The 52482-nt window shown below is 37.0% G+C and overlaps 1 protein-coding gene across 4 annotated transcripts; it reads right to left on the reverse strand.

The window, feature by feature from the left end:
• Positions 1 to 9842: 9842 nt before the first annotated feature.
• Positions 9843 to 37018, reverse strand: ZNF566 (zinc finger protein 566). 4 transcript variants are annotated; one of them, XM_008712212.2, is made up of 5 exons: positions 35829 to 37018; positions 27314 to 27384; positions 24356 to 24482; positions 23965 to 24063; positions 9843 to 11880 (listed from the first exon to the last, which is right to left on the reverse strand). In XM_008712212.2, the coding sequence occupies exons 1-5, from the start codon at positions 35887 to 35889 to the stop codon at positions 10856 to 10858; spliced, it is 1383 nt and encodes a 460-aa protein (XP_008710434.1). In that variant the 5' UTR covers positions 35890 to 37018; the 3' UTR covers positions 9843 to 10855. The 4 variants fall into 4 exon arrangements, with proteins under 4 accessions (XP_008710434.1, XP_008710435.1, XP_040488773.1 ...); XM_008712213.2 differs by having other exon boundaries at positions 23965 to 24039; positions 35829 to 37017; XM_040632839.1 differs by having other exon boundaries at positions 23965 to 24060; positions 35829 to 37016.
• Between the last annotated feature and the right edge of the window lie 15464 nt (positions 37019 to 52482).

The following is a 52482-nucleotide window of genomic DNA, read 5'->3' on the forward strand; positions in this document are numbered from 1 at the left end:
GGAGGAGCCTGATGTGGGGCTCGATCCCAGAACGCCAGGATCACGCCCTGAGCCGAAGGCAGACGCTTAACCGCTGTGCCACCCAGGCGCCCCGAGCGTGGATTTTTTTTAAGTCCAGATTCTATTTTAGCTTTCTCTTCTACTAACCTATCCTCCAATTCGCTGATACGTTCTTCTGCCTCATTCACCCTGGCCATCAGAGCCTCTAGTTTTGACTGCATTTGGCTCATAGAATTTTTAGTTTCTGCCAGATTTGTTCTCAGTTCTGCCCTTAAAGATTCTATATTCCCATTAACATTTTCATTCATATTTTTTTCTCTAACTATAGTCTTTAGTTTAAAATCCAATCTGTCTGATATGAGATTTGCTACCCCAGCTTTCTTTTGAGGTCCCTTGGTGTGAAAGATGGTATTCCATCCCTTTGCTTTCAGTCTGAATGTATCTTTAGGTTCAAAATGAGTCTCTTGTAGGGGCACCTGGGTAGCGCTGTGGTTAAGCATCTGTCTTCGGCTCAGGGCGTGATCCCAGCGTTCTGGGTTTGAGCCCCATATCGGGCTCCTCCACTAAGAGCCTGCTTCTTCCTCTCCCACTCCCCCTGCTCGTGTTCCCTCTCTCGCTGGCTGTCTCTCTCTGTCGAATAAATAAATAAAATCTTAAGAAAAAAAAATGAGTCTCTTGTAGACAGCGAATGGATGGGTCATGTCTTTTTATCCAATCTGCAACCCTATGGCATTATGGGATCATTTAGGCCATTTACATTGAGACAATATTGAGAGATATGATTTTAATGATGCTATGTTGCCAGTAAAGTCTTTGTTTCTATAGATTGTGACTTTCTGTTCTGTATCACTCTTGGGGCCTTTTTACCTTTATAGAACCCCTTAATATCTCCTGCAGGGCTGGTTTCATGGTTAAGAAATTGGTCAATGGCGATTTTGGAAGGTCTTTATTTCTCCATGAATTCTGAATGACAGCCTTGCTGGATAAAGGATCCTTGGCTGCATGTTTTTCTCTGAAGGAGCTTTAAAAATGACCCCCCCAACCCTTTCTCTCATTCCAGGTCTGTGTAGACAGGTCTGACGTAATTCTGATACCTTTGCCTTGGTACGTGAGAAATTTCTTTGCCCTGGCCGCTTTCAATACTGTATCCTTGGATCTAATATTTGCGAAATGCACTATGACGTGACGTGGCGTAGGTTTGTTGTGGTTGAGCTTGGGAGGGGTCCTCTCTGCCTCTTGGACACGGATGTTTGTTTCCCTCACTAGATTAGGGAAGTTTCCAGCTACAATTTGTTCAAATATCTCTTCTAGACCTCTGTTTTTCTCCACCCCCTCGGGGATACCGATGATTCTGACATTGGAACGTTTCATTGAGTCAGTAATCTCCCGTAACCTACATTCATGAGCGTGGATTTTTTTTTTTTAACGATTTTATTTATTTATTTGACAGAGATAGAGACAGCCAGCGAGAGAGGGAACACAAGCAGGGGGAGTGGGAGAGGAAGAAGCAGGCTCATAGCGGAGGAGCCTGATGTGGGGCTCGATCCCAGAACGCCAGGATCACGCCCTGAGCCGAAGGCAGACGCTTAACCGCTGTGCCACCCAGGCGCCCCGAGCGTGGATTTTTTTTAAGTCCAGATTCTATTTTAGCTTTCTCTTCTACTAACCTATCCTCCAATTCGCTGATACGTTCTTCTGCCTCATTCACCCTGGCCATCAGAGCCTCTAGTTTTGACTGCATTTGGCTCATAGAATTTTTAGTTTCTGCCAGATTTGTTCTCAGTTCTGCCCTTAAAGATTCTATATTCCCATTAACATTTTCATTCATATTTTTTTCAAGTCTACACATCATCTTGACCATTGTTACTCTGAATTCCATTTCTGATATTTTGATTATATCCATATCCATTAGTTCTGTGGCAGAGGCCACAGACTCATTATCTTTTCTTTGCTGGGGTGGATTTCTCCTCGTCATTCTAATGAGGAGAGGTTGCAGGGTTGTCCAGAGCCCAAATTATTGACTGGGACCCAGGCCGTGCACCCTTTTTTATAGGGATCTTAGGGATGTGGGCTTCTTGAGTTTTAAGCCTGCCTTCTGGGGGGGGGGGCTGCCATGCTGATACTCAGGCAACCTGTTTGTGTAGAGTCTCCGTGTCCCCTGCAAGGGGGGATGGGGATGGGCACACTGTGAGCTGGTATTTCCAGGCTTTTGTTCTCTGGCGGCTTTCCCTGGCGGTTTGCTGTGCCTATTCTGAGAGTCAGAGCAGCAGTGGCCGAATCTCAGCCTCTGTCTCAGAACAGAGGGATCGCGGACTGTTCTCCACTGATGTTGTGTCCACTTTAACTCTGTTTCTGTTGGTGCTGCTCAACCCTGCACCGTCCCGGGATGTGCACCCCACACCCAGCATCCCAGCCCTCACTTCCAGGGCCGGCGTGTCTCTGTCCTTTGTGTTTTTAACACCGCCAGCTGCTCCCACGCGCTCCCGGAGCTCCCGGTCTCGGTCTCGTTCCAGTGAGCGCACCGGAGCTCCATTTCAGTCTCGTGGCGTGTGTTCCCCAGCTCACGGTCTCAGTCTGCTCTCTTGTGGGTGCCGGTCCTCGAGTACGCCCGCTCCCCCATGCAGGTGGCTACTGCTTCCCGGCCCCCAAACGCGGGGGCTCCCTCCCCCTTCTGTTTATCTTCCAATATCTGTGCGCGGTTTCACAGCTCCCCACTTCATACCTCAATACTCAGCGCTGGAGATGTTCATTTGTAGAGATCCAGATGTATCTTCCTGCGTCTCATGCTGATTCCGTAGATGTTCAGGATGGTCTGGGACCTATCCAACTCGACTCAGGGGACCATCTGAAAAATGGGTCCCCTACTCCTCCGCCATCTTACCTCCTCTCCTATCAGTTGCATTTCTATACACTGTGCACCTGCAGGCAATGCAGATACGGTTCCGAGTAACGTGCCAGTCCAAGGGGAGGTTGGTCCCTAAGGTTTTATATAGCATGAAACCCATTTTATAAAGTGAAATTTAACCAAGATAATAAAAATGTATTCAAGTAATGTTATCCCAGAGTTCTTGAGTTTCTGAATCATAAATGCTTTTAAAATAAGGAATTTTAAGAATTTAAACTTTATGGATTTTATGGGAATATGATTATCGCTATAGAGTCTATATACAACTGATTATACTATAATAACCTGATCTACATGGGTATCTTTTTCCAAAGGAAATTTTAACTGCATGACTATATGGAACAGTAAAATTATGTTCCTGTATTCCTTATTATGGATTCCTTACAATTTCCACTTACCTGAGCATAATGTTGAAAGTTAGAAATTTACGAAAATAGTCTACAATTTCACTTTTTTTAAAAAAATGATTTTATTTATTAGAGAGAGAGATCACAGCAGGGGGAGTGGCAGGCAGAGGGAGAAGCAGGCTCCCCAGTGAGCAGGGAGACCGACGTGGGACTCGGTCCAGGACGCTGAGATCATGACCTGAGCCAAAAGCAGATGCTTAACCAACTGAGCCACAAGGTGTCCCTGAAGCTCTTATAATTACCTAGTCTGAGGTAGTTATCTTGCAAGTGTTACTTTTCTTCACGCTCTTCTCCCCTTATATTCAGACCATAAAATATAATAAAATTTCAGCATACTCTGAAAGAACAATTATAAAGTCAAACCTAAATATCAAGAACATCACCAAATTTTGACACTTGACTAAGAATAATGTAGAAAATAAATGAAGGAATGCTTTCACCAATAGACACAATAGTGATTCCAATAAAATATAAAGTGAGATCATAACTTTGCTATCTGGAGTTCCTCATGACCATGGGCAACAGATCAAAGGCTGGGGTGATAGGAGAGGAGAAATAGGTTAGTTTTTGCTGGACTGATTGATCCTGGCTCTCAAGGGATGTGAAATTTCTAAATGAAACTTAGAACTCAAAGACTTCCTTGGGTCGACTCTTATCCCTATCAATTCTGGTTGTAAAAACAAACAAAGAAAAAACAAACCAAAAAACCCAAAACAAAAAACCTATGAAGAAAAGTAACCAGCAGATTCTGATCTTTTATGAAAGAAGGTTTGGGTAACTTTACCCATAAAAAGTCCCCAGTTTGCTAATTAAAAGGGAATGTGTCACAACTATTTACAGAAAGGAAGACTGGAACATCTACCTAATTTATATGTAGTTATATATTATTACATTTCTTCTTTCTGCTTTTATGTAGGTTGTTACAACTTAGACAAAAAGTCACAGAATATCTACACAGGATCCTGACAGAGAGGAGGTATAGACATTACCCAATACAATTTTCATTGAATGAGGAATGGCTAATGAACAAATAAGGAATGAGTAATATTATTTTAGGTGAGGTTTTAATTATAGTTATGGGAAGAATTATGTATATTGGTGGGGTGCCATCTTGTGAACACCGGTCATTCATTTGGCTGTGCAGTATTTATGTATCCTTGCTATTATGGTTAATACCCATCTTTAAGAAGCTGAGGCTGATTCTCACTAAACTGAAAATGCATCTGTCTCCTCAGCAACTAATGCACAAGGATGGAACCTAGGCTTCAGCACTTAAACACATTCATATCAGAACAGCAAGATCATGATACTGAGGAACAAGGATGGGAAATTCCATCTGGGTGATGGGTAATCCCATGTACACATGGCAGTAGCAGGAATATCCAGAGTCCAGCACCCACGTTGTCAGTAGTGTAAGCTGTGGATTCTGTCCAGCAGTGACAGCAGCAACAGCAGTGACCTCACAAGTTCTGTGCCATCACATGCAGCAGTGTTCTTGGCTCTGTATCTTTGTTCCTCAGCACTCTAAGATTTTCTATGAGCAATTCAATATTCTTTGAATGCATTTCTTATCTACTCAAATTTTAAAAAGGTAGAACATATTGACTGTAACCAACATGTTTCCATTAAAATCAGAAACAAAACAAAGACAGCTATAGAAGAAATTACTGTGGGTGATGATAATTAATCATAACTTTCTCCTCCTGATTTCTAGACTAATTGAGACATAGACTATTTTTGTTGGCAATACCTTATTGAAAAAGGCAGCTTGAATCTGGAGTTAGAATACACATCCCGATACTTCATTTAAATTATAGATATTGGGAGACATAACAAGAAGGAAATGGACCTGCAGAGAAGGTATAGAGAATCATAGCCTGCCCCAGGGAACATGAGAAATTCAGGGTTGAATAAAGGGAGGTGATTTATTTATTTTGACACATTTAACCAAAGCAATAAATCATTTCCTTTATGACAAATAAGAGATGAAACAGCCCATTAAAAGGGGGAATTATGGTTTTAAAAAAAAGTTTTCCCACTGTTCTCATGTCTACAACATGAAAAAAGAAAGTGAAATAGGTATAAATACTGTGAGACACTATATTGGGCTCCCTGCTCAGTGGGGAGCCTGCTTCTCCCTCTCCCTCTGTTCCTCCCCCCTACTCATGCTCTCTCTCATGCTCTCTCTCTCTCAAATAAATAAAATCTTAAAAAAAAATACTGAGACAGATATCACTTTATCCACAGATTATAAAGATCAAAAGAATCTATCATTTTATAATCAGTACCCTAACAAAAGATATTAAATGTTCAGATATTACTAGTATATTTTAAGTATTGTGAAGCATTATATCATAAAGATATTAGAGGGAAAGGAGATGAAAATTGTCAAAGACATTTTGAGACATACATGTACTAATGAGTATTCACCCAAGGTCAATTCAATGTGAACTCACTTTGAAATACTCAGTATTTAAGTTGAGTAAAATTCAAAATATAATCTCAGTTTTTTAATTGGAAGTGGATAAAATTAAAAATTCTAATAAAAAGCTTTTGTCTTTATTTCCAAATAAAACTAATATATTAATAATATACATATCTCTATTTCCAAGTAATAAGTTATAAAAAGTGTAAGTCAAAGATTGCTGGAAAATAGAGCACAGAAATAGATCTGAGAATATGAGCATTTAATGTATGATAAAAGTATTTTAATCTAGTAGGAGAAAGGGGAATAGTTCAATAGTTGGTTTTGGCCTAATTGGGTTTATTTCTGAATAGAAACAGAGCTGACATCCTGTATCACACCATATACAATAATAAATTCCAGATGGATTAAAATGTTAAAATCTGTGTGTGTATACACACCAACATATATGAAAAACTGCACACTTTATTCCTTTATCCTCTTCCCTCTGAAAGTTTCTATAAGCAATACCTTCCTAAGAAACAGAAAACATTGGAAATGGTTTGGGAAACCTATTTTATAGAAATGAAATAAATAGAGAGGAATATAAAATATGAATGTTTATTAAAGCACTACTTTTAAGTGGCAAAGAAGAAACAGTCTGAAACATCAACATTGGGGAATAGTTGAATTGGTATTGGTATAAGCACTTGGATATGAAATATAATGTAACCATTCTAAAAACTAAATTAGGTGGTGCCTGGGGACTCAGTTGGTTAAGTATCTGCCTTTGGCTCAGGTCATGATCCCAGGGTCCTGGGATCGAGCCCAGCATCCCGCTGAGCAGGGGGCCTGCTTCTTCCTCTCCTTCTGCCTCTCCCCCCACTTGTGTTCCCTCTCCCAAGCTCTGCTTTCTCTCTCAAAAAAATAAATAATCTTAAAAAAATAAAAATAAGAACTAAGTTAAATCATCATTTACTGACTAGGGAAATTCAAAATGTAGTTGAATTTAAAAAGCAAATTACAGAGAAGTGTATAAAGTATCATCTATTTTTTTGGTAAAAATATACCAAAATAAATTAATTGTGTTAATGCTTAAGCATAAAGAAATATATGGGGGATATACACAAGGTTCGTTGCTCAGAATGAAATAGACAGAAGGGAAGGGAGTGAGAAATAACAAAGAACAGATTTTTTTTTTCTTGTTTATTGGTATTGTTTCATTGGTTTGGGTGCAAATGCATTACCTCTGCAATTTTTGATGAGAAACTTAATGATTGACTTAAAGTAGGTTCATGAAAGAATATAAAATTTCACTTAGCAGTCCTCATTTTGATTGTAATGCAAAATATTTGAACAAAATATCCTGTTTCCACCAATTCTCTTATTTGTTCACTCCACTTTTTTTTTTTAAGATTTTTTAAATTTAGAGAGAGAGAGAGAACACGTGCAAGTGGGGGGAGGGGCAGAAGAAGAGAGAGAATCCCAAGCCGACTCCACATTGAGTATGAAGCCCACTGTGGCGCTTGATCTCACAACCCTGAGATCATGACCTAAGCTGAAATCAAGAGCTGGATACTCAACTGATGAGCCACCCAGGGGCCTCCACTCCACTTTTCTTAAATTAATTATAAAATATTTTACAGGCATATGCCTGTAACAAATGAAATAACTAAATGTATATAAAAAAAAAACCTCTAATATGGGACCTAAGAAAAAAGGAAGTGGGGAATGGAAGGACAGACCTGTAACTCTGGATATATATGGGATTTTCCTTCCAAGAATGGTTTCCATCCAATGAAAGAAGTTGCTGCTAAGCATGAAAACTGAGGCATAGAAAATATCTATTTCAAAACACTAACCTAACCTAAACAAAGTTAAGATGTGGGACATTTTCTTAATTTCAGGATTCTTAACCTAGGACTTTTGGTAACCTTCCACACTCTAATAACAGAGTTAAGTAGTTGCATCAGAAATAGTATTCGCTTATAGGGCTAAAATATTTACTATCTGGCCATTTATGGAAAGTCTGCTAACCTTTCATCTAGAACACAATACATAATTCCAGTGACATTTTTGCTGCTAGCACAAAATTATGATGATATATATCTCAACAATGGGATATGCAACATATAAAGTATATCCAATTTTTAAACTTGATATGATGCTTAGAATAAAGACCTACATGTTGAAAATGTTGGGGCTGAATCAAGTCCTTTAAAAAAAACCCAAAACCTTACATTTGTAACTTAGCTTCTCTGTCCCTGGAAATATTTTAATCTAAACCTGTTCGCATCTAAGAAATTCTGGGTAAATTATCTTGTTTTGTATCATTCCTTTGCTTCCTTAAATTTCCTTGGGACCAATGGGTTTGCACTATTAAAAACTCACTGCTCTAGTCTCCAGAACAAAAGTTAACTCACGGGCTGTTTTTGCAGTCCATATATCATCTCCTTTGGTCCTTGTGGTGTCTTTAAATAAAAATCTCAGCTACCACTTAAAAACCAAGAGCTATCAGGGCACCTGGGTGCCTCAGTCAGTTAAGCATCTGCCTTGGCTCAGGTCATGATCCCAGTGGAGATCATGCCACATGTCAGGTTCCCTGCTCAGCAGGAAGCCTGCTTCTCCCTCTTCTTCTGCTCCTCCCCCCCACTTCCCATTCGTGCTATCTCTCGAAATAAACAAAATCTTTAAAAAAAAATCAAGAGCTATCACGCACTAAAAAAATAAATAAAAAATAAAATATTTGGTTTCTCTTAAAAAATCAGAAGAGCTGGCAAAATGGGGCCTGTTTCCACACATCACTTAGCTGGAACTGGGCACTGGGTATCATCCTCTAGCTACTGTTACAACCAGGTTCATTTCTATTATTCTTTTAATAGGTACCTATAGTTTGTTAGTTTCCTTAGTATGCCTGTATATATCTTCATGGATGACATCAAAAAATAGCTTTCCTTTTTGGGTGTCCTAAGACTGTTCTAACATCAAGATTATACCTGAGTATGCTATGAGATGTCTAATTCTGTATAACAAATAGTTCCTTAGACACTTGAAGTTTTAGGGGCACCTGGTGGTTAGGTGTCCAACTCTAGATTTCGGCTCAGGTCATGATTTCAGGGTTGTGAGATCAAGCCCCAAGTTGGGCTTGCACTGGGTGTGGAGCCTGTTTGAGAATCTTTCTCTCTCCCTTTCCCCATCTCTCCCTCTCTAAAAACAAACCAAAAAAAGAGTTGATAATGTTTTGCCTGAAAAGAAATTTGGTTTGGTGCTTCATTGTAGGAATAGCTACTATATCACACTAAATTTCCCCTTTCGTGTTTTTATAAATCTTCTGAGAGTTCTCTTTGACTCAGTACTGAAATTTTTATTTTCCTAAGAATTGTTTAGGTTTTCAAATGTTATCAGAAAGAAGCACTGTATTTAACATTTTATTTATTTTTATTATTAAAAATGTTTTTTTAAAGATTTTATTCATGAGAGAGCGAGCGAGCGAGTGCATGAGCAGGGGGGAGAGGCAGAGGGAGAAGCAGACTCCCCACTGAGCCGGGAGTCCAATGTAGGGCTCGATCCCAGGACCCGGAGATCCTTAACCATCTGAGCCACCCAGTTGCCCCATTTATTTATTTTTTTAAAAGAAGATTTTATTTTTAAGTAATCTCTACACCCAACTTGGGGTTTGAACTCACAACCCTGAGACCAAGAGTTGCACACTCCAGTGACTAAGCCAGCCAGGCCCCCCAACATAACATTTTAAATCAGTAACCATAAGGTTTCTCTTTGTGTATTTATCCATTTTTCAAACATAATTGTTTGTCTTTTCATACTTTTTCATCAGTGTCACAATGGTTTGTTTATATTCTTTTTTATGTTAGGTATATGATGTAGTAAAAAGGATGCCAGTCTGAATGAAGTCCTTCCCACACACTGCACACATTACTTTCCCCACTAACACCTAGGATTATTTCATGTTCCATAGAAAATAAGCAATGATGGAAAATTTTCTGAATGCATTACCAAGTGTGTCTATCTTCAACTATATGTCCTGCCTGAGGTTCAGCAAGGTCTGCAAGACAACTGTTGTTTTTCAACAAATAATACTAATGACAACGATGAATAAAATCATGACCAACATTCAGTGAATATTTATTATATGACAGGAACAATTCTAAGCACTTTATGTGTCTTGATTTATTTGATCCTCACATAAAATTTTGAGGTAGGTATTATAATTATCCCCATTTTATAATTTCTACTGAGACAAATATGTATAAAAACATAGAAAAATGCTCAGGAAGGATAAATACTAAACAGATAATGACTATCCTTCAGAATGCGAAATGGGCACAAGGATGGTACTCAAAGGGTATGTTTGCCTTATTTGCAATGTTTAAAAATTTAAAAGGAAAATATGTTCATGCATTATTTCTGCAATTAAAATACATGATACAAAGATATGCCTAGGGAGAATTGCCATCAGGACACTGTGAATAATGGCAAAAACTCTGGAAACTACAATGTCTATCAATAGGAATTTGATATCACAGCAACATAAGGAAACACCAGGAAGTTATGAAATGATCTCTGTTTACTGTGTGGAAAGTTGTTCATCGATGTTTTTACAAGAAGAAAACCTAAGTTTTGTAAATAACAAAAAGAATAAGCCATCTTTGAATAAAGAGGTCACTTCTTTCAGGTCTTAAAGGCATTTTATAAACCGTGAGGTAAAGGGATGGACTTTACAGTCACATAAATTTAAGATGGGTTAAAATATTAATATAGCAACTATAGATCAATTGGGGGGAAAATGAAAATTAGGAATATATTTCACATGAATTCTGAGGTTTAAAATAAGGTGAAAAAGGTGTCAAAAGTGCTATGATTTTCAGTATTTGCTAGCTTGAATTATCTAATGTCAAAAGAAATATATGCTCTTATTAAAGGGCTTCCAAAATATATTCTACTCATAGGGTGTTTCTCCTACATGATTTTTCTCGGGTTGAATAAGCTAGAGTCAACAAATAAGATGTTTCTACATTATCCTATTTAAAGGGTTTATTATCAAGATAAATTCTCTAATGTTGAATAGTTTTGATCTGTAATTAAAAGCCTTCCTACAGATTTCATACATTCTATCATTTATCACCAGTACAAATTTTGATGTTGAATAAGTTGTGAGCCATAATTAAAGGTCTTTCCACATTCCCTATATTCATAGGGTTTCTCACCACTATGAATTCTATGATGACTAATAAGTTGTGAACTCTGAGAATAGGCTTTCCCACATATCTTACATTCATAGGGCTTCTCACCAGTATGAATTCTCTGATGTCGAGTAAGGTCTGAACCAGAACGAAAAGCCTTTTCACATTCCTTACATTCGTAGGGTTTCTCACCTGTATGAATTCTCTGATGTTTAATAAGTTGTGAGCTCTGACTAAAGGCATTGCCACATTCCTTACATTCATACGGTTTCTCCCCTGTATGAATTCTCTGATGCTGAGTAAAGTTTGAGCCACTACTAAAAGCCTTCCCACATTCTTTACATTCATAGGGCTTTTCGCCAGTGTGAATTCTCTGATGCCGAGTGAAGTTTGAGCCACTACTAAAGGCCTTCCCACATTCCTTACATTCATAGGGTTTCTCACCAGTGTGAATTCTGTGATGTCGAGTAAGGTCTGAACCACAAATAAATGTTTTCCCACATTCCTTACATTCAAAGGGCTTCTTGCCAGTATGAATTTTCTGATGATGACTGAGTCTTGAGGGATGTCTAAAGGCCTTTCCACATTCCTTACATTCATAGGGTTTCTCAATGGGATGAATTATCTGATGTGTAGTAAGTTGTGAGTCAGGTCTAAAGGTTTTCCTATATTCCTTAGTTGCACAGTATTTCTCTTTATTATTAATGATTTGCTGTAACGTAAAGGGGGGATGCTGCCTGAAAGTGGGCATGCCTTCATGTGTGAATATCAGTTGACTGAAGTGTCCCTCCTGAGAGCCATGTTGTTTCTCAAACTGGCCATTACATTCCCAATCATCTCTGAAACTAGAGCACTGAAGGTCATGTCTTGTAAGTCTTTCCATTATCTCCCACTGCGCTGACTCTATTTCATAAATTTCCTTCTTCAGAAATAATTTCTTGGTCTCACATCTTGATTCCAGGACTGAAAGAAAATATGAAAGTAATCACTCACATTTTTCTTGTTTGGGAGAAATAAAACTTCAATTAAAATGGAAGAATTAAACTGAACTTTAAAAAAATAGACAAGAAAAGAGCGAGGACAGATCATATAGTAAGATGAGGGCAGTAAGCCAGCCATTGGTTTCCAAACATTGCTATTGATCAGAATTACTTAGAGGAATTTGCTGAACATGAAGATGATTCAAGTCTTATCTCCCTTGTTACAGAGTGAGTCTAATCATAAATACACATATAAAATCTCTCAGCATATGCACACACAGCTATAAGAGCATCCCACAAGTGAACTGTAAAATAAGGGAAATGATCATACCTACAATAGAGTTATTATAAGGATTAAATGCATATGTCTAAGAAAAAAATCCCAGGGGTTGGCAAACTATGGCCTGCAACACTGCAACAATTTTTGTAAGTAAAAGATTTATTGGAAGACAGCTACACTTATTTGTTTATATATTGTCTATGACTGCTTTTAAGCTATAATGGCAGAAGTGAGTAGTTACAACAGAGACCACATTGACTGCAAACTTAAAATATTTATGATCTGGCTCTTGAGGAAAATGTTGCCAGCCCCTGGTTAGATATATGTTGTCCATTACAGTAACCATGAGCATATGTGTGTATTTAAATTTAACGTAATTAAAATTAAATAAAAATTCAAATTTAACTCCTCAATGGCACTATCCACATTTCCAGTGGCCGATTGTAGCTAATGACTACCATGTTGGAAATGACAAACACAGGACATTTCCATCATCACTGGAAGTTCTACTGGATTGCACTGGTCTAGATTCTGCAACTGGAGGCCTAGGGTCTCTTTAACAAATGATAAGGAAATACAGGGTGGCAATCCAAATGGGAGAATGAATGAATCTAGTATGAGTGGTAGATAGCAAGGGTTCTTTTGCAGCTAAATATGGAATGTGTTTGGGGTTTGATGAAAATACTTTTTGGTTTGGAATTCTGTGATGCTAATCTCAGGAAAAGAGAAGAGGACTTATCAAGTACATAAGCACTATGATAGTGATGACCAACTGACAGGAAGGGCATTTGCAGATTTAAAGAGAAGGAAGAGAATATAAAGACAGTGTTCTACTACTGAAAATTCAGTTACCAGATTCAGTCATGAATTTTGAACTCACACTCAAGTTAATTACAAGCTTTGTTTTCTTGACCAAAGTTCATTTTTCTGAGCCCTCAATTCTCTTGTTATACAACACAAGTAGTAACTCTTATAATCATTGTGAGGATTGTGAATAATATATAAAAAGTATTTGGCATAAAATAAGTATTTAGTATTTGAGAGATAATACAAAAGAATCTGTATACAAAAATGGAGTAAAGGGCAAGTGAAGTGTTTTGAAGACTACACTATGGACCCAGTGGTAAGGCCTAAAACCAAAAAAGTGAAAATCATTCAAGTACCATTGTCTCTCTCTCTCAATTATTCAGCAAATACCACCTAATCTTGCTCCTAAATATATCTTGAAACTCTTCCTCCTATTTTCAGTACAATATCTAATACATTTCTTGAACTATCAGGACAGCCTCTTTCTTTCTAGTTTTCCCACTTGAGGTTTGCAATCTTGAATCCACCCCTTATGATATTTCTCTTACAATAAAAGCCGAACTGTTGAACACGGTCTACAAAGCTCTGAATGACCTAGTTGCTGCCTGCCTCTTCAAACAAATCTCAAGCTATGCTCCCTTTTGGTTGCTAAGACCCATCCATGCTGGCCCTATTTTGCAGTTCTTCAAATGCTCCCAGTTTTTAAGTCCCCCTTAGGGTCTTTCCAGGAATTTTTCTTTATGTCTCATAGATGTTTCCCCCCCCTCCCCACTCTCTGCCTTAATAATTATTGCCCATTTTCCAAATCTCTAAAGGTCATACTTTTTGAGGCCTTCCCTGACTCCATGACCAAATTATACCCTCCTTGTAATGACACTTTTAGCACTCTGTTCTCTTCCTTATCAGGATTTTCACAATTTGTAATTATATATTTATTTAGGTTCACTTAATATCTTTTTCCCTGAATAGGTGTTAGGTCTTTGTGTTTATTTCATTTTAAAAGTAAATGTCTGTTGTCTTCATCAATGTGTATCCAGCTCTAAGCACAGTATCTGGTACATACTGGAAGAAAACAAATATTTATTAACTGACTCAATTAGCAAGTATTTGAATATATACTCAATAAAAGATGTCTTAAAAAATTCCTCTAGAAAAAAGGACACACTCTTTTCAAATACCACACAGTGAATATATATTTATTACTGTTCCCTCAATAAGTCCCACTAAAGTGATAATAAATGAAAGAAACTCCATGAGGACAAAGAATGGAGACAAAAGAGCAGCAACAAAATTTTGGAAGCTAGAGTAGAGGTAATGGTAATAAATAATGTGTCAACCATAAACACACTGAAACCTAGGTTGCAGATTGGTCCTACTGTGCAATCCAGTTATTTACAAGAACTGCAATCAACAGGTAGCTTTGAAAGTAGGGTGCACGAGGGGCTGCAAAAAGGAAGATTAATAGAAAATCTGGAACAAACAGAGAGACCTCAGATTCTCAAATCTACCCCATACAGTAGGCTGATTCCCAAGCCTGATATTCTCAGTAAACTTTTAGAATCTGGCAGCCAACCTCATTTTATTGATTCCCAGAAAGAAAGAAGAGGATTCCATTCTGGAGAAAACCAGCCCAAGAGAAAAGACCTGATAAGTGGTGTCAGCCAATGAACTGTTCTAGACAGATCACTCTACAGTGACTACCACCAATAAATCTACACATCCTCAGATACAAATGAGCTCAGACCAGCTTTTTACTACCACAGTTTTATATGAGCAGATAGCCTAAGTCACTAGCAATTTGAGGAAAATCTTAAACATGAACGATTAAAATCAATAAAGAAAAAAACTCAGGAAAGAGAGATAATGGAGAAAAATTTAAAAATTCAGAAAAAGAATGCTTCTAAAAACATATAACAATTTCATAAGAGAATAATGTCAGAAAAAAATATTCAAAGAATATCCTTTACAAAAATTAATGAGATTTAAAACTTAATAAAATCTCACAGAACATACAAAAAATATGAAAAATAGAAAAAGAAAAGAAACTCTAGAGCTAAGACAAGAAATTCAAGATCTGAATTATGAGTGCTCAATCATTTAAAAAATTTAATTAGCCCATACTGTATGTCAGACATGGTGCCAGGCACTGGAAATAAAAAGTGAACATTCAAAGCTTGAAATACAGAGAACAGAGAAGATAATGGGGAATAAATAATCAAGAAAATAATATAAGAAAATCTCAGAGATTTTGTTTCCAGAATGAAATGTCTCAGTGAGTGTCCAAATGAAAGAATAAAATTGACATCATGATATCTCAACTTGAAATATTAGAACATTATAAAGAATAAATTCTAAAAGTTTCCAAAGAGATTAAACAGGTCACATAAAAGAATTAAGAACCTAAATGTGTTTTGGATTTCTCAGTGACACTAGATGCTAAATTTTATAAATCCATGGAGCAATGCCATCAAAATTTTGAAGTTAAGTTTTTCAACCTAAAATTACATCTCCCATCAAATATCAATTAAAAATGAGGGTGAAATGAAAACATTTTCAGACATATAAGGATTCATAAAATACGCTATTTACTTTTCTTGGATACTTTCCTTGGTTGCTTTCGGAACATGTGCCTCAGAATAATGAAGGAATACACCAAGGAAGAGGAAGGCAAGAGATCCAAGAATCAAGGTGAATAAATGTATCAGAGGCATCCAAATACAGAAGCGAATCAATTGGATGATAATGAAGAGAAATTCTAAAATGATAGCTCTGTAACAGTCTCAGTTGGGACAGAAGAACAGAGGGTTAGAGGAGAAATGTCTCTTAAAAAATAAACCAGTTACCTGATGTGTCTGAAAAGAGATTAATCAGAGATACTGAGAAAACTAAGCAATTCTCAGTTAAAACAAGGATTAATTGCATGGAAAAGAACAAGTCATACAAGAAGTGTAATGTGACTACAGAGCTCCGCAATGAAAGACGTTTTACATAGTCATTAAGTGAACTGAATAATAATTTAATTTAAAAATCATGATATTTGGAGGATAAAGGAAGAAGGTGTATGCTAAATCTTCAAATTCCACAGTGAAAAGCCAATTATCACTAAAACTAGAATTCATGAAAAAAAATTCTGAGAGAAAGGATACAAATGGTGACAAAAAAGTAGTAGGAGTCATGAGAAGGGAAAATCATTTAGGAAATAAAATAAATGTCAAATATGAGTTCTGGATGATGCAATGATGCAGATCTAACAATGAAACAAATTTCCAGGGTTGAACAAAATGCTTAGTAATAACAGAGCTCCTCTCTGTGTTGAGCAGAATTTATGAAGAGTTTCAACCAGATACTTCTTGGTAGAATTTCTGAGGTTCAAAGAAGAAGAGAACTCCATAGAAGTAAAAACCTGATGAATCAGGTTGTATCCAACTCATGCATTTGTGTTTGATGTTACCCCCAACAGTTCTCTAAAGTTTTGAATTAGTTATCAGCCTTGAGATATCAGATTTAATATGAAAATCTGGATTTCTGACTTTCTTGAAAGACAACATCATTTGGAAGCACTGAGCCTGCATTCTCATATGACAGCTGTCTTCTAGATGTAACAAGTGCTTACTCCTTTAAGATGGTATAAATTTGCTCTCATTAGCCAGTCTCCCCACTACTGCCTGGTCCCACAGGGACCATTAGGTGAGTCTCAGTTGCCATGTACCTTTAGAGTACTGCTTTTCTTAATTTCACCTTCCTTCCTAAAAGATTTTTGCTGGATTTGGAATTCTGGGTTAACAGTTCTTAAGCACAATAAAATATTCCTTCCTTCTGGCCTACATGGTTTACAAAGAGAAAGAGAAATCCAGTCATTCAAATAATTGCTTCCTATAATTAATGCATTATTTTTTCTATGGTTCTGTCATTACTTTTTGGTCATCCATTTCCAGCAATTTGATTACGATGTGTCTGGTATAGATTTCTTTGTTTCTCTTCTTTGGGGTGGTTGAGCTTCTTGAATTGGTATGTTATATCTTTTACCAAATTTGGTAAGCCATTATTTCTTCAAATACTTTTTTCAGTCCTGAACTTTGTCCTTCTGGGACTTCAATGACAAATATTAAACCTCTGTTGTTGTCTCACATGTCCCTGAGGCAAGTTTTCAATATTTATTCTCTCCATTATTTATGTGAACAAATTTTTTAAGATTTTATTTATTTGTCAGAGAGAAAGAGAGAGTGCACAAGCAGGGGGAGCAGCAGGGAGAGGGAGAAGCAGGCTCCCTGCTGAGCAAGGAGCCCAATGCCAGACTTGATCCCAGGACCATGACCTGAGCCAAAGGCAGACACTTAACTGAGTCACCCAGGTGTCCCTGAACTAATTTCTTTTGACTTACCTTCAAGTTCAGTAACGTCTCCATTATCTCCATTCTATTGAGCTTATCCAGTGAGTTTAAAAAATTTTGGCCACTGTATTTTTCAGTTCTAAAATTTCCATGTTTCTTTTTATTTCTATATTTTAATTGGATTTTTTGCTACAGAGTTTATGGGTTCTGTGTATATATTTTAGATATTACCCCCTTATCAGATATATGATCTGCAAACATTTTGTCCCATTCTGTAGGCTGCCTTTTCATTTTGTTGACAATTTCCTTTGTTGTGCAGAAGATTTTGGGCTTGATGTAGTCCCACTTGTTTATTTTTGCTTTTGTTGTCTTTGCTTTTGTTGTCAAATTCAAAAAAATCATCACCAAGACTGATATCAAGGATCTAGGAGCTTACCGCCTACATCTTTTTCTAGGAGTTTTGTGGTTTCAAGTCTTATGTTCAGGTCCTTAATCCATTTTGAGCTGATTTTTGTGTATGGTGTAAGATAGAGGTCTAGTTTCATTCTTTTGCATGTGGCTGTCCAGTTTCCTCAACATCATTTATTGAAGAGACTGTCCTTTTCCCACTGTATATACTTGGCTCCTTTGTCATAAATCAATTAACCATTTATGTGTCGGCTTATTTCTGGGCTATTTGGTTCCATCGATTGATGTTTCTGTTTTTATGCCAATACCATACTGTTTTGATTATGATAGCTTTTAATATAGTCTGAACTCAGGAAGTGTGATGCCTCCAGCCTTGTTCTTTCTCAAGATTGTTTTGGTTATTTGGTTCTTTTGTGGTTCCACACGACTTTGTAATTGTTCTATTTCTCTGAAAATTGCCATTGGAATTTTGATAGAGATTTCATGGAATCTGTAACTTGCTTTGGGTAGTATGGACATTTTAACATTCTTGGAATCCATGAACACAAATATCTATTTATTTGTGTCTTTTCAATTTCTTTCATCAGTGTCTTATAGTTTTCAGGGTACAGGTCTTTCACCTCTTTGGTTAAATTTATTCCTAGGTGTTTTATTCTTTTTGAGTAATTGTAAGTGGGATTATCTTAATTTATTTCTGAGTGTTGATTATTAGCACATAGAAATGTAACTAATTTTTGTATATTGATTTTGTATCCTGGGCCTTCACTGAATTCATTTATTAATTTTAAGTTTTTTTTGGTGGAGTCTTTAGCATTTTCTATATAGATATCACATTATTTGCAAATAGAGAAAGTTTTACTTCTTCCTTTCTAATTTGGATGCCTTTTCTTTCTTTTTCTTGCCTAATTATTCTAAGACTTCTGGTACTATGTTAATAAAAGTGGTGAAAGTAGGCATCCTTATCTTATTCCTGATCTTAGAAGAAAAGCTTTAAGTTGAGTATGTTAGTTGAGTATGGGCTTGTCACATATGGCCTTTATTATGTTGAGATACATTCCCTCTACACCCACTTTGTTGAGAGTTTTATTCATGGATGCATATTGAAAAAAATTTGTTTTTAAGAGAGAGAGCAGGGTAAGGGGAGAGAGAGAGAATCTTAAGCAGGCTCCACACTTAGAAGGGAGCCAGATGCAGGGCTCAATCTCACAGCTCTGAGATCATGACCTGGGCCAAAATCAAGAGCCAGACGCTTAAGTGACTGAGCCACTCAGGTACCCCCCAAAAATTTTTAGTGAAACTTTACTTAATGTAAATTTTTAAATTTATATGGAAGACAAAGTATAACCAAACACTTCTGAAGGAAAGGGTAGAGGGTTCTGTCTTGTCAGAGATCAGGACTTTTTACAAAAGTAAGACTAATTAGGACAGGGGTAGATAAAAAGGTCAATGCAACAAGAGAGACCTATATATACACAGAATTTTAATATATGCAGAAGGAACATGTGGATTGGTGGATCAGGGGCAAACAGATGGACTTTTCACTCAATGGGGAAAAGATAATTTGTTTTTATATGGGAAAAAATTACAACTGATCTCTACCTCAAACCATTCGTAAAAATCAATTTCGGTTATGTTAATAGGGCTTTAATAAGAAAGTCAAAACATAAAAATTCTTGGAAGAAAAAATAGGGGAAAATTGGGCTAGGAAAAGGTTTAAGATTCAAAGATATGGAGGGGCCTGGCTGGTTCAGTCAGTAGAGCATGTGACTCTAGATCTCAGGGATGTGAATTTGAGCTCCACGTTGGGTGTAGAGATTACTTAAAAATAAAATCTTTAAAAAAGAAAAAAAGATTAAAAAAAAAGATATGAAGCATATAGCAAAAAAAGTAGACTGTTTTATAAACTACATATAACTTAAAGAAAATAAACTATATATAACTTAACCATGAAATATATAATGTAACCATACTAACATAAAGAATTACTATCATCAAAAGATATCATAAAGTAAATAAAGAACCTACAACAGGAAAAGATGTCTATAAACATATTATTGACTAAAAATTAGTATCCACAAAATATGTAAGAAATTCCTACAATCTTAGGAAAAAGACAAATAGCCTAATATAAAAATGATCAGAATGGCATTACACAAGAGGCAATAATGGCCAAATAAGGAAAGGCAATCATCTTTAATAGTAACCAGGAAAATTTAATTTGAAACAACGAAATAAGATTTTATACTCATCAGATTAAAAAATGAAAAAAAAATCTTTCAGTATCAATTATAGGGAAAGATGGTGATACAAACACTTGGAAAATGGTTTAGTATTACCTAGTAAAGCTGAGTAAGTATGTATGCCAAGACCCAGCAATTACATTCCTAGGTATATTTCCAAGCAAATCTCTTGCATATGCAAGTCTAGAGATTTACATGTTATTATCTTATAATTTTATGTTCATTATGTTATATATATCCTATTGTGTATACAGGTGTTTTTTTTCAAGATTTATTTATTTATTTGAGAGAGAGAGTGTGTGTGTGTGGGGAGGAAGGGCAGAGAGAGGGGGGAAGGGCAGAGAGATAGGGAGAGAGAAACTTTAGCAGTCTCCTTGCTGAGCTCAGAGCCGAGATGCAGGGCTTGATCCAGGACTGTGAGATCATGACCCAAGCTGAAACCAAGAGCTGGATGCCTAACTGACTGTGCCACCCAAGGGCCCCTTTTGTTTACAGTGTTATTTATTTATTTATTTACTTATTTATTTATTAAAAATATTTTATTTATTTATTTGTCAGAGAGAGAGAGAGAGAGAGAGAGAGGGCAAGCGCATGCACACAAGCAGGGGAAGCAGCAGGCAGAAGGAGAAGCAGGCTCCCTGCTGAGCAAGGAGCCCAATGCGGGACTCAATCCCAGGACCCCGGGATCATGACCTGAGCCAAAGGCAGATGCTTAACCAACTGAGCCACCCAGGTGTCCCTACAGTATTTTTTTTTTATAAGTAACTATACTTTTTTTTTTAATAAAAAACTTAATAGATAGGTTGAAGAGCCAAATGGTCATAGCTGAAGAATGTATTAGTGAACTGATACAAAATAAGCTAAGGAATTCCCTGTAAAAGCAGTATCAGCTGAAAAAAAAGGATAAAAAGTAATAGACACTAAGGATGATCCATATGTCCTAATGTTTAATTAGGACCCCAAATAATAGAGAATATGTTCTGTTCATGGTCTTATGGTAAGCAAAGACTTCTTAAAGAGGCCAAAAAATACAGATAATGTGATTCTGTTTATATAAGATTCAAAAACAAGCTGAGGAGGAATTTCTTACATAAGATCCAATGAGTGTGAAGCACAAAAAACTGATAAATTTGACTAAAATGAAGAACTTCTGTTCACAAAATGAAACCATAGAGCTAAAAGACATTTCAGAATGGGAGAAGATATTTACAATTTTAGAACACTGAATGTACTTATAATCAAAATATATACCGAATCCTTACACATCATTAAGAAAAATAGAGACAATCCAACAGAAAGACATTTTAAAAAGACCTGAACAGGCAATTCACTAAAGAAGAATTTCAAGAGACCAATAATGATATGAAATGTGTTAAACTCATCAGTAAAAAGGGAAATGCAAACTAAAACTACACTGAACTATACTATACACTCACCAACTGGAAAAAATCCAAGCATGACAATACCATATGTTAGAAACCGTGCAATAATGAGAGCTCTCATATACTGCTGGTGGGATTGTAAACTAGTATAGGCATTAAAGAAAAGTTGAAAATTTGGCAGCTGAAGACATGAGTCTTATGATCCACTCACTTCTCTCCTAGTCCTAAAACACAGAAAATGTTCATAATAGCTGATTGTAATGGTTAAAAACTATAAACAACCCAAATGTCTATGAACAATAGAACTGTTAAATAAACTGTGGTATATTTATATAATGAAATGAATCAAGTCTGACTACAAGCAACACTATGTATGAATCTTAAAAGCAATATGCTCAACAAAAAAGACCTAAAAGAAAATATATAGTACGATTCCATGTACATAAAATTCAAACTCAAGTAAAATTAAACTGTATATTGTGGATGGCACTCTTAGATAGTAAAACTGTGAAAGGACACAAAGATATTATGGACACAAAGAGATCTGTGTTGGCACTGCTGTAGTTCCTGACCTGGGTAATGGTTCCATGAAAGTTCATTTCATAACTGTTGGAATGTCCACTGGCAGTTTGTTACATTATTTGTGATAATTTCGAATAAGATAAATGACAATATAGTAACTTTGGCTAGGCATATCTATTTCTGTAGGCATAAGTGGACAGATGGATAAAAGAAATAAAAAAGAGGCCCTGAAATACTAACATAAATCAGTACTATTGAACAGGCAGATAAAACAATGATGAATCAGCTAAATGATGACATGGTGCTAAGATGTGTGTGTGTGAGGGAGGGAGGTTAATCGACTTAGACTCTCAATTTATACCTTATTGCAAAAGAAACTTAAAATGGATTTAAATGGTATAAAACAAATTACAGAAAATCTAAAGAAACACGACAGAATAAAGTCTTATAAAATTTGTAGAGGACTGTTAATTTTCTAAAATCAGAAATCACAATAATCACTAAGGAGCTACAAAAACATTGAAAATACATATTAAAGATGCCAATGCAAATTAAAATTAAAAAGAAATGGGTAAATGGATTTTATTTCATAAAGTCCATAACAATTGACTGAAAAAATAAGGATAGTAATAGATGAAAAGGGTAAAATTTAGTAGTGAGCAAGTTAAAGGCAATAGCACCATTAAGATGACAATGTCCACTCTCACTAGTATTCAATATAATGACATGAAAAAATCCAGTGCATCAAGAAATTGTAAAATTTATTAGGGATGATAATGGCATTAAAGTTTCATAAAGAAAAAATGTCCACATTTTTTAGAACTATATGCTGAGATTATGCAAACGTGAAATGACATGAAGTCTTGGATTTATGTGAAATACTTAAAATAACCAGGGTAAAGCACTAGTCTTCTGGCTGCTCCTTGAACACAGCCAATGCACACCTGCTTCAGGGCCCCTGACTATCTGGCTTCCTCCCTCTGGACTGTTCTTCCTTCCGGTAACCACACACAATGATTTACTGCTGTACTTCTTCAAGTTTCTGCTGAAATGTCACCTAATTGGAAAAGTTTCTCTTACCCCATCCTATAAAATAGCATCCTCTGCCCCTTTCTCTGTTTTGTTTTTCTTTTTAGCACTTACTATTACGTGATAGATATTCATTTATTTTTGTATCTCTCTCCACATTGGAGGGTAGGCTCTGGGAATACAGATTTTGCATGTTCTGTTCACTGCTATAACATCGGTGTTGAGAATAGTGCTGGGCAAACAACAGGTACTCAATAAACATATACTGAATGAATGAGTGCACTGTACTGTTTAAACTCCTTCATACCAATTCTGTTTATCGTTGCCAGCTCTAAGTTTTCAATGGAGGCACAGAGCCTTTATTTCCAACATCCTACCTAAAGTTAATGACATGCACACTCAAATCTCCCTCTATGACATTTATACAGATTAATTTCTCTTCTATATCCTAATCCCTCATTTTTTCTGCTCCCTACTTTAACCTCTCTTATGATGGTTCTACTTATAGAAGTTATATATAGATGTGTTCTAGTACCCCATTAAGCTATACATTTTGAAATTATTTCTTTAACCTCTGCAGTATCTATCAGAGTACCTTACACATTTGAAAATCAGTAAATGTTTGTTGTAAGTATGAATGAAGCAATGGCTAAATGCGTTACTTTATCTAAAAAACTCTAAAGAATATAAGCCTTTGGCAATACAGAATAAAAACGTATTTCAGGAGACAGTGGTGCTTTTTTAAGATTAAATACAAAAGAGGATGAGAACTGATGAGGAATTGGATCCAAAATATGGATAGAAAGGAATATCATTAGAGAGGATAGAGGAGGTGACTGGCAAGTTAGAACTAGGCAAGAAGAGGAATTGGAAAGAAGTATAAGAGGAGAAAAGCAGGTAGAGTGTGTTATGTAAGGGGAAAATGTAAGGTCATTTGAAAGCTCATGCTGAAAAGGCTTACTTGTGTACAAGGGGCCTAAAGCTTTTAAGGGGAGATTCCCAGATAGCACCTCAAAGGTACAGTCTTTCCACTGACCAACTGGCTCATTACCTGCCATGCCTCACTTACCTGGCCAATGGTCTCTTGTTAGTTCTCTGTCAACCAACCAGGGCTCCTTCCCCTGCTCCAAGAAGGAGATCACATCTGGTTTAGAAACAGAATGTCCTGCTTACAAAAGAAGTAACGAAATAAGTTTATGATGAGAATATCCCAGGATTCAAATTTAGTTCCTTCATTAAGAAGAGTCAAAGAAAGGTATATCAGATTTATGAAACATAACAGAGGACTTGAAACTTCCCCCATGACTCAACGCAGCTTCTTTTTTTCTAATGCTACAATATTAAAAACATTCCTCTGAGCAGAGGATGTAGAAATACCTGCTTGAAAGGTGGGTATTTCACATGGGAGAAAGTAACCTTCTAAGGGCAGAATCTGAATTATTATGGACGGACATCCTTACCCATTGAAACCAGGTGGCTGTAATTCTCCAACATCACATCTCTGTATAAATCTCTCTGATCATCATTCAGGCATTCCCACTCCTCCTGAGAGAAGTCTATGGACACATCACTGAACATCACTGACTCCTGGAACAACAACCACGTAGATGACTTGATTAATAAAAAGAAGTGTTTTTTTGTGAAGGAAAGAGACAAGAAAAGAATAAAGGTAGAAGTGAAAAACAGCAAGCATGTAGAGTGGGGCTGGATGTTTGGGACGCACATGGAGGACTGTAAACATATAAGCCGGACCGAATCTTGTGTTTCCACGTTCATTGTTTCCCCCAGATAAAACTGGGAAGGTACAAAATCCTGCTAAGAGGAGTATCCCAATTAAATGAAATAGTATATACAAATGGCTAGCATAATACTTGCCATACAATAAGTCATCAACACATGTGAGCCTCTTTCTCTCTCTTCTTTTCCCAAATAGCTAAGAGTAAAATTTCTGAATAAGGGATAAAGAGAAGACATTAAAAGTACCCAGAGAGCAGATCATATAAAAGACATCAAGAGTCAGAGGGGCAATGAGGTTCTCAAGAACACTACTAAAAACAAGAAGTGATAAGAATAATTCTTCAATATACTGATGGAGAAAAGAAATTCTGATCTAGATTCCATAACAAACTATCATTCTGTTGTGAGAGTTGAAAAAAGACATTTCTAGACATAAAAGGACTCCAGCACATTTCTTAGGAAATTACCAGAAGATGTGCTCCACCAAAACGAAGGGAGTATTCAAGAAATAGCTGAATTAACACAGGAGAACAGTGAAGGAAAATCTCAGGTAAACAAAAAAGGGGAGGTCTTGGGAAAGTTACACAGCAGACCCAGAGAGTAACCAGACTGGGTGGGAGCAGGGAAAAGAGAAAAGGGCATGGCAGTCTCTACACTCAAAATGAACTGATGTGTCTGACCAAAGGGAAAACATGGACAACTAAGCAAATGGGAGGAAAAAAGCAATTAACCCCAGGAAAAATGAAGGTTGTAACAGAACAGAGGTATGAGCTGGCTTAGCAGTGAGCAATATTTGCAGTCATAATATTCTGTACACTACTGATTCAACAAAAAATTGTAATATAATTAATAACAGAATCAGAGGAAATGAAGGGTGCAATACAAGAGTACAATGTCCCTTCCACTCTGTAGTAAGTCAAGAGAGTTAAACGGATTCATCAAAAGATAGTAATTAAACCACACTCAACAGAGTTGAGTCATGTTTTAGGAGTGGGACCAGTGATGGGGCAAGATTGAAATAGCACTACTTCACTTGTAAAATGACTTTAAATTCAAGACTGATCCTTTCTCATGTCATACTATTATGTAATGAGTTAATTCCTTGTTCCAACAAATTCTTTTCATAAGCATATTTTTTAACTGAACAATATTCTATTATATGGATATAAAACAAGTTTTCCTTGGTTTTCAGACACTGAGGTTGAAGGTGATATTTAAAGAGCTCCTCAGTATTGGCCCAATCTTACTTATAATTACCCATTGCTCAACTGTAAATTCCCTTTGTTCCTGTGCTATAGGAAAGTGATGGGAGATGGTCCAGATTCACACAATAGCATTACTGAAGTCTATTTATCATGGATGATCTGGTGAGCTGTCAGAGCTTTCTACTAACCAGGAGTCATATCCCCAAATCTGAAAGGCTCATATGCCAGGAGATCTTTCCATGTATTAAGACTGATATCAAGCAAAACCATTCCACATATTTTCTTCTTTGAAAACCTAAGTCTGTGATGATCAGGGCTTTTCCCTAAGAGGTGCCCCTAATTACTTATTCCATCCCATCAAATCACTGTCCAAGCAAATTAGATTCATTAACAAATGGGGAATGCATTTCTGTTCTATCAAGATTTCTGGCAAAAGTCTAAGACAGAAGATGCTGAAGGACTTACTAAATGAGTTTGTAAACATTGCTTAAACAAATAGGGAACTGGGGAGGGCCTTGGGGTTGTTTATGAAGAAATGGGGGTCAGGTTCCTGAATGGGAACCATGTTAACCAGCGTAAAGTGTTTTTTCGAAACCTGGTCTCAGACCATTTTTACATTATGTAATTAATCTCTTTGTAGGAACAAATAAGGATTCTTGATGGAATCCATAAGCAATTTTCTGCTGGATTTTAATCTGATTAAGACCTCTTCAGAGAGGGGCGCCTGGGTGGCTCAGTCGTTAAGCGTCTGCCTTCGGCTCAGGGTGGGTCCCAGTGTTCTGGGATTGAGCCCCGCATCAGGCTCCTCTGATGGGAGCCTGCTTCTTCCTCTCGCACTCCCCCTGCTTGTGTTCCCTCTCTCGCTGGCTGTCTCTCTCTCTGTCAAATAAATAAATAAAATCTTAAAAAAAAAAAAAAAAGACCTCTTCAGAGAGACTTGTCATCTAACCACGTGGCCCTCTGTTACCTGTAATGCAAGAGTGTAAACATTTTTAACCAGACTTTATTACTTTTTTCCAAGAATGGTGATAGAAGCACTTCTTTTTTCTGTAAGTATTTCCACCAAAAGAGACATTTTTTTAATTGACTTACTGAAGACCTTTTTCTTTAGAGCAAAAGGGTAAGAGAACTTTGAGGCTGACATTGCTTTTAACTAAGATGGCTGAAAGTTGTTGTTTTTAAAGATTTTATTTATTTATTTGACAGAGAGAGACAGAGAGAGAGGGAACACAAGCAACGGGAGTCTGAGAGGGAGAAGCAGGCTTCCCGCCCAGCAGGGAGGCCGATGCGGGGCTCAATCCCAGGACCCTGGGATCATGACCTGAGTCGAAGGCAGACGCTTAACGGCTGAGTCACCCAGGCGCCCCGTTGTTGTTGTTTTTTAAACACTAAAAATATCATGATGAGGAAAACAAATGTTTACATGTACTAGGGGTAAAAATGATTCTATTTGAGCAAAAGAAAACAGCATCTCACCTGAGCCATGGCTTTGGTATTTGCCGAAAAAGACCAGTCCTCCTCTGGGCACCTCTTGGAAAAGGGCAAAGCTGGGGAAGACAAAAGAAGCTCCATAAGATTCCACTTGCTTCATAGCTCCCAGAATGATCACTTCCCTCTGCTCACCCCACACAAACACTTGAGGGGTATCAGTGAGAAAAATGGGCAAATCTTTCATTATCCCCTATTCCAGAGACCTCAGTCTTTGACTGGAGTAGGATAAATTTCAACAATCTGATATGGCTTGGAGAATATAGAGTACATATACACACAAAGATACAATTTTTTTACACAAATGACAGCATATTATACACACGGTTATACATATCACTATTTTTACTTAATATATCGTGAACTGGATCCCAACTAGTACATACAGAGCTATGTAATTCCCTTAGCTACACTTATTTCATTAAATGGATGCACTTTATTTAACCAATCTACTGCCTGTGACCATTTGGGTTGTTTCTTGTCTTTCACTATAACAAACAATGCTGTAATAAATAGCTTGTATACATATCATTTTACCTTTATATGAATTTGGAATAATTCCTAAAAGTTGTTCATATACATTTTAGTTTGAATATACATTTGTCAAAACAGTTTTTAATGATCTTGGATTGTACAACCAGGTCCCAGGTCCTGAGCAGGAAACAACTGGTTGATGAACCAGATCCTCTGATCTTGCCCAGTTTGAAAAGACTTTTGGGGGGGTTAATGAATCTTATCTTAAGAAAAGTGAAATGCAGAAAAGCAAACAAAGCAAGATTACAAAAACTTTAGGAAGATATTTAAATTAGAATAACAATAGGAAGGAATGAAAAATACGGAAATGTAGAAATGGACTAAATCCTTATCACTGATGCCTTAGAATGCTTTTAATTGTAAGCGTAGTAATAAAATTTGTAATAATTGCATATATTTTGTGTGCTTAAGATGTTTAAAATGTCCAAAAGAATGTTATACTAAAATACTAATAGAAGTCTAAATTGTTTAAGGGGCATAAATGAATTTGAGATCAATGCTGAAATGTTTAATAACATATGGGTTTTTTTGTTATATATATATGTATTAGATTCAGGAATATAATAAAGAGAGCATTATAAAAGTATAAAGGTCAGTGAGCATTCCTGTACAAAGCTCCTTGATCATTAAACAATTTATCTATAATTGCATGTAGGGCACCTGGGTTGTTCAGTCAGCTAAGCGTCTGCCTTTGGCTCAGGTCATGATCCCAGGATCCTGGGATTGAGTACAAAATTGGGCTCCCTGCTTGGTCGGGAATCTGCTTTTCCCTTCTGCTACCCTTCCCCCCTGCTTGTGTGTTCTCTCTCTCTCACATGCTCTCTCTCAAATAAATAAAATCTTAAAAAAAAATTGCATGTAAAACTGACCACCCAGGAAGTAGAATCTTGTAATCAATTATTTAATGGATACCTCTATCCCCAAGCACTCACTGCATTTCCCCAGGGATATACGTGTTTCAGGAAACGAAAACCAAAGTAATCCACAAATGTCTCTTCTTTAAAATCTGAAAGCACTCCTTTAATATTTTATTATTATTTCTATTTATTAAGCTCTTAGTAATTTTTTTAAATAAACCAACATAATCTATTATGTGCCAGGAATTGTGCTACATACTAAAGAATCACTAGTAATCCAGGAAGACTTGGAAACTGGGCTCCTTCTCCCATATTTCTCTTTTTTTTTTTTTCATACTTCTCACTTTAAGTCCCCCTTTATGCTAACCAAGGCCTTTCCTTGGTTAAAGGGACATCCTCAAGTGCTGTACCTTCCAGGTAGAATGGGCAGGAAACATTCTTATTTCAATATTTCCATGTGTTACATTACCAACCCTCTTCATGTTTGCTCCTAGAGTATATCCTCTCTGGCTGAATTCTTGCTATCTGGGGAATCTGCTCCTCCCTTTTAAAGCCAATGATCTCTGTGGCCAAGAGTAGTATGCTTGCAAAATAACCACACCTTGGGTATGGAGCACCAACAAAAGATACCACTACAGACAAGAGAGTCCTTTGAAATCTAGTAAATAAAATTTTTGAGAATTTTGCACTCTTCTAAACAATAAGCCAGTCTTTTGATAAAAATATAATGTCTAAATTATTTCCAACATTATCCTGAAATTTTTCTGTATGCTAAGAACTGCATTTGTCTGTTAGTTAACAGAGAACTGAAAAGCACTAATTTTTCTTATATAATGAGAAGGCTAGACGTAGGTAGTGGTTGCCCTTGGCCTCCATGGTTGTTTGAGACACAATACCTATCACCCAACTAAAAATTGGTAGAGAAAACCAGAAAATAGAAGCAGAACTATGGACAATTCAGAGATTAGAACTGGCAAACAAATAATTTAAAATAGCTATAATTAAAATGTTAAAAACAACTAAAAAATATAGGCAAATGGATAAGATGAAGAAATTAAATAGAACTGAAATCTATAGAAAAGAATCAAATAGACAACCTAGATCAGTAAATTAAGAAATTAGGAAGTTGGGGCACCTGGCTGGGTCAGGAGGAAGAGCATGCGACTCTTGATCTTGGGGTCATGAGTTTGAGCCCCACATTGGGTGCAGAGATTACTAAAAAAATAAAATAAAATAGGAATGCCTGGGTGGCTCAGTCAATTAAGTGTCTGCCTTCAGCTCAGGGTCCTGGGATCAAGTCTTCCATTGGGCTCCTTGCTCCCTCTGCCTGCTGCTCCCCCTGCTTGTGCTCTCTCTTTCTCTCTCTCTGACAAATAAATAAAGAAAATCTTAAAAAAAAAAAAAGAAAGAAAGAAAGAAAGAAAATCTTTAAAAAAATAATAAAATAAAATAGACTTAAAAAAAAAAAATTAAGAAGTCATTGTATGGTTTTAACATGAGACCAGACAAGCAGAAGATAGAACTACTGAACTCAAAGACAAGTCAAAAACAAAAAAAAAACCCCACATGAAATGCAGAGGAAAAACAGAACAGAAAGAACAGAAGTGAGTATAAGACAAAAGGGACATAGTCAAAAGATTTACCATATAGGTAAGTGGAGCCTCTGAAGAAGAAAAAAGATTGGAGAAAAATTAATATCTGAACTGATTAGCTGATAAAAAGCCTCAGCAAGAGTTTCAAGAAGCTCAGCAAACCTGAATAAGAAATGAAAAGGAAAACACACAAAACAAAAAGCAAAGCCACAATCAGAGATAAAAGTCTTGAAAGTACCCAGAAGGGGCCCCTGAGTGGCTGAGTCGTTAAGCGTCTGCCTTTGGCTCAGGTCATGATCCCAGCATTCTGGAATCGAGCCCCTCATCAGGCTCCCTGCTCTGCTGGGAGCCTGCCTCTTCCTCTCCCACTCCCCCGGGCTTGTGTTCCCTCTCTCACTGGCTGTCTCTCTCTCTGTCAAATAAATAAAATCTTTAAAAAAAGAAAGAAAGAAAGAAAGAAAGAAAGAAAGAAAGAAAGAAAGAAAGAACCCGGAAGAAGAAAAGACACATTACCAACAGCACCAATGAATAAGAGGGGGATAACACAAATAAACAAAATCAGGAATGAAAAAGGGAACATCGTTATAGATGTCCATAGACATTAAAAACGTAAGAGAATACTAATAACTTTATGCTAAATTTGAAAGTTTAGATGAAACAGATAAATTTTTTAAAAAAACATGCCGAAATGGACAAAACAAACAAAAAACCTGAAATATCTGAAGAGGTGAATTGATTCCATAGTTTAAAAATCTTCCAGGGTGCCTGGGTGGCTCAGTCAGTTAGTCATTTGGCTCTTGGTTTCAGCTTAGGTCATGATCACAGCTTCCTGAGATTGAGCCCCAGTGTCGGGCTCTGTGCACAGTATGGAGTCAGCTTGGGATTCTTTCCCCCTCCTCTCCTTCCCTCTTTGCTCTTCCTCCTGCTTAAGCCTCTCTAAATAAATAAAATAAAAGTTTTCCTATCAAGAAAAATTTCAGGCCCAGACAGCTTCACCAGTAAATTCTTCCAAATTTAAGGAAAAGCTTTAGTTTTATATGTAGTGAATAGAAAAATGACAGGGAATTCCTCCTAACTCATTTTATGAAGCTAATATAAGCCTGATGCCAAAACAAACACATTAAAGGAAAAGAAAATTATGGGCCACTATTTCTCATGAACATACATGCAGAAATTCTATAAAGTATTAGCAAATCTAACCCAAATTCTTTTTTTTTTTTTTTAAGATTTTATTTATTTATTTGACAGAGAGAGACAGCGAGAGAGGGAACATAAGCAAGGGGAGTGTGAGAGGGAGAAGCAGGCTTCCCGTGGAGCAGGGAGCCAGACATGGGGCTCAATCCCAGGACCCTGGGATCATGTCCTGAGCCAAAGGCAGATGCTTAACGGCTGAGCCCCCCAGGTGCCCCTAACCCAGTCAAATTCTTGAAAAGATTAATACATTATGGACAAGTAGGGTTTACTTCAGGAATGAAAGCCTGGTTCAAAATATGAATTTAAGAAAATTTACCACATTGATGGTAACAATAAAAAAAATACGATCCTCTCAATAGAGAAAATGCATTTGCCAAATTCAGCCCTCATTAATGTAAAAATCTTAGCAAATGAGAAAGAGAACTTCCTCAACTTGATAAATAGCATATGCAGTAGGTGTTTTGTAGATGCTAGATCCAAGGACAATATACAAAAAACAACTGTACTTCTAGCAACAGACAAATGGAAAATGAAAAAAAAATTTAAACCATGTACAATTTCGGGGCGCCTGGGTAGCGCAGTCGTTAAGCCTCTGCCTTTGGCTCAGGGTGTGATCCCGGCATTCTGGGATCAGTCCCACATCGGGCTCCTCCGCTGGGAGCCTGCGTCTTCCTCTCCCACTCCCCCTGCTTGTGTTCCCTCTCTTCCTGGCCGTCTCTCTCTGTCAAATAAATAAATAAAATCTTAAAAAAAAAAATAAACCATGTACAATTTCAACAATAAATGTCAAATACCCAGGTACAAATCTAACAAAAGATGTGCACTGAAAACTACAACAAAGCGTTGAGAGAAATTAAAGACCTTAACAAATGTAGACATACACCATATTTATTAATTGGAAGATTCAATATTGATAGGATGGCAATTCTCCCCAAATTAACAAATATACTCATAAACAAAACACTAGAAAGGATTTTTCATTTTTTGTGAGAATTAACAAGTTGATTCTGACATCCATTGAAAGGACTTACAACAACCAAGACAGTCTTGAAAAAGAAATGTAAAAAAGTCAAAGGACTAATACTGTAGATTTCAAGACAGTGGCACTGACAAAAAGATAATAGAACAGAATACAGTCCAAAAAGAGGGCCACATATATGTCACCTGACTTATGATAAAAGCCTCCTGCAATTCAGATGGGCAAGGATGGTGTTTTCAATAAATATCATACACAAAAATTAATTCAAGATGGACCATAGACTTAAATATGAATGCTAAATCTATAAAGCTTCTAAAATAAAACAGAATATCTTTAGGAACCTGGAAATAAAGATTTCTTTTCAAGATACAAAAAAAAAAAAAAAAGGGACTAATCATAAAAGACAAAGGGCTAAAAACTTTCTAGGAAAATGGGAAAAGATATACATAAGCATAAGAAAGTACTCGAAAATGATGCCATGTTAAAAGGACACAGGAACTAATTTGAAGAAGTTCCTAATGTCCAAATCTGGGACAATGTGAACAACAAAATATATAAAAATAATAATGGATTAAAACTCACAGAGTAAAATAAATACCCACGAGTTAATAAATAATTGAATAAATAATGGGGACATCTGTAAAGGACAGCTCTTTACAGAATTTAAATTAATATAGAAGAAATGGTGGAAAGAGAAAATCACCACTAGACAAACATCACAGTAATAATTGTTACAGACAAGAATGACCAATGGATGTTAAAGTTAATGGGTGAAAGTATGATGAGAACAGTATTTTTTTTAATGTTTATTTTAGTAATCTCTATACCCCGAACATGGGCTTAAACTCATGATCCCAAGAACAAGAGTTGCATGTTCTTCTGACTAAGCCAGCCAGGTACCCCCATGAGAACAGAATTTTTGCATAGTCTCAAAGCGTCTCCCCACAAGATACTTACTAGTTGAAAAGAGAAAAATAGTAGTTTTACAAAGGAGAAACCTGGCAGATGCCACCTCAACCAAGTGATCATAGTTAACATCACCAGTAATGAAATATATTGATAACATTATATGACACATTGAGAAGAACACAAACATAATTTCTGTGATCTTTTAGCCAAAAATGCTTGGTCTAAATTTAACCATGAGGAAAAAGCAGACAAATCCAAATTGAAAGACATTCTACAAAATAAATGGCCAGTACTCTTCAGTGTCAAGGTCATGAAAGATAAAAAAGACTAAAGAACTAAGTCTGATGGGAAGCGGTAAGACAATTAAATCAACGTGGGAATCTTCGATTGGATCCTGGAAAAGAAGAGGGCACTGATAGGACAATTAGCAAAACTTAAATAAGGTCTATAAATTAGTCAAAACTCTTATATCCATGTAAATTTCCTGATTTTCATCATTGTACCAAGGGCACCTGAGTGAAGACTTATAATATAGGAATTCTTTACACTATATTTACAATATGAAAATAAAAAGTTTTTTAAAATGAAAAAAAAAAATTTTTTTAAAGGGAAGTGGGCAAAAAGACCTAAACAGACACTTTAAAAAACAGTATATCCAAATGGCCAATAAACCTATGAAAAAGTGCCGAACATCATTACCCATCAGGGAAACACAAATTAAAACTGTGATGAAATTCCACTATACTACCACCAGAATAGTTAAAATAAAAGACTCACAATATCAAACAGAGACGATGAGGAGCAACTGAAACTCATATATTGCTAGATGAATCGGTACAACCACATGACAAATTGGTAGTATCTATTAAATATATGCCCACTGTATGACTTAGCAATTCCACTCCTAAGTAGTTACCCAAGAGAAAAGTATTTACATGTTCACCAAAAACATAGAATGTTCACAGCAGCAATACAGTTTGTAATAGCCAAAAAAATGTTAACTATCAAATGTCCTCAATAGTGTAAGCAATGAATAAATTGCAATATATCCCCATAGGTAATGAGAACTAAGTACAATGACAACATGGATGAATCTCAGACATAATGGGGAAGAAAAGAAACCAGGCATAAAAGAGCACATGCTATACAATTCCATTTATATAGAAGTTCAGGAATAGTTAACTAACGGTAATAGACTTTCGAACAATGATTGTGGGAGAAATAACTGGGAAGGGGCATGAGGGAATCTTCTGGGGGTACTGGCAAAGTTCTTAATGTTAATTTACGAACTGTGATACAGCTCATATTCTTAAGATTTGTGTACTTTATATATGCTGTATCTCATAAAAATGTTTTAAATAACTATCAGAACCACGTTTTGGTAGGGACATGGAGCAATGAGGTGTTTCAAACATTGCTGTGCAAGCATAAATTTGTGCACCCACTTAGGTATTTATTTTGGTACTATCTAGTAAAGTGCAAGATATCACATGACACAGAAATCAGGTAGATTGTCAGGTAGCTCAATTCATGCATATGTATCCTCTGTAAAAGAATGCTGTGGCAGCACTGTTGATAAATCAGAAACTAGAAATAGCTCAAATGCCCATCATTAATTGAAGGGATGAATAACACTGGCATACTTCAAACGATAAAAAACAATATAGCAAAGAAAACAAATGAAACACTACTATATCTAATAGGGCAATTCTCAAAAACATAGTTGTACAAATAAAAGAAAAAAGACAATATGATAGCATTTGTAAAAGTTTTAAAATCAGGGAAAACTACAGTATAATACTTAGGTAGGCAATATAAGTGAAAAAACCTCATACGTTTATCCAGTCACCCAAACAATCACACGACCACCACGGGGACATACAGCTAGAGGTAACCCACAACCAAAGCAACAGGGCCACCCACCCAGGGCCTCAAATGGTCACATGAGCACAATAACACGTTTACCAAGAGGACATTCAGTCACAACCGCACTGTCACAAACACCTGACACCAGCAAATGGTCGCACAGTTACAACCACACTAACCAGATAAAATCACAGAGTATTCACAGGTACCCCCACCTGTACTCTGCAGCACACAGTCACAATGTCGCACAATCACACACCCTTACGGGGACAAACGCTGTATCACATCCACTGAGTCACAAGCTCCCCACACGAGCACACACAACGTTGCACGTGGTCCCAATCACACACACACCATCGGGTCCCATCCAATCACACCAGCACAATCACGGGTCCCCAGACTCTGCTGCACACTGGTAATCTCTGGAAGTACACACTCACCACAGGAACTGCTAGTCGCAACCACACGGTCATTCACCACATACCACCAGACACAGTACTACAATTTCAATCTAACCTATCCGGACGTACAAAGCCGAGCCTCCGCCTCCGCCCTCTCCTGGGGACCCTCACCTAAGGCCTTCCAAGCTTCCAAAACAGCAGTACACGGCACAGCGCTGCAACAGATGCGCATGCAGACCTGAGGGTCCCGCCAGCGCGTGACTTTGAGGCTGAATTCACGCGAGAATCACAATGATGCCGAGGAGTCCTCTGGGAGTTGTAGTCAGAAAGTTACCTGTGGCGAGCAAGATGGCTCCCGGTTGTCAGGCTTTCTGTCAGGGGTTAGCTACGGCCCCGCTTGCTTAAAGGATTGCTCCCCCTCATGGAACCGCGCACCGGAGGCCACGCAGAGCCTTAGGCAGTGGCTTCCAGGGAAAGCCACTCCGACGTGTTTGAAATGCGGTTCCTTCGCGGACCCACCCTTTTTCCCCCGAGATACGGGCTCAGGAAGAGGAGGGCTAGTTTGGTTTAGGTAAGATAATAGGCACCATTGAGCCTTCTGGGAAATGTAGTTCGGAGCAGGGAAAGCGGTGGATGGACCGTTTGAAATTCGTCTTGATTTTTCACAGTTTGCGCCTGGCTACACTCCAGAGACTTCTGGGAGTGTCACTGCGCCCAAAGAGTGCGCAGGCTTCTCGGGTAACCCTTTCGGCCTTTGTTCGGGCGTGAGTTTGGCTTGCGGTTCCTCAGTGCGGAGGAGTTGTGGGACCTGAGCTTCTGAGACTCAAAGCTGGGGTGGCCGAAAGGAAGGAGATTAGAAACTTGCGACGGGATTGGGGAGGTCCAGAGGGAGGAATTGCTAAACATGAAACGGGGTTGTGGAGGCCAAAAGGGAGAGGTTTCCGACGCGCGAAGGGGGCAGGTATTTTTCTGTGCTAGTGATTTCTGTATGAAAGTCAGGGCCTGAGGAGAATGATGGGGAGGCGAGACAGCCTTTGCAGGGAGCAAGTAAAGAGATTCCCGGTGTGTGTATTTAGGATGTTGGGAGTCGTGGAAAGAGGGAGAAACGGGACTCAGGATTTTGTGTGTGTCTGTGTGCGTGTGCGTGTGTGTGTGTGAGAGAGAGACAGAGAGACAGAGAGATGGGTAATTTAAATAAGTATCACTGTGTGTATGACTGGTATTGTATCTTGGAGAGTAAATCGCTGAGCCACAATGGTAAAACAGTAACAAGGATAGATTTTCCTGGGACATTTTTTTGTTTTTGTTTTTGGATGGGAGAAAGTTTACATAATTGAGCTGATAAGTGAGCTAAAGCTTGACTTTTGTGTAAAACCAGTAGCATTATTATGGAATTGAAATTAAAATAGCAATGTTTTTTAAAAGAGAAAGTTTATTTGAAAGGAACTCTTTAAAAAAATTTTTTTTAAAATTTTTAATGGGGTTCTTGTTCTTGCTTAGAGTACAGACCCCAGAGACAAAGCCGTTCAGTCTTCTGTGTTCTTTTAATGGCCTGAGCGAGGGGTGTAGGTCTAAGGGAGCCGACTTGTGAAATCGTGAGCTAAGAAAATGTGAAGGGTAGTGTTGACCATTGCAAGTAGAAGAGAAGTGAATTAGTGTTGTTTACATTTTCTTAAAAAAAACTGGTCTTAGAGAGATGAAGGAATGTAAGTTTAAACTTTCTCAAGGAGCCTACTAAGATAAACTAATTTAGTAATTCCCTCTGGTTATCCCTCGGCCAGGTGGATTTTGTTGGGTATAAAAATAGGTTGCTCCTAATTGGAAAGGTGCTTTCTACAAGTAATTTAATACAGTTGCTTTTAACATAATTTTATTTTATTTTTTTAGAGATTTTGTTTTTAAGTAGTCTGCACCCATCGTGAGGCCCAAACTCACAATCCAGAGATCGAGAGTTGCGTATTCCACTAACTGTCCTGCTAGGTGCCCAACATAATTTTAAATAAAAGGAGAAAGTAAGGTTGGGTTGAAAATTCATGTAAGTAAATTTTATATGTACAAACAAAACCTTGGAATAGGATAAAATTTTTCAGGATAATCTTAGCAAGAATTAAAAAGACTTATTTAAGAAAAAGTTTAAAACCCTATGAAGATACACAAAAAAAGACTTAAATGAAAAGTTATATCATATTTTTGAATAGAAATCCTTCATTATAAACTGTCATTTAAGTTAATTTATGAATTTAACATGATCCCACCAAAAATATCTTTCTCTAGATAGGTAGGAGTTATTTTAAAGTTCAAATGCAGGGGTTCCTGGCTGGCTTGGTCAGAAGAGGATATGACTCTTGATCTCAGGGTCATGAGTTCAAGCCCAACATTGGTTTTTTAAAAAGTAAAGTTCAAATGGAAAAACAAAGGCAAGAATAGATGTGTGGATGAAAAAAGCAACGTGGAGCAAATGGGGCTAACCTTATAATAAAACATTCTAAAAGTTCAAAAATTTAAGTAATATAGTATTATCATTGGACAGACCAGTGGAACAGAAGATAGAATCCAAAAATAGAACCAAATAAAGAATTTTAGTGTATGGTGAACGGGGCATCTCAGATCAGTTAGGGAAAAGGTGAACTTTTCAATAAAGGTAGTAGAGACAACTTGGTAGACTTTCTAGAAAAAAGAGAGTGGATTATTCCACGTACTGAATCCAGATTTAACTCCAAATGGGTCAAAATTTAAAACTGAAACAAAAAACTTAACTTACAAAGACTGAAAACTTGAGTGAATTACTTTATAACCATGGAGGGGGGAAGGCCTTTCTAACTTCAAAATCTAAAAATCAAAACATAAAAGATTAATTATCCCTTCTATATGAAAAAAAAAAAAGTTAAAGTGAAAAACTGGAAATATATTTACATTTTATGTTACAAACAAATGGCCAAACCTCCCTAATATACAAGGAGCACACACACACAAAAAAATTGATTAAAAGACTAATAACCCAGACGAGATTGGGCACGTTCAGGGTGGTATGGCCATAGACATAAAAGACTAATAACCCAGTAAGAATGGAGAAAGAGATCAGCAAATAATACACAGAACATAGCCTACATGTTCTCAAATGTATGAAAATATGCTCGACCTCATTCATGGTCAGATAAATTCCTTTAAAACTATATAGAGCTATTGGTTCTTATGGACTAGAATGGCAAAAATTCCCCAAATTTGAAAACCTATGTTGCTAGAGGGACTGCATGTTGGTACAAACTGTTGGCAGCATCTTTCAAAATTCCAATTGCATTTAACTTTTCACTGAGCAATCCCACTTCTGAGATTTTATCCTACAGTTATCATAATGTATATCCAAGATTATTCATATAGCAGTCTTCACAATAGTGAAAATTAGCTGTAAATAAACCATTGAAAAGAATGCAGCATTATGTAATTGGGGAAAAAACTGAAAACACTATCTATGGCCTGATACAAAAAGCCTCCAAAATATATTAAATAGAAATAAAAACAAGATTCAGAATCTTATGTTACACTATTCTGCTTTTTGTATAAGAAAAGGGGGAAATGGATAAGAATAAATGTTTGTGTTTGCATAAAGAACTGAAATTTGCCAAAGAAACTAATAAAAGTGACTTCTGTGGCAGCCATTGAGGGCAAGAGGGTGGGTAGGGACAGGAAGGGCATAATTTTTCTCTGTATACTCTTTTGGGACATACTCTTTATATTATGTATATTATATATATATGTATTATATATAATATGTAATATTTATTATGTTATATATATTATAAATATAAATGTGCTTTTATTGTCATCTTTACATGAGAAGGAAGAGTTGTGTTCTTCACATTTCTTTTCAGAAACCTATCACAACTGCATTTTTGACAACTTCCTTGGCTTCCTTGAGACCACTCTTTCATTTTTCTTATTCTAATCCTCTGATTATAAATAAAACAAGTAATAACAGCAGCAAAAACATTCATGAATTGTTTTTCCACTTTTTAAAGTTAGATTCATCTTCTCTTAAGCTGTACTTTTTTTTTTTTTTTTTTTGAGCAACCATATCCATACCATGGTTTCAACATTTACTGACTCATGAGTAACAAATTTGTTTCCATTCTAGGCCTATTTTTTTTTTATTGTGGTTAATTATACATAAGATAAAATTTACCATTAGGGGAGCCTGGGTGGCTCAGTTGGTTTAGCATCTGCTTTCGGCTCAGGTCATGATCCTGGAGTCCTGGGATCAAGCCCCACATCAGGCTCCCTACTCTGTGGAGAGTCTGCTTCTCCCTCTGACCCTCCCCCTCTCGTGCTCTCTCACATTCTCTCTCTCTCAAATCAATAAAATCTTAAAAAAAGATAAAATTCACCATTTTAACCATTTTTAAATGTACAGTTAAGTGGCATTAATATATTCACATTATTGTGCAACCATCACTACTGTCCATCTCCAGAAATTTTTCATTACCCTAAACTTAAAACTCTGAAACCATTAAATGGTGGCCATCCACCCTCCCTTCATCCTGTAACCATTATGCTATTTTCTTTCTCTATGAATTTGACTGTTATAGGTGCTGTTCGTGTAAGTGAAACCACACAATATTTTTTTGTGTCTGAATTATTTAACGGCATATAATATTTTAATGGTTCATCCTTGTAGTCTATATTAGAATTTAATTCATTTTGAAGGCTGAGTAATATTTCATTGTATATTTATACCACATTTTGTTTATCCATTTATCTGTTGAAGGACATTTGAATTGTTTCCATCTTTTGGGTATTGTGAATAATGCTGCTATGAACATGGCTTGTACAGATAATGTCTTTGAAACCCTGCTTTCAGTTCTTTTGTGTATACCTAGAAGTAGAAATACTGGACCATATGATGATTAAATTTTTAATTTTTTGAGGAAAAAATACTCAATGTCTACACCATTTTACATTCCCTCCAGCAATGCCCAAGGATTCCAATTTCTCCATATCCTTACCAACACTTGTTATATTCCGGGTTTTTTTTCTTTTGGTAATAGTCTTCCTAATGGGTGTGGTGTCTCTTGGTAGTTTTGGCTTGTGTTTTTTTAATGATTAATTATGTTGAGCATCTTTTTGTGTACTTATTCGCCATCTATATATCTTTTTTTGGAGATTGTGTATCCAGCTACTTGGTATATTTTTTAATTGAGTTGTTTTATTGTTACTGAGTTGTAGGAGTTCTTTATATATTCTGATCAGGTACATGATTTGCAAACATTTTCTTCCTTTCTGTAGATTACCTTTTCACTCTGTTGGTAGAGTCCTTTGTTGCACAAAAGTTTAATTTTGAGGAAGTCCAATTTACCTGTTTTGTTGCCTATGCTTTTATTTTTATATTTTTATTTTTAATTTTTTTAGAGAGAGTGAGTGAGTGTGTGGGAGGGGAGGGGCAGAGGGAGAGAGAGAGAATCTCAAGCAGGCTCCACACCCAACACATAGCCTGATGCAGGTCTCAATGCCAGGCTTGATCTCACAACCCTGAGATCATGGCCCTGAGCTGAAATCAAGAGTGGGATATCCAACCTTCTGAGCCATCCCGGCACCCTTTGTTGCCTGTGCTTTCAGTGTCATGTTCAGGAAATCATTGCCAACTTTAATGTCATGAAGATTTTTCCCTTATATTTTCTTTGAAGAGTTTTATAGTTTTAGCTCTTGTGTGGGTCCTTTGTCTCTTTTCAGTTAATTCTTTTACATGGTGTAAGGTAAGGCACAACTTTATTCTTTCGCATGTGGATATCCAGTTTTCCCAGCACCATTAGATTATTTCCAGGCTTATGCTAACATATTTATAATAGATACCCTGGTTGTTTTGAGGATTTCCAAGATGACCCTAAGGTTTGATGATTCGGTGAAAGAGTTATAAGACCTAAAACCAGCAAAGGAAAAATGAGCATAGGGTAGGGCCCAGGAGAGAATAGGCATAAGCTTCCAGTTTTCCTTTCCTAGTAGGGCTGCACAGAGAGTACTTAATTCTCCCAGCAATGATATGTGACAGCACATGCAAAGTGTTGCCAACTAGACAACTAGAATAGCCTACTTGAGCCTTGGCATCCAGAGTTTTTATTGGGGGTCAGTCTCACAGGGATGAGCACTCACATGAATGACCTTAGCTATTCATTCTCTAGTCCCCCAGAGGTCAAACTGACAACAGCTCAATACCCCAGGCATACAAAAGCAGGAATTCACGATAAATCATATTGTTAACATAAACTATCTGGCGTGGCTTTAGGCTTCAGAGATTCAAAGACACCTTTATTAGGGAGGATATTCCAAGGGCTCAGAAGCTGTCTCCCAGGAGCTGGTCAAGGGCCAGTCCTTTCTTTGAAGTGTGTAAGGTTTGAGCATCCCAAGCTTGCTGAGGTCACTCTTTACTGCACACTTGTATAGATAGGTTTGCATGTATGCGCTAGTTTATTTACGATAAATCCCGAAATTGGAAGTGCTGAGCCAGAAGTTAAATGTATTTATGCTTTTGACAGATAAAAGTGAATTGGTATTCAAAAATGTTAGCTCAATTTATAGTCCTACAAGAAGATAATGAAACTGCCTTTTTTCTATTCTGCTATAAGGTCCATTCAACAAATATATACTGAGTGCTAATTATACAATAGACACTCAAGATACATCAGTAAACAAACAGAAATCCCCATTCTCAAGATTTCTGTGTAGTATTGCCAGATAGTAGAGTGTTGAAAGAGATAGTAATCAAATATATTAACTGTGTATGAGATCAGATGGTAATAAATGGTACAGAAAACAAAACAGAAAGCAATAAGGAATGAGAGGAGAGATGCAACTTGAAATAGAGTTTTCAGGGATGATCTCACTGTGAAGGTCAAATGGGACAAAGATATGAAGGGGGAGAAGGGAGAGAAACATGGAAATTTGGGAGACCACCATTCTGGGCAGAAGGGACAGCTAGTACAAAGGCCCTGAAGTGGGGGCCAAGCTTGAGGTTAAGGGCACAGTCCTCGAGATTTCCAACATCAACTGCAAGCTCAGGGCTCCCCATGGCCACCATCACTTCAGACAGCTGGCTACAAATTTGGAGGTCTCACAGGTGCTCTTGGTTTTGGTAACTCACTGTAACAAGTCTCGGAACTCAGGAAAACACTGTACTTGTTACTAGAGTTTTGTTGTAGCAAAAGAAGAAATCTCAAACAGCCAAAAGAAAAGACACAGAGAGAATGTGGGACTTAGTCCCAAATGTCAAAGCTTCCATTTCTCCATGGGTGTATTACCCTCCTAGTGTCAACGAGTGGTAATATGTGCATGGAGTGTTGCCAACCCAGAAAGCCCACCCAAGTTTCTATGTCCAGAGTTTTATCAAGACTTCATTACATAGTCAAGATTGATTGAGTCATTGGCCATGTGAACAAAGTCAGTTTCCAGCCCCCTCCACTCCCTAGAGGTCAGGGGTTTGTACGGCTCAAAGCCCCAAAAGTCTAATCACACAGTTGGTCTTTTCGGTGTGGCCAGTCCCCACTCTAAGTCATCTCCTTAGCATAAACTATTGAGGGGTGCACCATTAAGTCACCTCGTTATCAAAAAGTATCAGGTGTGGTCTTTGGCCCACCATGAACGGAGATGCTCCTATCACTTGATAAATTCTAAATGTTTAGAGGTTACCTTCTAGGAGCCCAGACAAAGGTTTTAGGTAAAGTTAATTCTTCACTACACACATTCTCTCAGTAATCTTGAGGAGTTAATGTAGTCAAATGCAACAGGAAAACTAGTATTTCAGGTTTTTGTTTTTGTTTTTTTCCCTGAAGACATTCTTCAGGTTTTTTTCCTGCTACAATCTAAACTTGATTTTCTCTATACCTGTTAGTTAGCTGTTATCCTGGAATATTATCTTATCATCCTGTTGGGTATTTTCCTACATTTCTTTCCTGTGTGGGGTTCCTTCTATCTTTGATGTCACTTCTTCCTTTCTCTTGAGCTACTACAGTTGACCCTTGAACAACTGATTCGAAATGCCTGAGCCCATTTATGTGTGCATTTTTAAAAAGATAAATACAGTGCAGTACTTTAAATGTATTTTGCCTTATGATTTTCTTTTTTTCTAGCTTATCTTATTGTAAGAATACAGTATATAATACATATACAAAATATGTGTTAATCAACTGCTTATGTTATTAGTAAGGCTTCTGGTCAACAGTAGGCTGTTAGTAGTTAAGTTTTGGGGGAGTCAAGAGTTACAGAGAATTTTCAACTGCATGTGGTCCGTGCCCCTAACCCCTGCGTTGTTCAAGGGCCAACTGTACTTCGTTTTTGTGGAATACATCCTCCAGTAATATCCTGGAGAAAGTATTTGGGCCCCTGCATGTATAAAAATTTCTTTATCTTCTCACTTGATTAATAATTTGGCTAGATTTACACTTCTAGGTTAACATTTTTTTCCCTCAGAATTTTGAATGCATTGTATTATATAGCTTAACTTAAAGATGGTGTCTATGCTGGGAAGTCTATGACCTTTGGATACTTGTTCTTTTGTAGAGGACAGGTTTTTTTCTCTTTCTATTTAGGATCATCTCCTTATCCCCAGAATTAAGAAATTTAACAATATGCATTAGTGTGGGTCTTTTAAAAAACTGTTTTGAAGGACACTTGTGTTTTTTAATATGGAGATTCATAATGTATAGTTTGAGGAAATTTTCTTCAGTTCTTTGAATTTTTCTGCAAATTTTATTCTCCCTTTGGTTATCTTTTTATTTAGTATTATAAAAATTTCAAATATATACAGAATTAAAGAGAACCATTTTTAGATAATTAGTAAGCATTTGGATTTCTTCTTCTTTCTTTTTAAAGCTTATTTATTATTTTTAGTAATCTCCGCACCCAACCTGGGGCTTAAACTCACAACCCTGAGATCAAGAGTCCCATGCTGTACTGACTGGGCCGGGCCGGTGCCTATAATCCTCTTATTTTCTAATCTTTTCCCCTACTGTTAGGGAGACCAGTGATGAGGGCAGCAAAGAATTTCACAGAGAGCGGAGCAACAAGTAGGACAGAGTTTATTCACTCTCCAAGGGATGAGAGAATGTCAGCCCCGAGTTTCTGTCAGGCTGACTGAAGGGGTTTTGAAGGATGTGAGAGGGTTGTAGCTGTGCCTATGGGAGGATGGCTGTGGAGAGGGGGTGGCCAGGTAAAGCAGGAGGTGGTAGAGGGGGAGGGAAAGAGAGAATCCCAAGCAGACTCCCCACTGAGCCTGGAGCCCATTATGGGGCTCAATCCCAGGACCCTGAGATCATGACCTGAGCTGAAGTCAGATGCTCAACCGACTGAGCCACCCAGGCGCCCCCCCCCCCCCCCCCCCCGCACTTGTGTTTTTAAATGTACCTCAGTGTTTTGTTTGGGGGAATTACCAGTTTAAGTTTTCATTTGTTCTTGCTGGAATATAGAAATAAGATTGATGTTTATAGGTTGACCTTGTACTCGGTCGTGATAAAGTCATTTATTAGTTTTAGTTTTTTGGTAGATTGCTTGGAGTATTCTAGTTAGATAATCACGTATACAGAGACAGTTTTAGTTCTTCATTTCCATTTTGATGCCTCTTCTTTCTTCTTTCTTTCTTCTTCCTCCTCCCCTTGCTCCCCCTCCTCCTCCTCCTTCTTCTTTCTTCTTCTTTCTTCTTCTTCCTTCTTCTTCTGTTACTGGCTAGGACTTCCAGTATGACACTGAATAGGAGTGATGAGAGTGGACATCATTGTGTTGTACCCGATCTGGGACAGGAAGCAATTCATTCTTTTGCAATGAGTGATAGGTCTGCTGTTAGTTTAAGAAAGGTCATTTTTGTTCCTAGATCACTGAGAGTTTCCATCATGAATAGACATTAAATTTTGTCAAATGTTTTTTCTGCATTAGTTGATATGATCATCTGTTTTTGTTTTTAATTTGTTACTATGGTATATTACATTAATTAGTTTCCATATATTAAACCAGTGTTGTATTCCTCAGATAAAAATCAATTTGTTTGTGATGCATTCTATATTGCCGGCTTTGATTGCTGACTTTTTGTTGAGCAAATTTGTGTCTATGTTAATAGAATATTGATCTCTACTTTTTTTTGGTACTGCCTTTGTCTGGTTTTGGTATCATAGTAATGATAGCCTCATAAAATGTGTTGGGACATTTTCCCTTCTGTTTTGGTAGAGATTGTGTAGAATTGACATTATATGTCTAAATATTTAGTGGATTACAACCACAAAACCATCTAGGCTAGAATTTTCTTTCTTGGAGTGTTTTTAGCAATGAATTCAATTTTTTAAAAAGATTTTATTTATTTATTAGAGAGTGAGCGAGAGAGAGAGAGAAGGAGCAGGGGAAGAAACAGAGGGAGAGAGCAAACCAGACTCCCCACGGAGCAGGGAGCTTGATGTGGGGCTTGATTCCAGGATCCCAGGATCATGACCTGAGCCAAAGGCAGATGCTTAACCAATTGAGTAACCCAGATGCCCTGAGTTCAATTTTTTTCTTTCATTAATTGAAGTATAGTTGTTATACTATTATGTAAGTTTAGTGTACATAACATGTTGATTTGGTATGTTCATATATTGTGGTATAGTTGTCACCATAGTATTGTTAGCACCTCTACCACATTACATAATTATCATTTATTATTTGTGGTGGGAATAATTAAGATTCATCTCTTAACAAGTTCAGTGTTTATAATACAATATTGTTTATAATCATTATACTGTGCACTACATCTTCAAGACTTATTTATCTACTAGTTGCAAGTTTGTATTCTTAAACAGTATATCTCCTTTTCCCCCAGCCCCTAGCCCTTGGTAACCACCATCTTACTCTCTGTTCTTATGAATTCAGTTTTTTTTGTTTTTGTTTTTGTTTGTTTGTGTGGGTGTGTGTGTATTTAGATTTCACATGGAAGTGATATCATACAGTATTTATCTTTCTCTGATTTATCTCATTTAGTATAAAATCTTCAAGGTCTATCCATGTTGTTGCAAATGGTAGGATTTCCTTCTTTCTCATGGCTATTCATTACTTGTATATGTGTATATATACATATATATACATGTATATATATGTATGTATATTCACATTTCTTCATCCATTCATTGTTGATGGCACTTGGTTGTTTCCATACCTTGGCTGTTGTGAATAATGTAATAAACATGGGAGTGCATATATCACACCAATATACTCTTTTAATTACCTTTGGGTATATACCCCAAAGTGGGATTGTTGGGTCATATGATAGTTCTATTTTTTTTTTTTTTTGAGGAACCTCCATATTGTTTTCCATAGTAGCTGAACAAATTTACATTCCTATCAGTAGTGTACAAGATTTCCCTTTCCCCACATCCTCATCAACTCGTTATCTCTTGCCTTCTTGATGATAGCCATTCTAACAGATGTGAAGTGATATGTCATTGTGGTTTTGATTTTCATTTCCCTGATCAGTAGTGATGTTGAGCATTTTTTCACATAGCCGTTAGCCATTTGGATGCCCTCTTTTGAAAAATATCTATATAGTTCCTCTGCCCACTTTGTAATTGGAGTCTTTGGGGGGTTTTTGTTTTTATTTTTGTGTGTGTGGGGGGGGGTTATTTTTTTTTTGTGGTTTTTTGCTGTTGAGTAGTATTGGTTCCTTATATATTCTGGATCTTAAACCCTTATCCGATATATGCTTTGCAAACATTTTCTCCTATTCTCTAGGTTGCTTTTCATTTTGTTGATTGTTTCTTTTGCTGTGCAGAAGCTTTTAAGTTCTCTGTGGTCCCACTCACTGAGTTTTGCCTGTTGCCTTTGCTTTTGGTGTCATATCCAAAAAAACTTCGCTAAGACAAATGTTGAGGAGTTTCTTTTCTATATTTCCTTCTAGGAGTCTTATGGTGTGATGTCTTTTTTTTTTTTTTTTAAAGATTTTTTATTTATTTATTTGACAGAGATAGAGACAGCCAGCGAGAGAGGGAACACAAGCAGGGGGAGTGGGAGAGGAAGAAGCAGGCTCACAGTGGAGGAGCCTGACGTGGGGCTCGATCCCGTAACGCCGGGATCACGCCCTGAGCCGAAGGCAGACGCTTAACCGCTGTGCCACCCAGGCGCCCCTTATGGTGTGATGTCTTATGTTTAAGTCTTCCATCCCTTTCTAGTTAGTTTTTGTGAGTGATATATGACAGGTGTCCCAATTCATTTTCCTGCATGTGGTTATCCAGTTTTCCCAACACCATTTGTTGAAGAGACTATCCATTTGGTGCTCTTAGTTCTCCTTTTGAATATTAGTTCACTGTATATGCAGGTATTTAATTATGTACTTTATTCTGTCAATCTGTTTCTGTCTTTTTTTCCTTTTCTTTTTCCTTTTTTCCTTTTTAATTGTAATTCCAGTGTAGTTAACATACAGTGTTATATTAATTTCAGGTGTACAATAGAGTGGTTTAACAATTCCATGCATCATCCAGTGCTCTCCTTAATCCTTACCATCTATTTCCCCTATCCCCCCACCCACCTCATCTCTGGTTACCATGTTTTTTCTCAATAGTTAAGTTTCTTTCTGGTTTGTCTCTCTTTATTCCTTTGCTCATTTATTTGTTTCTTAAATTCCACATATGAGTGAAACCATATGGTATTTGTTTTTCTCTGACTGACTTATTTCACTTAGCATTATACTGTCTAACATGAGACATCTCTCTATTTGTTTGTATCTTGACATATAATTGTTCATAATAGTCTCTTATGATTGTATGTATTTCTGCAGTATCAATTGTAGCATCTCCCCTGTCATTGTTGATTTAATTTATTTGAGCCCTGTCTCTTTTTAGTCTACTTAAAAGTCTGTTGATTTTGTTTATGTTTACAAAAACCAGCTCTTAGTTTAATTTTTCTTTCTATTGTTCTTTTTCTGGTTTGTATTTCATTTATTTCCTTTCCAATCTTTATTATTTCCCTCTTTCTGCTAACTTTGGGCTTAATATGTTCTTTTTTATTTCCTGGTTCCTTGGGGGTGTGAACTTTGGTTGCTTATTTAAGATGTTTCTAATTTCCTAATATGTTTATTATCAATATAAACTTCCCTCTCAGAACTGCTGTTGCAGCATCCTGTCAGTTTTGATTGTTGTATTTCCATTTTCATTTGTTTTGAGATTTAAAAAAATTTTTCTTTTGATTTGTTCTTTGACCCATTGGTTGTTCAGAAGTGTGTTTTTTGTTTCCACATATTTGTAGATTTCCCAGCATTCTTCTTGCTGATTTCTTGTTTCATACCGTTGTGTTCAGAAAAGATACTTGGTATGATTTCAGTAATCTTAAATTTGCTAACACTTGTTTTGTTGTCTGTCATATGATCTATCCTTGAGAATGTTCTCTGTGCACTTGAGAAGAATATATATTCTGCCATTGTTGGATGAATTGTTCTGTATATGTGTTTTAGGTTCATTTTGTCTAAAGTATTGTTCAATTCCATTGTTTCCTTGTTGATTTTCTGTCTGAATGATCCATCCATTGCAGAAAGTGGGTTACTGGTCCCCTATTGTTGCATTGCCATCTATTTCTTCCTTTAGGTCTGTTAACATTTGCTTTATATATTTAGCTGGTCCCATGTTGGATGCATAAATATTTGCATAAATATTTACAAATGTTTTATCCTCTTGTTGGATTGACCCTTTATCATTATACATTGACCTTCATTGTCTCTTACTACAGTCTTTCTCTTAAAGTCTGTATTGTCCGATGTAAGTCTAGCTTCCTTCCTTTGGTTTCCATTTGCATGGAATATCTTTTAGTCTGTGTCTCTTGTAGGCAGCATACAGTTGGGTCTTGTTTTTTTATTCATTTGGTCATTCTATGCCTTTTGATTGGAGAATTCTGTCTGCTTATATTTAAAGTAATTGTTGAAAAGAAATAAAGTGATTATTGGTAGATTTGGATTGACAGTTGCCGTTTAATTGTTTTCTTGCTGCTTTGAAATTCCTTTGTTCCTTTCTTTTTCTCTTGCTCTTATCCTTTGTGACTTTATGATTTTCTGTAGTGGCTTGCATGGATTACTTTATCTTTTGTGTTTCTACCGTAGGTTTTTGTTTTGTGGTTACCCCAAAGCTTACATAAGCCATCTTGGAGTTGTAATAGTGTGTTTTAAAGTGATAACAAATTATGATTGGATTTGCCTTCTGAAGATCTACATTTTTATTCTGTCACCATGTTTCATGTTTTTGATATCATAATTTATCTTTTATCCTGTATCTATTTAATTATTGTTATTATTCTTATTTGTACCAATTCTGTCTTTTAATTGTTGTACTAGGTTTATAAGTGATTAACCCACCACCATTACAACATTAGATTATTCTGAATTTACCTATATATTTACTTTTACCAGTGAGATGTATACTTTAATGTTTTCCTGTTACTAATGAGTGCCCTTTCTTTCATCTTAAAGAAGTCCTTTTAACATTTCATGTAAGGCTGGTATAGTGATAATGATCTCCTACATCATTTGTTTGTCTTCAAAACTCTTTACATTTCCTTCAACTCCGAAGGACAACTTCGCTGGGTACAGTATTCTTCGTCGATTTTTTTTTCTTTCAGCACTTTCAGTATATTGTGCCATTCTCTTCTGGCCTGTGAAGCTTCTGCTGATAGCCTTAGGGGGATTCCTTTGTTTGTAACAAGCTCTTTTTCTCTTACTGCTTTTAAGATTCTCTCCTTGTCTTTAACTTTTGACATTTATTTATTTATTTATTTTTAAAGATTTTATTTCTTTATTAGAGAGAGTGCACGCACTGGGGGGGGGGGCAGATGGAGAGAGAGAGGCAGACTCCCTACTGAGCAGGGGGCCTAACATGGGGCTCCATCCCAGGACCCAGAGATCATAACCTGAGCCAAGGTAGACACTTAATTGACTGAGCCACCCAGGTGCCCCTAACTTTTGACATTTTAATTATAATGTGCCATAGTGTGGGTCTATTTGGATTTTTCTTTTGGGGGAACTTCTGGGCTTCCTGGATCAGGATGTTTGGGGTTTTTTTTGTCCTTGTTGGGAAAGTTTGCTGCTTTTATTTCTTTGAGCAAATTATTTGCCACTTTCTCTCTCACTCATCTCCTTCTGGTCTCCTATAATGCAAATATTGGTCTACTTAATGATGCCCCTTAAATCTCTTACAAACCTTTTTCATGTTTTTTTTTTAATATTTTTTGATTATATTATGTTAGTCACCATACAGTACATCCCTGGTTTCTGATGCAAAGTTCGATGATTCATTAGTTGCATATAACACCAAGTGCACTATGTTTTACGTGCCCTCCTTTCTACCCATCACCAGCCTATCCCATTCCCCCAGCCCCTTCCCCTATGAAGCCTTCAGTTTGTTTCTCAGAGTCCATAGTCTCTCATGCTTCATTCCCCCTTCTGATTACCCCCCTTTCTTTATCCCTTTCTTCCCCTACCAATCTTCCTAGTTTTTATGTTCCATAGATGAGAGAAATCATATGACAATTGTCTTTCTCTGCTTGACTTATTTCACTTAGCATTATTTCCTCCAGTCCTGTCCATGTTGCAGCAAATGTTGAGAACTCGTTCTTGCTGAGTAATATTCCATTGTATATATGGACCACAACTTCTTAATCCATTCATCTGTTGAAGGGCATCTGGGTTCCTTCCATGATTTGGCTATTGTGGAAAATGCTACTATGAACATTGGGGTGCATATGGCCCTTCTCTTCACTACATCTGTATCTTTGGGGTAAATACACAGTAGTGCAATGGCGGGGTCATAGGGTAGCTCAATTTTTAACTTTTTAAGGGACCTCCACACTGTTTTCCAGAGTGGCTGTACCAACTTGCATTCCCACCAACAATGTAGGAGGGATCCCCTTTCTCCACATCCTCTCCAGCAATTGTTGTTTCTTGCCTTGTCAATTTTTGCCATTCTAACTGTCGTAAGGTGGTATCTCAGTGTGGTTTTGATTTGAATTTCCCTGATGGCTATTGATTTTGAACATTTTTTCATGTGTCTGTTAGCCAATTTATGTCATCATTGGAAAAGTGCCTGTTCATATCTTCTGCCCATTTTAATGTTTATTTGTTTCTCGCGTATTGAGTTTGAGAAGTTCTTTGTAGAACTTGGATACCAGTCTTTTATCAGTACCATCATTTACAAATATATTCTCCCATTCCCTGGGCTGCGTCTTGTTTTTGTGACTGTTTCCTTGGCTGTGCAGAAGCTTCTTATCTTGATGAAGTCCACAAGTTCATTTTATATTTTGCTTCTCTTGCCTTTGGAGATGTGTCATGAAAAAGATTGCTTTGGCCAATGTCGTAGAGATTGCTGCCTATGTTCTCCTCTAGAATTTTGATGGATTCCTGTCTCACATCGAGGTCTTTCATCCATTTGGAGTTTATCTTTGTGTATAGTGTGAGAGAGTGAACAAGTTTCATTCTTTTGCATGTAGCTGTCCAATTTTTCCAGCACCATTTATTGAAGAGACTGTCTTTTTTCCACCAGATGTTTTTTCCTGCTTTATCAAAGATTAGTTGCCCAAAGAGCCAAGGGTCCATTTCTGGGTTCTCTATTCTGTTCCATTGGTCTATGTGTCTGTTTTTGTGCCAGTACCATGCTGTCTTTGTGATCACAGCTTTGTAGTACAGCTCGAAATCCAGCATTGTGATGCCCCCAGCTTTGTTTTTCCTTTTCAACAGTTCCTTGGCGATTTGGGGCCTTTTCTGGTTCCATACAAATTTAAGGACTATTTGTTCCAGTTCTTTGAAAAACGTTCTCGGTATTTTGATCGGGATAGCATTGAAAGTGTAGATTGC

Source organism: Ursus maritimus, unplaced genomic scaffold (genome assembly GCF_017311325.1).
Source record: "Ursus maritimus isolate PB19 unplaced genomic scaffold, ASM1731132v1 scaffold_19, whole genome shotgun sequence".
NCBI lineage: Eukaryota > Metazoa > Chordata > Mammalia > Carnivora > Ursidae > Ursus > Ursus maritimus.

Coding starts and splice junctions, on each gene's coding strand:
- ZNF566 (XM_008712212.2), bottom strand. CDS start 35,889: ATGCGCATCTGTTGCAGCGCTGTGCCGTGTACTGCTGTTTTGGAAGCT. Junction 24,483..27,313: donor ATACCAAAGCCATGGCTCAG/GTGAGATGCTGT, acceptor TTGTTGTTCCAG/GAGTCAGTGATGTTCAGTGA. Junction 24,064..24,355: donor CAGCCACCTGGTTTCAATGG/GTAAGGATGTCC, acceptor TTCTTTTGTAAG/CAGGACATTCTGTTTCTAAA.